Source organism: Struthio camelus, chromosome 6 (assembly GCF_040807025.1).
Source record: "Struthio camelus isolate bStrCam1 chromosome 6, bStrCam1.hap1, whole genome shotgun sequence".
NCBI classification, from domain to species: Eukaryota; Metazoa; Chordata; class Aves; order Struthioniformes; family Struthionidae; genus Struthio; species Struthio camelus.
The window spans coordinates 3,058,712-3,130,800 of record NC_090947.1 but is presented as its reverse complement, the minus strand read 5'-3'; the positions used below and the strand labels follow the sequence as shown (position 1 = coordinate 3,130,800).

At 47.7% G+C, this 72,089-nt stretch overlaps 1 protein-coding gene across 1 annotated transcript; it reads right to left on the bottom strand.

Annotated features, from left to right (window-relative positions):
* Nucleotides 1-28,692: 28,692 nt before the first annotated feature.
* On the bottom strand, nt 28,693-65,038 carry LOC104141654 (aryl hydrocarbon receptor-like). The gene is given in 12 exon segments (XM_068947766.1): nt 28,693-34,606; nt 34,608-35,690; nt 36,178-36,319; nt 36,752-36,861; nt 37,234-37,436; nt 38,158-38,300; nt 39,700-39,823; nt 44,602-44,691; nt 49,205-49,323; nt 59,057-59,244; nt 63,442-63,563; nt 64,906-65,038. Coding segments are annotated over 11 exon segments (2,436 nt in total). The 5' UTR covers nt 63,510-63,563; nt 64,906-65,038; the 3' UTR covers nt 28,693-34,440.
* Nucleotides 65,039-72,089: the final 7,051 nt, after the last annotated feature.

The window sequence follows — 72,089 nt, the reverse complement described above, 5'->3', positions numbered from 1 at the left end:
TCTTTACTCCGTGTGGCATGGGTCACGAGTCAGTCCTGCCTCTAGCAACAAGACCAGAAAAGTCACAACTTATTCATGGCATAGCACAGTGCTGAGCATCTTGAAAACCCAAGTCCAGTTGCTCTTCCAAGGAGGCTTGTTCTCAGGTCATCACTCCGAGCATCACTCTTATTTTAGGCTCCAGATGAATCCATATGTTAACGGTGTGTCAGTCTGTAAGCAGACTGAGTGATAGCAGAGGTGTCCCTGCAGGCAGCGAGCACTACTGTGATGATTATCTGCAATGGAAGTCATAATGGATTGGGCTGAAATTTGCAGGAGTTTGGGCTGAGGGCAGAGATGTCAATCAAAGTAGAGCAAGAAGCTATCTAAACATTCAAGCAGCCTATGCAAGTAAAAGTCTTTTGCGGGGGAAGAAACAGTTTGGAAAAGTCTGGAACAACTGAAAACAAAATATTCCATCTTTAAATTCTTCTGACCTCCAATGTGAGAGTGAATTTCTAAGTGCAGTAGTTCTTAAAAGTTTCTAAATGCAATTGTCAGCTGCAACTCTCCGCATGACCTGCTTACATTTCTTCAGAATATCTTTCAGGTTCAGTTTGGTTTTGACTAACAGAATTTCCCAAAACTTAACATGAATTCACAAGCTCTTCTGGTTTGGCCAAATTAACTTTATTTTTTCAGTGAAAAAATAAAAATTTCAGTAACACCTCTGTGTTCACTTCTCTTACCATATAGTCAAGATTCAAGGGAAGGCCTCCACCACAGCTTGTTCATTTTCAGTCTCTTGATTTGTTCTAGGAACGAGGGGAAATACTTGCTCTCACCTCCTAGAAGAAATCTCTGTCATTTCCTACTTGAACGGGCCACAAGAGTTTTGCACATCCTTTTACCAGTATCTTTTACCAGTCTTGCAGCAGAATGTAACACTTTGCTTAATTTGCCAAAAATGTGTGGCACATTCTTAAATGTCCTTCCAGCTGTGAGCATCTTTTAGCACACAAGGTTTTACAACCAGAATCACATACAAAGAGTAATTTGGAGACAGGCTAGGTGTACATGCAAATCTTGAAAGGGGCAAGAAGATGCACATGATGAAGGAGGAAACATGTCTTGAGTAACTCTCTAAATCACTTCCCTGCAGTCGAAGCCACCAATCATGTCAAGATAACAGTGCATTCTAATGGGGCAGCCTAGATCAACTTTGCCTTTCAGATAGTTGCCTCCAGTTCTCATAATAGATAACATTTCCCTCTGGCTCTGGGTAACTAGTGGGAAATGTAAGTTCAGTGTGTGAGGGAGAAGGGAATCAATCCTGGCTTTCCAGCACTGCTGGACGACTCTTACATTGCTTTAACCAGTACAGTTAAGGGGAGCTTCTACACCCAAAGCCTCAAGAGAAACATGCCTGCGTGCAGAAACAGTTCAAGGATAAGGAAGAAAGTATTAGCATTTTGTGTGTATGTGGTGAATTTAATACCTGCTGAAAAATTACCTGGCCAGGTTAGGCTGCTGGAGTGTCCTAAAGTCATCTTGCTGGAAGTCATGCCCTGTCTATGCATGGCCATCCATCATGCCTTGACCAAGCTTTCTGGACCCCTGGGAACACATCTGCCCAGGGTCCATCAGGCAAAAGAAGTTGAAGAAGATATTTACTTCGGGAGCTTCTGCTGGCTGTTCTTTTGGGGTAGTAGGGTCATAGCAAGAGACACAAGCTGTAGTCCCAAACCTATCCCCATCCTCCACACTTTCCCGAGTGTCTTCCTTGCTCTTCAGCTGGGACCCTCCCTCTTCAGTGTGTACATTTTTTTGCACAGCAGGCATCCAGTTTTCTTTGGATATCAACTGCTGGCAGCAGCTAAATACACAGCAACTGCTGTGATACAGTCCATAGACTGGGCTTCTTTTTTCTACTACTCAAGAAAAAAAGCCAAAAGAATGCAGTAGAACCTGAAAGCATTCCTATACAACTCAAATTAACTTGTGAAATTCATTAGTTCATGATATTGCTGCGTTACAAATAATCACTTCCATGAAAAGGTCATTTCAGGAAGGAATAAAAACATCTGCATTCAGATAGGCACCAACTACCATCATTGGCACCTCCTCACAAAAGCCATTTTTGAGGGCCCAGACCATCAATGGGTTTTAAATGAGGGACAGGAAGGATCCCTTGCCCACAACATACCCACACACAAAATAATGCTTTTAAACTCACGGTCACCCACTTACAGGGAAATAACTCAGAGGGACAGGTCTTTAGGGTAGAAGGTAGTCAGCATGATTCACAAGAATCACTGGCATAGCAGATCTCCTTTTGTGCGGACACATTCTCCAATGCATCTGCTGATTTCAGTACACCCAAGGCAACAGATGCCAGATGACCGCTCAGACACTTGTCCATTTGGACATACATTCCTCACCCACATTACAAAGAGCACATATAAGATTACTGCAAGCTAATCTTTCAAGGGTGCCATGACAGTTTCTGTTGAGGGTCCTGTAACTTCCCTGCTGAGGGCTGCTCAAGCAGCCATGGGTGCTCATCCCACTAAAAAGACACAGAAGAGGCACCTGTCAGAGAGGCAGATATTTACTTACTTATTAAGCTGCTACTAGGAATAATTTCTAGCTCCCTCAGCTGGTTTTGAGAACAGATCCTTCTCCCAGACACGATGCTGCCAGTGAACTGCAGCTGTGTCTTGGCTGTAGCTGGAGGGGACAGGTCGGGGGAGATGAAAGCAGACATTTTGCCTATAATTGGCTTCCTGAGACAGTCTTTAGAGCACTTTGCTGTTGCATCAAATCAGAGGAAGATGCAATGAACTGCTAGAATCATTCCCCTCTTTCTGAGAGGGAAATGTGCTGTCTTCTTGCATGTTCAATTCTTAAGGTGCTCCTCAGCTATGGCTGAGGACACTGGAGCTGTAGAAAAGATTCCCATGCTTTTAAGTCATCCTTAAACAAGACATAGAAGGTCTCTCTGCATCTTGGAGCCTTTCTTCTCCTCTTTGCCTTGATATAATCAGGCTCTTTCTTTTTTTTTTTCAATAATTAATAGCAACAGTAATAAGAGCAATGCAAGAAATAACAAAGCAGCATATTGGTCTATGTATTTAGAGCAGTACAAGGGGAAATCTTTTACTGCATTTACTATTCGATGTGACTCACAGCCCTATTCTAGCCATGACCTGCACATAGCCAGGCGAATACAGCTTTTCAAGGCACTACGGTGGCAGTTTTCCAAAGCAACTAACGGTTTTGGTTGGCTCTGTTTTTGGCTACCCAACTCAGGAAGCTTTAAAAGATCCAGTTTTGGAAAAACAGAAACAACCTCCCAGTAAAGTGCTTTGCATTGAACATCCAAAAACAGCTAAGCCCTTCCTGGCCCACCAACAACAAATTACCCTACATCTCCTCTCACACTCATAATCCTCTCTCCTCACCTGAAGTTATCAGAGTCAAGAGACAACTAACCCTGAAACTACTAGTGAGGAATAAAATGCCTGGAGTCACTGTCAGGGCTCTGAGGGCAGTAATAGGCCTTAATGGCCCTGATCTGCCTCACCTGGGGCCTCCACCCACATCCCATGGTCCCAGAAGCTCCATTTTGGCTCAGCCCTGGGCCTTCAGGCCCTGTCTGACCTATGTTAGTAGTAGGAGTACTGAACTCCAGCTATGCCACAGCCATGCCTGGCCATGGACCCCACTGATCGGGACCCTGACCTTTGGATTGAGTTTCCATCTGACCTTGGACCTGCCCCATCACTATGCACCTGTCAGCCATCTCTGAGCTGTGTATGACCCTGGTTACCCTCACTGGGACTGACCCTAACATGCAGGCTGATTTCCTCGTGCGACCTCAGATCTACCCTGTAACTGTGAATTTGTTCGATGATCTGGACTCTCAGCTGCCATCCCTAGGCCTGACCTGCTTGCTTTGCTTGGGTACTCTGGGATGGAGCCCTGGCTGGTGAGGCCTCTTCCCTGTTGGCCATGTTATCATGCTCGGCTCCCTGTCCCTTACAGAGCAGCCGGCTCTCACCACTTCCTCACAATAATCCCTGCTTTTGTACTTGTTCACAAATGACCTGTTTCACAGGTGACTTGTAGAAATGCTTGTGTACTCTCACTATTTCAGTGTGTACTCTGTTGCCCAGAAATTTTCTCAGCTATTGCCAGGTCCAGGAGAGACTGATGCACTGGAGGAAATCTGCTGTCTCCACAGGGATCTGAAGGAACATGGCTAGAGTTATATGGCTAGACTTTAATTTTTTTCCCTATTAGGGCTGTTTACCCTCTCCAAAGTGTTGCTCTGGGGCCCAGCATAGGAAGAGCCTTTGTCCTCTCCTTGTGCCTGCCTTCTTCTCCTCCACTGGCTCTAAGGTTCAGTTGTGCCTGTATTTTGGTGGTGGTCTGCCTTGCCTCTGCCTTTGTGGGGGACCATTGCTGCTGGGAGAAGCAATTGAAGAATTGCTCCTATGCTTCATGGAGCACCATGTTTTATTCATAAATTTTCTTAGTGAATCAAGACTCCTCTAACTCAAGACTCCTCAAGACTCCTGAGGAAGGTTTCAAATGCATGTACAGAGATGGGGGAGGTCCTACTGGAGAGCAATTAACGACCTCTCACAGTAAAGGTTATGCCTTCGGTGAGATTTTCAGGCCAACCCATATGTCAGGCATGTAACCCTGGAGATTTGACTACAATCCCAGACAGGCTGAAGAGCTGGGCAGAGAGGAACCTCCTGAAGTTCAACAAAGGTAAGTGCAGGCTCCTGCACCTAGGCAGGAAGAACCCCATTCACCAGTACAGGCTGGGGGTTGACCTGCTGGAAAGCAGCTCTGCAGAGAAGGATCTGAGGGTCCTAGTGGACAATCAGTTAACCATGAGGCAGCAATGTGTCCTTGTGGCCAAGAAGGCCAATGGGATCCTGGGGTGCATTAGGCAGAGTGTTGCCAGCAGGTGGAGGGAGGTGATCCTGCCCCTCTCCTCAGCCCTGGTGAGGCCTCACCTCGAGTACTGTGTCCACTTCTGGGCTCCCCAGTACAAGAGAGACATGGCACTCCTGGGGAGAGTCCAGCGGAGGGCTACCAAGATGATTAGAGGGCTGGAGCATCTCTCCTAGGAAGAAAGACTGCAAGAGCTGGGTCTGTTCAGCCTGGAGAAGAGAAGACTGAGAGGCGATCTCATCAACGTGTACAAGTATCTGAAGGGAGGATGTCAAGAGGATGGGGCCAGACTCTTCTCCGTGGTGCCCAGCGACAGGACAAGAGGCAATGGGCACAAACTGAACCACAGGAAGTTCCATCTGAACAGGAGGAAAAGCTTCTTGACTGAGAGGGTGACAGAACACTGGAACAGGTTGCCCAGAGAGGTTCTGGAGTCTCCTTCCCTGGAGATAGTCAAAACCCTCCTGGACGCGATCCTGGGTAATGTGCTCTAGATGACCCTGCTTGAGCAGGGGGGTTGGACTGGATGATCTCCAGAGGTCCCTTCCAACCTCAACCGTTCTGTGATCTAAATGGATCAGGATATGTGACCCATACTTTCCCTAACTGCTCCCAGGTGAGACTGCAGGAATTTGGCCAGCAGTTTTATGTGACTTAGAGTCTTTCAAAAGTCCTGCCCTTGACAAAACAGCTGCGCTCAGTGACATGTCACAGACATGTCAGTGGGAATGCAGTTAGAGACCTCCCATTCAGCCTCCCCATCTTGGCAGGTCTATCCCCAACACCAAAACAGGACATCCCTGGCTTTCTTTAGCTGAGGATGAAGATTTCCCCCTCTCTGGGAACCTGTCCCAGTGCTGCACCAACCTCCTGGGGAAAGAGATGTTCCTACTGTCCAACCTGAGCCCCTCAAGCTCCAACCTGGACCACTGCCCCTTGTTATATCACCTGCCATGACCAAGACAAGTTTGTCTCCAACATCTGTGCCCCTGCCCTGAGAGGAGCTGCCAGCTGTGGTTAGACCCCCTCAGCTCCTCTTTCCCAAACTAACCTATCTTGACTCCCCACCTCTTTTATAGGCCATATTCCCTAGGCTTTTGATCATATACTTTGTTTGCTAGAGTTGAACAGAACGCAGTGTAGTCCCCCATCTATCAGCACCTTTCTGCTAGGATAGACAAGAGTGTAGAGAAGGCACCACATCTCCCCAGTGATCTGCCACTTCTCCCTGTTAAAGCAGGTCTGCTCTTTTCCCATAACCTTGGTTCATCACTTCTCTTCCTTTCACTTGCAGTGAGCAGTGCTTTGTATCATCAGCAGATGTCTGCCAAATGCTGGCTCTCAGGTAGACTGTAGTAAGCAAGAGTGACATACCTCCCACACATACACTCTGGGGCCAGAACATGCTTCCATCAGATGTAGGACCATCCCAAAGATTGTTTGCTCCATACGCAAATGCAAAGTATGTTCCAATTCCAATACTACTTCTAATTAAAAGAAAAATCTGATATGGCAACAAAATTCCTTCTCTTGGGAGGTCTGGGAAATTCCCCTGAAGTTCAGTGCACGCAGATTATTTCAGGAGCTATTTGAACACAAAAGGACAGATAATTAGGATTACATTCACAGCATGTGTTGGCAACAGTGGGTCAGTCTGGAGCATGCTGCGGTAGACAAGCATATGTTGGCTTCTCCTGACTACTATCACATACTGAATACTTTCTGCAATGATAGCATTGGTTCTGAGGGGCTGTCTAGAGTCCCTCATTTGGATTAGAGCTCTAGAGATGCCAGTGCTACCTAAAAAACACAGCTCAAAGATGATCCCGCCAAGATCCACCTCTACCTAGAAGCCTGACAAATCTTGAAACTGGTTACATCCACTCCAAGTGAGCTGAGTTTTCTGCTCAGAAGTACCATTTTGGAAAGTTCACTCTTTACAAGTATGCAGAGGGAGGTGTGTCCACAGCCCAAAATTAAAACATAGCAGGCCTTGTGTGCCTTAGGACAAAAAGAGAATAATGCTGCTGCTGCTGTGCCACAATGCTGCTGCTGTGCCACCATGTTTAACTGTCACCGCTCGATCTGGGACCAAGCATTACGTGGGGCAAAAGTGCAGAGCAGGACCAGGCCAGCATGCTCAGAGTGGCACAGAGCAGGGTACCAGCAGGATATATGCCGTAGTAGTCCCAGAGTCTCTTTGTTTGGGTTGTACTGTGGGTCTTCAAAGCTGCAATCCTCCCCAGGACAGCATGCACATGATACTCACCTGGCATTCACTGCAGTTGCACATGCATGCACAAGAGACCTTAACTGTTTGTGTGTGAAAAATAAAGAGAGAGAGACAGAGAGAGAATGTATGCATATTGCTGAGTCAAATTTCAGGCCAAATCCAACCTTCAAATAAAAATCACAGACGCAAATTGTGCATTGCACTTGTAACATAAGAGAAAGGAGCCTTTCTGACATGCTGGAAAGTTAAGGCCCACAATTCTCACAAGCACAGTCAGATGTGGGGGGTGACATCAGGCAGAGCAGTATGTAAGCAGTGTGGCTAAATTATCCAGGCAAGCTAGCGGTATGGATGAAGCAGGTTTGCAGTAGCGCACTTCCCAGCTGCATTGATGGTACAAGACAAAAATAAACCTGGATGATAAAAGAACACAGAATCACAGAATCACAGAATCGTTTAGGTTGGAAGGGACCTCTGGAGATCATCTAGTCCAACCTCCCTGTTCAAGCAGGGTCACCTAGAGCATATTGCCCAGGATCACATCCAGACGGGTTTTGAATATCTCCAGCCAAGGAGACTCCACCACCTCTCTGGGCAACCTGTTCCAATGCTCTGTCAGGTTTAGGTGGAACTTCCTGTGGTTCAGTTTGTGCCCATTGCCTCTTGTCCTGTCGCTGGGCACCACGGAGAAGAGTCTGGCCCCATCCTCTTGACATCCTCCCTTCAGATACTTGTACACGTTGATGAGATCGCCTCTCAGTCTTCTCTTCTCCAGGCTGAACAGACCCAGCTCTTGCAGTCTTTCTTCCTAGGAGAGATGCTCCAGCCCTCTAATCATCTTGGTAGCCCTCCGCTGGACTCTCCCCAGGAGTGCCATGTCTCTCTTGTACTGGGGAGCCCAGAAGTGGACACAGTACTCGAGGTGAGGCCTCACCAGGGCTGAGGAGAGGGGCAGGATCACCTCCCTCCACCTGCTGGCAACACTCTGCCTAATGCACCCCAGGATCCCATTGGCCTTCTTGGCCACAAGGACACATTGCTGCCTCATGGTTAACTGATTGTCCACTAGGACCCTCAGATCCTTCTCTGCAGAGCTGCTTTCCAGCAGGTCAACCCCCAGCCTGTGCTGGTGCATGGGGTTCTTCCTGCCTAGGTGCAGGAGCCTGCACTTGCCTTTGTTGAACTTCAGGAGGTTCCTCTCCGCCCACCTCTCCAGCCTGTCCAGGTCCCTCGGAATGGCAGCACAGCCTTCTGGGGTGTTAGCCTCTCCCCCCCAGTTTAGTATCATCAGCAAACTTGCTGAGGGTGCACTCTGTCCCTTCCTCCAGGTCATTGATGAATATATTGAACAAGACTGGGCCCAGGACTGACCCCTGGGGGACACCACTAGCCACAGGCCTCCAACTTGACTCTGCGCCATTCACCACAACCCTCGGAGCTCGGCCATCCAGCCAGTTCTCAAGCCACCTCACTGTCCACAGCCTAAAAGCTTGCTTGCCACTCTCTACTGAGAGGTCTGGTTTAGCGGCTTGAATATTTTTCAGGGCCCTATCCTGCAAGAGAAGGATTTGTAAGTAATGGATTTGGATCACAAGTACTGTCTAAAAATAGACCTATACTGAGTACCCAGGCCATTCCTAAGCTATCAGGCCAGAGGAGACATCAGTTGAAATCTGCAGTGCTGCAGAGTCAGAGAGGGAAGATGACGTTCTGTCCTCTGTTTTGAGGCTTGCAATCAAAGCACATCCTGCTTCTGAAAATAAGATCTAACTTCCCCAGGGTGGAGGAAGGGAAGGCTCCTTGCTTCTCCTGGAAACAAGTTCATATCCCTTCCTCATTAAAAACCTCCATGTCACTCACCTGGAAACAACCAGCATGCCAGAAAATCAGGCTATCTGGCTCACGGGCTCCTGAGCCCAGCTGGAAAACACTCGCACCCTACCAAGACAGGAGATCCTGGGCAAGAGGCTGTTTTCATACAAACAGATTTCCCCTACGAGAGTTTTTCTGACCTTGTGTTTTCAGCAAAAGCATTCAAGGAACACCAAACAGGGCTAAAGGTGTCCAGCTCTTTGCTGCAGACATCTCAGACTGGCCTCCAGTCTGGTGTCTTCTGGCTTTGTCTCTCTATAAATAACCCTGCGCAGCCCTTTGGGTTACTAAAGCAGCAGAACTGTCACAGCAAATCTGGCCGACGGAGCGGAGACCAGCCAGAGAGCTGATAATGGCATCCTCCACACTGCGGCTCTACTCTGGCCCATCCTGCCCTAACATCATTCCGTGCTATCCAGGAAAAGAAATCTAGTAACAGGGAAAAATTATTACTTGGAGAAAGGTGGCCTTTCAAATCAGACACTTGCCTCCATGCAAGCTACATTCAGCAGGGAGATGGGATGCTGTCTTCACCCTTACTAGTAAGTGCTGCATCACCTGGGACAGACATTTACAGGAGGAAAGAACAGAAGTGGCTTGTCCTGCGGAAATGAGTTCCCTCCCTTAGTTAGTATGATGCTCTCACCAGCGGTACTTTTCCTGCTGGCAGATGGTGAAGGAGGGAAGTAAGGATGGGAAAGATAGTCATGTGAAAGCAGCAAGGTTTGCACATTTTCCCTTCTACTACTTCAAAGAAAAAAAACAGCTTCTGCCAGCACCTGGAGGCTATTTTGCCACAAAAAGCCTTTTAGGAGAGAGGGAAAAAAAATCTCTCTTTATATAGTCTCTGTCTCCAAGGAGAGAACTCCCTGCACACATCTCTCTTTCTCAACAGGAAGATAATGTTGCTCCCTGCACCGCATAAAGGACCATTTCCCAAGATTTTGGGACTCAGCAAAGCATTTTATTTTAAATATCTCACAGCACACAGGGACTCACTATGCTACACCCAACTGGGCAAATAACATACTGTTGTGCTCAAGGGTCTTCGGGGGGGCTGGGGGGGGGGGAACAAAAGAAAAGTGCAGGAGGAGTTTCAAACCCTATAATGTGTTATAGGATTAGGACACTGCTTTGTGTAATTTTTTGTGCCTTGCAGAAGGATCCCAAAAGCTGGAGCCACAGCAGCAAGAGCAAGGGCATACCCAGCCTCCTACTTTTGGTGAGAGGTTGCAAAGGGTGAGTTTTGCTTCCTACAGTGGAAAAGAAGAAAGGATGTGCTGCCAGAGTTCTGAGAAAAGTGGCAGTTTGGAAGAGTTCCGTCTCCTAACCCCCCACCCCAGTCAGAATATGTAACTATTTGCGGGGGAAAAAATTTCCTCTCACCATAAGAACAGTTTTAGCTGATAAATTTAGACCAGTTCTAGGTAGAAGGCAGTGTGAAGTCTGTAGCAACTCACTCATAGTGCAAGAATGGGTGTGATACCTTCCCTGCTGATGCAGTTTAAGGTTGCCCATATCAGATATCACCTACTTCCCTTGTCCCCTTGCTTGGCAAGGTCTCCATATTCTAGCAAGGGAATGCATTGCCTGCCACCTTCCCAGGTAGCACTGCTGCAGGGATCCTCCAGGACCTGGACTTGCTACCTTCTGCCACATAATTCAACGCGTGAAAGCATGTATGTTACCAGTCCTGCCTCAAGTTGAGGCTATTTCCCTTTGGCACAACATGCTTATCGCAGCTTTCAAACAGAGGCATTTAGGTTAGCATAGTCAATACATTCTCTCGACAGAACTTCACTTTCATCAGCTAAGAGCTGCCCTGTCTGGCCCTGAGACAACCCCAACGATGCCATTTCCTCAGCGCAGGCACTGGTTGGAAACTCACTGCTGGAAACACTGTAGAGTATATGGGAACAGTTTGCAATATGCTGCCATTATCTCACTGCACAGGCAAGCATATTGAAAACCACTCATTTTTTTTTCTCTCTGCTGTCCCTACTGTTCAGCCCTCAAAACCCAAAGTACATTTCCAGCTTCCTTGCAGCTCCTGGGTACTCCTGAATTACAGATATTAAGGGGGCAAAATTAGGCCCAAACTTCTCCATGGTTAATGTGCAAAAACCAATGAAAAGTTAAAATTGTTATTGTGAAGTCAGGCAAAGCACTGTTACCTGGCTCTCTAATTTCTTTGATGACACCTAAATTCAGTGCACCAAATACATCACAGAAGTGTTATGCTCATAATCCACATGTTTTACAGCAAGCCTCCAAGTATCAAGTATTTTGAGAAGTGAAGAACAGGAATATGCACTTAGTAAGTGGCATCCTATTCTAGGATTTGGTTTGGGTGTTTGTTTGTTTCGTTGGGCATGAACTGAGCTCTTCAAAGGCAATGCAATATTATTCCACTTTGTCATCCAAGGAAGCCAAGTGGCTTAGAGGATGTAAGTAGCAGCTCCTCAGATGTGAAGTGTTTAAAATGCATCAGAAGGAAAGCATATCAAGGAAACTGCAGAAGAATTAGGTAGAGATTTGCTGAAACTGGGCAGTAGAGCCATCCTTCCTCTGGCTGGCTGAAATATATCCATTTCTCACCACTAAACTGTACAGGATCCATCCTGTAGCACCTGGCAAATACTTCCTGAAGACAATAACAATTAATTTCCATTTGCTTATTCATAATAGATACTATGGTTTTACTCACTGTTTCATAATACCTGCCACAGCTCCCTCTTAACATAAATTTCGTTAAATAGATTAATTATTTATGCCTGGTCTGAATGGTACAGGGACATGAAGTTCTGTGAACATACCTGGTGAATAAAGAATGTCCTGTTAAAAGACCTAATTGCACTTTTAAAAGCAAGGATGCTTTGACTGCGCCTTACTTTGTGTGTCACTGAACAGACTTAGATCTCCAAGTGAAAAGCATGTGCCGAGGTTTAAACCCATCCTGAGTTTACAGGAGACCTGTACAGGCTTTCTCTTCCTTTTGCAGCATCTATGGGAGCTCCTGGTCCCATTACCTGTCTCCCAAGAGCTTTGGATTTGCACTGTCCCAACCTGAGACCTGAACCTGAAGTTTCTTACCAAGTCTGCTCCCTTGCTTGTGTTTGAAGGGACTAGGAGCCTTGAGTGACCCCCAATGTAGAGGCATTTCTAGCCAACACAGCAGACAGCTACCAAGTGTCTGGTTTAAACACCATGGGTCTCATCTTTCTACAAAGTTATTTTCATAAGGCCCAGGGAAAAGTATTTGGCAAGGAAAGCAAACAGCAGGAAAATTGCCTATCTAGAGAGTCATGAAACTTGTGTGCTGTGCTGAATCACAGCCACACTGGTCAAGAATGGCTAAGGCCAGTGAACCTCCTGTCCTCCTAAAATCAGCAGGAGATGCAGAGGGCTCTCATTCCTTCCCCAATAGCCCCACTTCCTCTGCTCTGCGATACAGCATTTCTTCAGCAACTGCCAAATGCTCTGGTGGCAGAAGTCCATCTCAAACCCTCCCCTTCAGGGGCCACTGTGGGGGTCAGTATGGCTGGATGAGACCTCTGTGCAAATGGAGTCAGAGATTAGGCATCAAAATAAGCAATACAAAAAGGAGCAGAGCACCTGGGGTAAACAGCACATTCACATATAAACACTGAGAGAGATGGACATATGAGCACCGATCTGCTCCCGGAGAGCTCATTTTCTTCTAGAGGAGCTAGTTCCTCCAAGGCCAGCTCAATCTGAAGCTGAACCTGCTGCCAGCTGAAACCCACACCTAGCATGGCACTTTGAATCCTGAGCTTCTCTCATCGGCACTACATACACAGTGAAGATCACATCTCATTACCGAGGTCTTAACACAATTAAGAAATCAGTGTAGTCATAGGACTGTGCTTTATTCTCTTAAACAATCCTCTAGGTTTTAACGTAACAGCTATCTGCAGTACGCAGCTGAACAGCTTATAAATTGAGAGAGCAGAGGAAGCGAACTAATAAGCACCTATGAGTAAGACAGCATTAGTATTCACAAAACAAAAGTGCATAGTGATTATTAATAAATGCACATCTTGACCACATATTCTTACCCTTAAGAAGGGATTTCAGAGGCACAGTTCAAGTCTGTTTATTATAACTGGCACAGAAAGCATTTTTCCAGTTTGACTATGGCTGGTTAACTTATCTCAGTACCACAGGGAAGAAGAGATTTTTTAGTTCTGGTTCCCAACACAAAACATTACAAAAGCTTCTTATATCTTGAATTGCTTCTGAGAGCACCAATGGTCTGTAAGTTGGATGTGCCTTAAGTCTGTTTAACAACTAATCCGCATCTGTTTCATTTTCATGGCAGGCATAGAGGAGCCTTACCTTATGCCCACCTGCAGAGGAGGTTTGGTTTTGTTTCAGCAGGGAAGCAGGAGGAGTTTTAGGCTCTTCACAGATCATTACAGCTCTCTAAGAATAATCGTATTTGGACCAGAGTTTTAAGGGATTAGGCCCAACCATGAGCCTGCATACCAGTCCTAGAGAAGCCATCTGAGATTTAAAGAATACTCTAAGAAAAACCTCAAACCTCAACACCCTCAGGAATGTTATTTAAAAAAAAAAAAGAGAGAAATACAAACTGCTTGGCTTTATGTCTTTTGGATAAAATACACTATCATCCCATACAAACATACCATGTGGCTCAAACCCATACACAGTCCAAACCCACTCATCTGTGATGACAGACTACGCAGCTGATATCCATCTTGAGCCAGATATTTCTAGCACCACAATACATGCCAGGAGATTTTTCTCAGCTGCCAGTATTGCATTTCAACAGCCCAGAAGACATACATTTGCGCTGCTGCCATGTCCAGCTCCCTGAGTAGAATACCCAGCCTGGACAAACATCTGAAAGGCAGCAGGCAAAGACTGCACATGAGCAGAGGTGTATTTCCGTTGCCAAGGAGCCTCATTTTAAAGCCGAGTTATCCCATTGTTAGCTTATGGCACGGCTCAACATTGGCATTCAGAAATGTAGCTCTTGGCACCATGTGCCAAGCTTTTCTTACTGATGTTCCTATGATATATAAACCCAGGACTCAGTTGGGATGCCTCAAGAGAAATTACTTGAGGGGAGGGTTACAGGATGATAGCTGATCATTGGCACAACAGCAATCAAGACCACTTCAGTGGCATTTGAGTTTAGCTGTCTGATGAGGCAGACTATTGCGTACCTGGCAGTTTGTCATCCAGTGGTGCTGCCTCCTCCAGTGCTTTAGGTTTGGGAACAGCTATAAAAGCTGTGTGCTGGTGTTTGAAGGACTATGAAGTTTGCTGTATGGTAGCATTTTGAAATGGCATGGACCCATCAGCTATTTGGAAAGCAAAGTGGGATCAATTCAGGTGATGTGAATCCTGGCAAAACACTAGTACAGCAGGCACCTGGGAACAAAGCCAGCAGGGCACAGATTTGTGACAGGCACAGGACTCCCTGGGGTTACAGAGCTGGCCAAAGGGCAAACAAGTACTCTGTGGTAGGGCTAGCTCTGGCATCCCAGAGTGGCAGGGCTCACCCTAGAAGGAGGCACTGCAAAAAAGCATGGCTCAGGCGAGCTTCCCAGCATACTACAGAAATATGCTTACAGGAGCAAACCACATGAGATTTCTCTGATCTAAGCCCTAGAGTACTTTGAGAGCTATCAGGTAACTTGCTCACCAGGCATTAAAGTGGGCCAAGCAACACATGTATCCTACAACCAAATCACAAGATGCCTTTGAGTCATTTCTTTCATTAGCAATACTTTAGTGATACCTACTCACAGAGGGCAAAACACAGCAACAAATGCAGCCCAGATGCCTTCCTTAAAAGCTGCAACTAGTGCACTTTCTTTTTGCTCTCTCCTCCTTTTCGGAGAAACAGTGACCCTTCTGTAAACAAGCAGAGTTTACCAAGCTTGCTGCGTCAGAGGCATTTAGTGTCAAGTGAAAGAGTGGGAAAGGATTAGAGGGGACCAGCCTGCCAGGCACAGTCAGACTAATCTGTCAGTGCTCATTTGGAATTATGCATCATGCAGACCCCAACAGATTGGCACTGGGCAGCCCAACAAGACATACATTATTAAAGAGGGAAGGGAGGACAGCAGAAATGAGACTCCCTAATTACTTGGCTTCACTGTACCATGCTGAGGACAATCTTCAAGGAAGAGGGAACGATAATGGAGGCTCCATGGGCTTGTCACCTGCCAGGAGCTCGTGGCACTCTAGCCAAAGAGGTCACAGGCAAGGCTGCTGTCTAGCTCTCCTCATTGAAATTCATACCTGCCAAATGTAACATCATCACTAAAGTCCTTTCAGCCAAAAGACCACACAGCAAAAGCCAGCTCCTTGCACCAAACCCCAAATCTATGGCCAAGTACTGCAGAATCTAACCATAGGGCAACCATTTCCCTCTCTGCTGAGGTGCAAATACAGGTTGAGTTTAGAGGAGAGTTGGCTGTTGGCCATGACTGGACATGGACCACTGCATCTTGCTCCTCAGGTTGGGAAGCAGCAGTCCTGTTATCTAGAGCACACTTTCACCTTCCAGGGAGAAGTGGGTATGAAACAACATACTCTGGAAGAGGTTCATGCAGAGCAGAGAGAAAGGTTAAAACAGTGAGTTAGAATCTTAAAATGTTTGCTTCACCAGGCATGGTGGGGTGCAGAGGAAAGAAGGAGGAATGACATTTGGAGGATTGCTTCCTCAACAAGTAAAGCCAGATGAAAAGGGTCCTGAATAGCAAAAGAGCAGAAAAGAGCCTTAAAATCAATTTGCACTGATGTTTGCATATAATCCTGGATTTGGGAACCAACCTCAGATCCTTCCGGTCCTCCTTTTCCAGGGCAGCATGTCAGTGCTGCTTTATCTACCAGAAGACTGCAGGAGGAAGCAGAGCTAGGCCAGACTGTTGGCCTAATGAATGTACCTCCCTAACAAAATCTCTCTTAACTTTTCAATCCCTCTCATGCCACTGCTCCCTCACCTAAGTTTACCTCTGTCTTAAGCAGTTTTCCTGCAGGCAGAAAGCATTGTATTTAAACAGTTCTGCTTGCAGAGCCCAACAACAGGTAAGAGTAAGGTGTATAGGCATCTTGCAGAGGACAATGCTGTTCCTTCACAAGAGAAGCCCATTACATCTCACTGCAGATCAGATCTGGACCACAACTGGTGCCTAGCACTCTTAAGGTAAGAAAGGCAATGGGTAGGCAGTCTCTTGCAAAGGGTGCAGAATGACAGAACAGCCAAACATAGCTATTTGCACTCTGGCCCCTACCAGAGAAGGCCAAAATCTAGCCAAAATTAGCACAACTATTGTTGCAAAGGAAGGGGAAGGAAAAAAGAGGCGAGGAGAGCTAGGTGGGAAGAGTGGGAAGGCCCAGCTCAGAGCAGAGACGAAGATAGTTCAGGCATTCCCTCACTCATCTGCAACATGCAAAAGACACTCAAGGACAACAGAAGGTTGCAGTGGGAGCATGTCTATTTCTCTTCAGCGATTCACAGAGCTGCCAGCCAGGGCACAGGTTAAACCAAGCTACTGGAGCACCCTGATCTCTGCAGAATCATTTGGGGTTTGCTCTGGTAGTTCTGGGTCTTCACCATTGCATGTAATCTCAGGGCAGAGGGTTACAACTCCCTGGTTAGTGACTCCTCTAGTCCTGCTCAGAAGAGATGCCCAATGTGGATATCAAGAAACATCACGTGTTCCTCCTCAGCACACTTAGGTGCACGTGCAATTTGCTGTAGAGGTTTCCAGCTCACTCAGCAAGGAACACAAAAGAGAAGACAGAGCCACACTCCTCCCAACGGTGCAAGATGGCAGGACAAATGGTCACAGGCACAAGTAGGAAATTGGGAAATTCCAGTTAGATATTAAGAAAACTTCTATTACCATTAGGTTAGTTGAACAGTGGGGCAGGGGCCCAGACAAGTTTTAGGATCTTGATCCTTGGAGATATTCAACACTTAACTAGGTGAAGCCCTGGGCAACGTGCTGTAGTTGGCCCTGCTTTGAGCAGGGGGTTGCATCAAAGACCTCCAGAAATCCTTTGCAAATCATGAGTCTATGATTTGCTCTTGCTCTGCTGCTCACCCTGTTCTGCCACATCTAGCTTCTCCTTGGGAGTCCGTGTTGCATTTTCAAGCAGGCAGTTGTGCTCCCATGAAATTTATCCAACTCCATCATTTATTTTTCCTCTGGCAAATGCAGTGCTCTTAACTGAACTACATCAAACAGGGAGCAGACCGCTGCTGTCTCACATATTCAAGAACCTTCCAGATACTCACACAGCAGCTTATTTCATGCCAATAGGAAATCTGCACTATTTCAATCAAACATTCTTCCACTGGTTTCTCAGCTGGAAATCCCTCCTTGATCTTATCTGCTAAGTAAGGAAGTTTCAGTCATTTTGCAAACAAACACAGTCCCTTTTGTAGTACAGTTCACACTGCCGGTGGATTTTGTTCCAGTGATGCAAGACACTCCTATTAGTTTGTAAGGTTTTTTTTTTCCAAAAACATAAATATTCTCCTAGCAACCCTAAGATCTTAACGTCCCTTCTCTTTCAAGCTTTATATTCCTTCAAAAGACTTTAGATAGACTGAGGAATTTAAAGCTAGGAAAAAAGTGCCAGCTTGTGAGAAAAATATGACAACATAGGCCTAAAATACAAAAATATTAGTAGTAACATTTAAAATATCGATGTGCCAAGTCAGGATCCCATACTGTTAGCATATTTTCTTCAATATCCATGTCTTTGTCCAACATCCATCCTGTATCTGAGTTCTCAGGGCTGAAAACACTGACTGACACACTGACACACAAGGGCTGCTAATGAAAAAATAAATCACTGTCTCTCTGCAGAATGGCCCATGTCTAAGCTAAAGTCTATTCTTGGTCTTACATGAACAAATCCAGAGCAACCATCCTGAAGACGGAGTAGCCCCAGTCCAGAGTAAAGGCAGAATACACTTGTGCCTTCTGAAATGGCTGAAGGCCATCTGTCACAGAGCAACACCGGTCTTAAGGGAAAGGAGTCACTAGGATAGCAGGGGACAGTGGGTATCTCAGTGCTTTGCTCAGACTAAATAGACTTTGCAGACAGCTACTCAACATGCCTGCTAGTTCTCACTGATGAATGCCTGGCAGCCATTGTGCATTCACTGAACACCAGTCACATCCCTCTCCACAGAGCAATTCATTCATCTCCTTACAAGTTTTTCCAGAGCGCCTGGCCATGTTCTTCACAACTTCCTTTTTGTGAGAAAGGGCTCTCCTCATGTCTCTTCTGCAGACAGGGAAGAGTTAGTCATGCAGATAAAAGCCCCAAGCATCAAGACTTGGGATAGCTGAGCTAAAGTGCTATCACCAGCACACCATTAGGCAGACTTCAAATTTGATTTTGGTGATGCATCCAACATCAGAGGAGCTCTGCAGTGCAGCAGCATTTGGCCCCTTTCACAATGAGGCCATAGTTTGTCCCTTCCCCCCCTCCCCAGCTTTGGGGCTGCCCCGCTGTCCTCCATTCACTGCTGGGGATTCCACTCCTAGACACTTCTTTCTGCTCGATGATTAATGTGTGAGCTCACAGAAAGTCCCTCACACAGTCAGGCAACACTAGGCAGCCAATGCTGGTGGAGGAGATAAGAGTAGGGGAAGGATTTTGTGGAGGGAGGGAGAAGTGGAAATATGATGGATTTCTGAAGGTGTAGGATTATTATTATTTTAAGCAACATCACTCACCATCCTTACGTTACTCTTAGCCTTCCTCATGGTACTTGACATCCAAGCAAACTCCCTCCCAACAACCCATGCTTCCAAGACTGGAGGGTGGGGCTTGGGGAATGGAGTTCCCCCACATCAAGAAAAACCTGTCTTCTCCTCTTTCCCCACAAACACTTTCACTATGTAGTTTCCTTCAGATAGTCAGAATCAGATAGGACCTCCTGTCTGACATCAGGACTTGAGTGCTGCTCTGGAAGCTTGCAGCTGTGTGTTTACTCTCCTATGGGCTTTATTTATTCATTCTTACAGCAAGGTACTGAGGCCAGAGAGGACACTGTCAGGACCAGCACCACACACTTTCCTGCCCACAAGCCTGAGAGGCACTAGGCAATGTCTCCACCCCAACTGCAGCAGAGGTTTTAACCCACTCAAGAGACTTACAACAAGCACCCCGTGGAGCGACTAGGCAACAGTAACACCATCAGTCCTGCCCATGTTCAGAAAAAGATAGCCACTGTCACTGGTGCATGATACCCATTCTGTGCTGCTCTGTATATGTTAAAATCTATCCATACCACTAGGTCATAACTGTGGCATTTTGGATCAGAAACACACATCTGTTGTTACAGGAAACAAAAGCCTGAACTCAAGGTGGTGCAGACAGCAGAGGAGGAAAACCTAGCTTAAACTAGCAAACGTGAAGATTTTTCCAGAGGTGTTCCTGCTAGGAGAAAACATAAGATCGTGTCCTCCGAAAGACAGAAGAGTCATCGGAAGTTGAAAATCTCTAACTCCCAAAAGAGGAGCCCATTTTTGCTGAATCTACAGGGTAGGCAGGAAGAAAAGAGAAGGGAGGGAAGGTCATCTCTGACCCCAAACTCAAGGTTAAAAAGGAGCCCAAGTTCAGCTCGTGACAAGGAAAAGAAGCAGAACCAAAAATCAATGTCTCACTAGACAGAAACTTAAACCTACAAATGCATGTGTGTGCTCACATACACATATGGAGCATTGCATACAGTTAGCACAAGTCATGGAGCATGCAGAAACCACCATCCTCTTGCAAAGGCTACACTCAAGCCCACTTTATTCAGTCCCAGTGTTTTGTACACCAAAGCTAGCTCCATGTCCACAGAATTCCCTCACAAATGGTCTTCTTCCCAAGACTACCTGAAATGCACTTCATTTCCAGTGTATAGGCCTCTCTGGAAATATCATATACATGTCAGAAAGCCCCTGGGCATAGTTCTTTGCAACAGGCCACAAAGCCAAACAAACATAGGATGATGCCAGCTATGATGGTCACTACATATATTACAATGACACTGAAAAGATGACCAGGTCTAGATACCCCGTTTCTCCAGGTAGAGAAGAGACTGTCCAACAACAGAAATCTTTGACTGCCACACAGAAACACAAGGCAGTAGATCTTCCCATTATATTACCACTTATTCAGAAGGAAAAAAGTTTTCTAACCTCTTCTCCAGATAGAAACAGTTTCATTTGAGATTATACAAAGAAAAACATATATTCTAAAAAAAAAAGTCAGAAGTCCTAGCAGTACTTCCCTGCCATGTTAATACTAGAAGCCACAGACTCACTGTAGGAACAGGCTAAAGCATATCTGATGCAACCCAAGAACACCTCTACCAAGTACAGCAACATAATCCTTGCCTACTAAAACCCTACAAAAAGAATAGCTTCCACAGCAATCCAAAGTAAATTCTGTCAACCCATCTAACCTAATCAGATCAGCTGCTGCAATGTTAACACAGCTACACTTTTTATGAAATCGTATTAGGGAATACTGAGGTCTGCTCAGCATTTTGAAGAATTTATCGGAGGACCAAGAGAAAATTTGGAGATAGAAACAAAATAAAAGAAGTTCCTAAAGATTCTACCAGTGAATAAGAATTGAAATCAATCTCTCTTTTTTTTAATCACAGAAATCCTATATTCCTCTTGATAACATTTTCTAAAAGCCTATACAAATTGCCCTATGCACCACCTACTCACAAGTTAAGATACTTACTTAAATAAATTTTCAAAGAGGTTGGGAGAATCAACAGTTAGGAGAAAGAGGCATTTCTGATATACAATGGGGAGGCTAGAGAAATGGCAGCTGGCATAAACCTGCTGGGTTTCAATGATCTTCACGCTGGGTTTCAATGATCTTCACAAACCCTGAGACCTGGTCAAGAACACATTTTGGAAAGATGTTACTCCTCATAGTGGCACAGAAGCATACTTCAGTCTCTGCCATCTCCCTTGCTTTTCCTAGGTCTTCTCTGAATAAGTGACCAAGCAGGTGAAACACTTCTAGCTAGCTAACAATGGAAGGGCCAAAAGACTCATTCTCCTTGAATAAATTAAGTAATTTACATAGTTTGTTTCTGAGCCCACATAATGTTCCCTGACTTGTGACAGCATTGATGATAATTTCTGGACCCAGGTGGTGGAGACGCCAACGAGGAGAGGTGCAATGCTAGACCTTGTACTAACGAACAAAGAAGGTCTAGTTGGAGATGTGAAGGTTGGAGGCAGCCTTGGCTGCAGTGACCATGAGATGGTGGAGTTCAGGATCCTGCGAGGAGGGAGCAGGGCAATGAGTAGGATTGCAACCCTGGACTTCAGGAGAGCTGACTTTGGCCTCTTCAGGGACCTACTTAGGGGAATCTCCTGGGGTAGGGCCCTAGAAGGAAGAGGGGTCCAAGAAAGCTGGTTAATATTCAAGCATCACTTCCTCCAGGCTCAGGATCAGTGCATCCCTCTGAGGAAGAAGTCCAGCAAAGCGGGCAGGAGACCTGCATGGATGAGCAAGGAACTCCTGGCAAAACTCCAGCAGAAGAAGGAAGTGTACAGAATGTGGAAAAGGGGACAGGCCACTTGGGAGGAATACAGGGACGTTGTCAGAGCGTGCAGGGATGCGACAAGGAAGGCTAAGGCCCACTTGGAATTAAATCTGGCAAGGGATCTCAAGGACAACAAGAAGGGCTTCTTCAAATACATCAATAGCAAAAGGAAGACTAGGGAAAACGTGGGCCCGCTGCTGAATGGGGCAGGTGCCCTGGTGACAAAGGATACAGAGAAGGCAGAGTTATTGAATGCCTTCTTTGCTTCCGTCTTCACTGCTAAGGCCAGTCCTGAGGAATTCCAGACCTTGGAGACAAGAGAGGAAGGCTGGAGAAAGGAAGACTCTCCCTTGGTTGAGGAGGATCAGGTTAGAGATCTTTTGTCCAAACTTGACATCCATAAATCCATGGGCCCCGATGGGATGCACCCACGAGTGCTGAGGGAGCTGGCGGATGTTATCGCTAGGCCACTCTCCATCATCTTTGGAAGGTCCTGGAGATCAGGAGAGGTGCCTGAGGACTGGAAGAAAGCCAATGTCACGCCAGTCTTCAAAAAGGGCAAGAAGGAGGAGCCAGGAAACTACAGGCCTGTCAGCCTCACCTCCATCCCTGGAAAGGTGATGGAACAGCTCCTCTTGAAGGTCATCACTAAGCATCTGGAGGACAAGAAGGTGATCAGAAGTAGTCAGCATGGATTCACCCAAGGGAAATCATGCTTGACCAATCTGATAGCCTTCTATGACGGAATGACTGGCTGGGTAGATGAGGGCAGAGCAGTGGATGTTGTCTACCTGGACTTCAGCAAGGCTTTTGACACTGTCTCCCATCACATCCTCCTAGGTAAGCTCAGGAAGTGTGGGCTAGATGAGTGGACGGTGAGGTGGCTTGAGAACTGGCTGGATGGCCGAGCTCAGAGGGTTGTGGTGAATGGCGCAGAGTCAAGTTGGAGGCCTGTGGCTAGTGGTGTCCCCCAGGGGTCAGTCCTGGGCCCAGTCTTGTTCAATATATTCATCAATGACCTGGAGGAAGGGACAGAGTGCACCCTCAGCAAGTTTGCTGATGATACTAAACTGGGGGGAGAGGCTAACACCCCAGAAGACTGTGCTGCCATTCCGAGGGACCTGGACAGGCTGGAGAGGTGGGCAGAGAGGAACCTCCTGAAGTTCAACAAAGGCAAGTGCAGGCTCCTGCACCTAGGCAGGAAGAACCCCATGCACCAGCACAGGCTGGGGGTTGACCTGTTGGAAAGTAGCTCTGCCGAGAAGGACCTGGGAGTGCTGGTGGACAACAAGTTAAACATGAGCCAGCAGTGTGCCCTTGTGGCCAAGAAGGCCAATGGGATCCTGGGGTGCATTAGGCAGAGTGTTGCCAGCAGGTGGAGGGAGGTGATCCTGCCCCTCTCCTCAGCCCTGGGGAGGCCTCACCTCGAGTACTGTGTCCACTTCTGGGCTCCCCAGTCCAAGAGAGACATGGCACTCCTGGGGAGAGTCCAGCGGAGGGCTACCAAGATGATTAGAGGGCTGGAGCACCTCTCCTAGGAAGAAAGACTGCAAGAGCTGGGCCTGTTCAGCCTGGAGAAGAGAAGATTGAGAGGGGATCTGATCAACGTGTACAAGTATCTGAAGGGGGAGTGTCAAGAGGATGAGGCCAGCCTCTTCTCCATGGTGCCCAGCAACAGGACAAGAGGCAATGGGCAGAAACTGAACCATAGGAAGTTCCAACTGAACCTGAGAAAAAACTTCTTGACTGAGAGGGTGACAGAGCATTGGAACAGGTTGCCCAGAGAGGTGGTGGAGTCTCCTTGGCTGGAGATATTCAAAACCCGTCTGGATGTGATCCTGGGCAATATGCTCTAGGTGACCCTGCTTGAACAGGGAGGTTGGACTAGATGATCTCCAGAGGTCCCTTCCAACCTAAACGATTCTGTGATTCTGTGATTCTGTATTGTAACTTGTGTGATGCTTTGTGGAAAAACTAGCCATTTTAAAACTGTCATTTAAGGAATTGCTACCAGCCCTCCATTTGATAAGCCGAGAGTTTTAAATTATTAATGTTTCAGGAGAAGCCAAAGCCTGCATTGCACCACAGACATCCATCCCGCACCAGCCTCAGCTCCCAGTCAGAACAAATATGCTTTTGCCAGGCGAAAGCCTTCAGAAACACCAACACAATCATGCCTCGCTTTTGTACTTCAAAGCATCTTAACAGATGTGACAAACTACCAGGACTCAACTCCTTCCTGCAGGGCGCTGCTCAAAGGATTTCAGGCAGTATATTCAGCATTGCAAAGGCTGAAACATCAGAGCTATTTACCAGGGCAAAAAAAGTTTGGAAAATAAGGCAGATAGATATAGTCAAAAAAAATTTGACCTGACAAGACAAACAATAGGTCTCTAAGGACATTAGTTTTTCATTTCACCTGCCTGTTAATTCTATAAACACTCCCACAGGGTGCAGGGAAGGACATTCAATGATTTGGAGTTAAAAAATCAGTGTTTCTTAGCTCACATGTAACATTTTCAAGCCACTGCTATTTCCCACTAGGGAAATCCAAGGCTGTCTAACTACCCCTGCTATGGGCTCACACGAATTACAACAACTACATTTCAGTAGAATGTAGAAATTTCTTTAACTTAATGTATTTTAAAAGGTTCCCAAATAAACTGTAACCACATCATGTTTATTCATTATCATAAAATTTAATAAGAGTATTTCTCCATCCTATTGCAACAAAAAAGGTCACTTTCATTGTGAAACTTTGCTACATAATATGTTGCTATCCTCACACCTGTGTCTGCTAAAGCCTCAGCCTAAGATCACATGAAAGCCCTCTAGCCTAAATTTCAATTTTATACTTCAGTGGAACCACAAACAAAAGCAACTTTATCTTTAAAGATCCCTCTAATTCCAAACAACCATGAATTTTGCTTTTGTGAAAACAAAATACATTCACAGGTCTTCGTGTGAAGCACTGCAACTTCATTTTGCGGCTTGCAGTCACAGAACAAGAAAATCAGCCATTAAAAAAAACCCAGGAGGATAAAATAAATAAAGAGGCAAAAATGCATATATTGTACACATTGCTATTCATTTGAGTTAACATCACTGCCTAGTTACTCCTAGTTCTCGATAAATTAGTGAGTGCTATACATCTACTTTCTCAAGTAAAAAGAAAGATGAGCAGACAAGAATGAAGTGATTATCACAGATGAGACAAGTCACCAAGCAGCATCCAATAAACATGCCAACAAGCAAGCATAGGAAAATCAGAACAAATTTTGATAACATACCAACACAGTAAGGAAAGATCAGCAGCGCCTGCCAGGCTAGAATCATTCAAAGCAAAATGCCCAGCTGTTGATGAGCTTTGCTGGCTGCTCTGGATCTAACCCTATACTTCTAAATGGAAGCTTGCTCAAGTCCCAAGAGCTGTTCTGCTAAACAACGGTGAAGCAATGTGGCAGGGTAGAAAGGGGAGGAGCCCAGCCAAGCAATGGTGGGGCTGCAGGGGAGCCTGCAGCTCGCTTCAACTTCAGCATTGCTGCCGGATGCCATTGCGCTTCAGAAGAACTATCAGCACTGTGCTCAGGAACAGGGAGAGCTTAAGCAGATATGAACTAGACATTGAAACTACAAATATCTGCTCCTGGACAGCACTGCTGTTAGCACTCAGTTCAGAGATGGAAGGAAACGCAAAGGTCTCCCAGCCTTTTCCTGCAGGGAGAGGCATCAGTGCCTCAGCACAGAAAGGACGCCCCCCCCCCCCCCAACCCAATGTTTCCATCTCAGGGACTTTCACGTGCATGCAAGGGAACTCATGCAAGTCTAAGTAGCTCCAACAAACCAAGCGGTCTCTGTAGGAACACAACAAGCAAGAGGCTTTGCAAAAGAGCTGGAACCCCCTTCTCACTGCAACCGTTCTCTAAGGCAGCACTGCCATCCCGCTCCATGGCTCCCGGGACGTGGTCAGGGATGGAGACAGCCACTCCACTTGCACCGACACCTCCTCTTACCACTGAAGAAGCTCTTGGCCCTGAGGTAGCTGACACCGAGGCGCAGTATGGACAGCTTATCCAGGCTGGTGAGGACCTCCTCGAGGGAAGGGCAGCAAGCTGGCCAGCCGTGCCAGCTCCGAGTTCAGCCGCTCCCGGTGCTGCTTGGAGGGGTTGGACTTCACGCCTTCGGCCGGCCCAGGTTTAGCCCTGCCGGGGGAGAGCCAACACATGCCCACATCACCCATCGGCACCACCACCAGGCTAGCCCAACTGGGCATATAACATTTGCCTCCCAGGGGTACAGGGGCCCGGCACCTCGCGAAGGGCCAGCACCCAGCACCGCCCCCCCCACACAGCCCGAGCCAGCCCCTGCTGGGGAGCTGCCTGCGCCATGAGCCTGCGAACCCCCACACACTCACGCTCGGGGCACCGGCTTCCTCCGCTTGTGCCCTGCATACATGGCAGGCTGGGACTGGGGCCAGGTCGGTCAGCACAGGGCCCCGCAGGGCCGCATCCTGCTCGGCCATGGCCGCCAAGAGCGGAGCGGAGCAGAAAAAGGCGCTGCCGACTGGGGCTGCCTTAGCTGCAGCACAACCTGAAGCGACCTGCGGCTGGCCAATGGGAGCGGCCAAGGAGGCCGGGCCCTGCCCACTGCCCCGGAGGTGGGCGTGATGGGGAGGGGGTGGGAGAGGTGATGGGTGCATTTGGGGGAAGGGGCATATGTAGGGGGGTGAGGGCGTGGGAGGGGCGTGGGAGGAGTGTGAGGATGGAATTGGCTAGGGGATGTTTGAGGGGTGAGGGAGATGGTGGGGAATGAGGGCTGTATATGACAGGTGTGGAGAGGGCGCAAGGAAGGGGAGAGAGGGGGAGTGAGGCAGTGCGGGGGGCCGTGTATGTGGGGTGTGAGGAGGTTGTGTGAGAAGGGTGAGGGTGGTGTGTGTGTGTGTGTGTGTGTGTGTGTGTGTGTGTGTGTGTGTGTGTGTGTGTGTGTGTGTGTGTGCGCTGCTCTTCAAAGATGGCAGGAAGGAGGATCCTGGGAACTCCAGGCTGGTCAGCCTCACCTCGGTCCCTGGGAAGGTGATGGAGCAGCTAATCCTGCATAACATTTCCAGGCCCAGGAAGGACAAGAAGGTGCTCAGGAGTAGTCAGCATGGATTCACAAAGGGGAAATCATGCTTGGCCAACCTGCAAGCCTTCACGCATGGAATGATCGGCTGGGGAGATGAGGGGAGGGCCGTGGATGTTGTCTACCATGTTGTTGTTAGCAAGGCTTTTGATACTACAACATCCTCACAGGCAAAAGCTGATGAAGACGGGGCCAGGTGAGCAGGCAGGGAGGTGCATTGAAAACTGGCTGAACGGCAGAGCTCAGAAGGTTGCAATGAGTGGTGCAAAGCCTAATTGGAGGCCAGGAAGTAGCAGTGTGCTCCAGGGGTCACTACGCGGTCCAAGCCTGTTCAACGGCTCCATCAGTGACCTGGATGATGGGACAGAGTATACCCTGAGCAAGTTTGGGCTAACACAAACTGGGCAGAGTGGCTGATACAGCAGGTGGCTGTGCTGCTGTTCAGAGGCACCTTGACAGGCTGGAGAAATGGGCAGAGAGGAACCTCATGAAGTTCCAGAAAGGCAAGGGTGGGGTCCTGCCCCTCGGGAGCAATGCCTCCATGCATGACTACATGCTGGGGGGTGACGTGCTGCAAATCAGCTCTACAGAGAAGGACTTGGGGTGGGGGTGGGGGGTCCTAGTGGACAGCAAATTAACTAGGAGCCAGCAATGTGCCCTGGTGGCAATAGTATTGTGGGCTGCTTTAGGAAGAGTGCTGCCAGCAGCTCAAGGAAGCCACGCTTCCCCTCTTCTCAGCACTGATGAGGCCACACCTGGAGTACTGTGTCCAGTTGTAGGCTCTGCAGGAGCCTACAACATGAGAGACATGGAGGTGCTGGAGCAAGTCCAGCGAAGGGCTCCTATGAGGGCTAAGGGACAAGAGCATCTCTCAGAGGAGGAGAGGCAGAGCAAGCTGGGCTTATTTAGCCTGAAGAAGAGAAGGCTGAGGGGGAATCTTATCCATGCCTCAAAATATCTAACAGGAGATGGTCAAGAAGATGGAGCCAGACTCTTTTCAGCGCTACCTACAGACAGGGCAAGAGGCACTGGGCACAAGCTGAAACACAGGACATTCCGTCCCACTCTGTGGAAAGGCTCTTTTACTGTGAGGGTGACTGAGCACTGGAACAGGTTACCCAGAGAAGTTGTGGAGTCCCCCTCCTTGGAGAGATTCAGAAGCCATCTGGACATGGTCCTGGGCAGTCTACTCTAGGTGACCAGGCAGGAGAGTTGGACTAGATGATCTCTGAAGGGCCCTTCCAACCTTAGCAATTCTGTGATTCTGTGGCTGTGCACACACATGGTGTCCGAGGGGAGAATGAGTGTGTCACACACCCACAGTGCGCTATGAACACACTACTGCACACTCACATGGAGGCAGGTGGGGACAGTGCGTTACACACACTCCCGCCTGTGCATAAGGTGGTGAACGGAATGGGGTAGCTATGTCAGCACACATGCACTTACACATGTACACACTGATGCACACTCACACAGTGGCAGGTGGGACCAGTGTGTCATGCACACTGCTGCACATGTGATAGCTTGCCGAGTGTGCAAGAGTGTGTCAGACATGCATATTGCTGCACATATGATGGGGTGTGGGCAATCACATCAGTCACCTTGTGTATCTGCACTTGTGCACAGGCCATGACAGGGTTAGCTGTGAGTGTCAGACATGCACCCTCACTTCTGCAGACACACACACCTTGGGGAGACTCACATACCCATGCATAATGGGCATCCTCCCACCATCCCTAACCCAGCTGCATGGCAAGAGGAGCTCAGCTGAACGCCCTAAACAGAAATCAGCAGGGCTGCAGAAGTGACTCAGATTTGTTTTTCACCTTGCAGATTTAAGCCGTTCAAGATTTCCAGGAGCTTCGCCCAGCCTGGGAAACTGGAGGAGGAAATGCTCATCTGTGCACACCATCAGCACCAAGGGAATGGTAGTGGTTCCCCTCCTGACAGAAAGTGCCCTTGGAAGGATCCTGCACGAGGGTCCCCTAATGTCACTGGGGAAGGTCCCTGCAGGTGGCTCCCTGCCCCAGCCATGCTCCGCCTAGATCTCTGCATGGCAAGAGAGGTTGATCTTTACGAGATGCTCCACAAAAGTGCAGCAACACCACCAGACACTGAGCAAGGTAAAAGCATAGATCTACAGAGAAGAGCAGGCACCTGTATTTCCCACTCTCTGTAACCTCTGAGGCTGCATTCCTCCTCAAAAAATCACCTTAGATGATGCAAAATGTAGCCTTTTCCCACAGCACAGAGCTTCTCCTTGTGCACTCCCAGCCCCGTGTATTGTGATCACCAGATAGACTCCAGAAAGTGGCTATAGGAGGAAGCGTCTGAGCCAGAATTGTGCTTTTCCTACGAAGCCCAGAGAAATTTGAGGTGAAGCTGAAAGGAGGCTTTTAAAAATACTTGTTCAGTCAAGAAAGAAACGGAAAAGACACTGTCTGAGGTCTAACAAAACACTACTTTGATATAAAGCAACTTGCCTTTTAATACATACAAAGCAGGTGAGTTTCAGTGCATCTTTTTTCTTCCTCAACATCATTTGTCTGCAAACAGCACGTAAAGAAACCATGAAATGTAAAAGTAAGCACTGGTCATAAAAATATACCTTATATGCACATACATAACATTTAGGGAGTTAAGATATGAGTAACAAAGAATACATTGGAGACACAGAGGATCTGTCTTGGCCCTGGTCAAGGAAGCCAGATAGGGAGCTGCCTTCTCAGGGTGCCATGGGAGGAAGAACAGATCCTGCAGTAAAAACACCTGCATTAATAATTCCCACAGGACATGGAGCCCCCAGGTCCTCCCAGGCTTGGGTTGCACACCCTTTCATACCACGTTACATGTGTCAGAACAATAAAGGCTGGCGAGAGGTGTCCACCCTACTACTTTTTTTTTTTTTTTAATCCAAGTGGCTTTTCTCTTAAAATTCGTAGCGTTTGACTCCATGAAGTGCAAGGCTCTGTCTCACAGCTGATCAAGTCCTTGTCCTGTCCTAGATAGTCCTCCAGACCTCCTCTTCAGACAGGTCAGGCACTTTTCTAGCATCGCTCTCCTCCTGGCCAGTTTATCTGGTGCTTGTACTAAGCAGCTCATCTTTTCCCTAGCATTTGCTCTCTGGGCAATGCCATGAGCCAGTGGCTCTGGGAACCCCAGGATGGCAAGGTATGCAAGGTGAAAGCTGGGAATGAAGGAAAAGAACCAGGGAGACAAGGCTATTCCACTGCAGTTTTCCTTTTATGTCCACTGCAGCATCTCTAGATAAGGAGAGCACCAATTCAGACAGAACCAGGACACATGCAGGTTTGTTGTTGGGATAGTGCTGGGATCACCACCTGATTTTGCTTGCTTGAGGATTGTTTCAGTATATTTTTCCACCAAGTTCCACGGCAAACAGACATTTAGTGCTGAAAAACTGTGTTTTGCCAAAACACATTTTTCCACTGAAGACCACCTTTTACTGAAACATTTATAACATGCCTGGATGTACAGAATATTTAGCAGCTTTTCCTGCATTCCCATTAGAGTAATGGGAAGTGGAACTGTTGCAGATTGCAATGGGTCTGACAGAGAAAAGCTCTGGTATGTTCTGCTAAACCAGGATGGAGGTCAGTGTCTGCATGAGGCCAGCTTCTGTGGTATGTCCACAGCACGCTGTGACTTTCTGAGCACCTGCAAAAGTTCCCTCTAGCCCCCCGAGAAGCACGCTAGAGAACTATCCACACCTAATACTTTGTTTTCTGGAGTACCACCGGAAATCAGACAGAGGGATGAGAACCACCACAAGAGAAGAGGCTGACTTATCTCTATTCTGTGTGATATCCTTGCACTACAGTCCCTGACTTCATGGCTAAAAGAGTACACAAGGAAGTGCAATGTTACCTTGGAACATTGGTGAAAATGCTGGCAAGGGGAAGGAGCACATCTGGAACAGCCGAGAGCTCAAAGACCAAATCTGAATCCCGGAATTCATGGCTGAGCCCCGGAGTCTGCTGGTTAAGTGCAAATGGAAGCCCAGAGGGTCAAACTACCGTTTGAGTACAGCATCTGATGTAGCTTTTCCTCTGAGTGTCTGGGTCCAAGCTAAAGCCACAAAGCTAACCGCTTAGAAGCGTATGGGGAAAATACCAAAGAAGCACACTGGTACACGAAAGGACTATTGTCAGGCTATGGCACGTTGCTCCATTGGTAACTATGTCACACAATAAGAAAAAGCTGTACCCACTTGATACTGGTGCAAGAAGCACAGGGGACAGGCCTGGGGAGTGAAGCTCAGCATAATGGCCATAAGCTGGGAGACCTGGAGGTCCCCAGCCACTCTGACATCTCTGACTGACCTGGCTTGCTACATCTGGCCTCAAACCAAATTCCTCATCATTCTTTTTTTCTGTGGACTTTCCCTGCCAGAGCTGGGAGAATTTGGCCCATGGTGGTGGCGGTGGGGGAATTACTCCTTTGGTAGAAATACAATACAAGGAAATTTAAAGAAGTGGTTGTGGTCTCCCAGGACAACAGTTTTAAGGCCACAAAGTCAGTCCAAAGTGAAAATGCAGAAGATGATAGTCACTGGCTCCCTTACTTCCTTTCTTTATCAGGACTTTGGGAAGAGCATGCCATCCTTAGCAACTACAGGGGTACACTCCATCGCAGGGGGTTCCTCCATCTGGTTGCACTGCTGAGCACAGGAAAGGAAGGCAAGGCAAAGACAAGTCAGTCTTCACCCTGCAAATCCAGGGTGAGCAGAATGGAGATCAGCTGGACATTCTCCACTCGGCTGAAAGGAGAAGGTCATGGACTGGTTGGTCCTCCTCCAAGATTCCCCAGAAAAGGCAGCTGAGGAGATCAAAACCATAATATGCCTCTGCTCTAGCCAACTCCACCTCCCAGTGAGACCCTTCAGAGGCTGCTGAGCTTCTCAAAATGCTTTATAATATCCCCTTTTTTAAGGAAGTAGGGTCACCTTGGGGTTGGGCTATGTCCTGATCACAAGGGAAGGAGAAGAAGGGATGGAGACAGGGAGCAAGGAGCAGAGAGGAGGTGTTCAGTCAGTCTGGGATGACGTGAGGGACTGGACGGCAACCTAACAAGCCAACAGCAAGGGGATCCACACACATGGATGATGGTGAGACTGTGCTGCTTTTAGAAAGAGCAGTTTAATGGTGTGTACCTGCAAAGCCAGGCTGGCTGGCCAGTCTGCAAGAGCCTCCTAGGAGCACATTGGCCAGCAAGTAGGGAAGGAGGTCTTATACCATGATGAAAAGGGAAGGAAGATTTCACCGCAAACTCCAGCTGGATCTCTGCATTTGATACTCATGCCAATACATAAATATTGCCCCTGGGCTGGGAGGACAGGCTCTCCCAGAGCCCCTCTTTCAGATTCTTTTGCCTGCTGGTGGCTCACGTCCATCACCGCATGTGAGAGATGTACCCTTGATTCCTCCTTCCTTGGACCCCAAGAGAGAGACAAGCTTCCCTTCCTAGATGGCAGCCCTTCCCTGAATAACTTCTCATGGAAAAGCTGCAAAACACTTCATACTATGCCATCTAAAAGCTCTGCTGTGGAACCTTGTTTCAGGCACTGGAAGAGAAAATCCTGACTGATCAGGAAGTGTGGGACATCACCTAAGGGGGTGCCTGGCCAAGGACAGAAAAGCCCATTATTGCTAGATAGTTTTCAAAATATGACTCCCAAACCGCAGACACTAGTTCATAGTGAGGCTTGAAAATAGACTTTTCCTATCAAGTTTTAAAGAGCTGGCTGGGAGAAGGGTCAGGAAAATACTCTAAAATTATTACATCAAAGAAATGGGCTTGTTGCTTAGAGCCATCCTTGTGATCTGAAGCATTTCTGTGCATTTTTCTTGCCCAGGAGCCTGTAAGCCACATGAGTCCATCACACAAAGGGTGCACAGACAGCTACAACTGCCAGCAAACAACACCCCATCTGTCACCATGTACCCCTGCTCACCACCTCTCGCTCCATGTGTGCAAATAGGCACCTCAGATCCCACAGCCTTCACACCTTACCTTTAACTGAACACTGCAAGCACAGAGTGGCTGCCCACCTGTCTGTCTGTCGGTGAAGGACACCGAAGGGAAGCAAGGGCCTAGCTCAGAGGAGGCTGCTTTTGCACCTACCTCCACATAGAGAGTTGTTGAGCAACCCAACATGGGTCCTGATGAGTAATGTGATGCTCCAGGATGGCTCTCACTGGGGCAAGACAAAGTGCTTGGGTGCTGGGGAAGGCATATTTTAGGGACATCCTTAAGAAAGGTGTTTTGAGGTTTAAAAATGCTATTGCTATACTCCCACTGAGGCAACACAATGTGGTCTGTCTGCAGGAGTCTGTTGTGTTGCAACGGAGTTAGCTCACTGCATCCCTGTGGATGTGTTCCAGCCTGCAGGAGCTGTGGCTGGTGCTGCATTAACCTCTTGCCTTCTTGGAGCCTCACCCACTCCCCTTCCCAGGAAAAGCTGGACACTGTGGAGGGAGCATGAGGCTGTTTGGGGAAGTTCCCATTTTCTGGCTGCTGGCCAGCTTTTAATGGTTTCAATTCTCATACAGGGAGAGCTGCTGCTGCATTACGGAGGTCCCCAAGTGCAGAGAACCGGACTGTGCAAGAGTTGCACAAGCCCTGTTCAGCACAAGGCGCGGGCTGCAAGGGCAACAACCACATCCCAGTCCCCAGGGAGCCTGGGCTAGATGAGTGGACAGTGAGGTGGATTGAGAACTGGCTGGATGGCCGAGCTCCGAGGGTTGTGGTCAGTGGCGCAGGGTCTAGTTGGAGGCCTGTGGCTAGTGGTGTCCCCCAAGGGTCAGTCCTGGGTCCAGTCTTGTTCAATATATTCATCAAGGACCTGGAGGAAGGGACAGAGTGCACCCTCTAAACTGGGGATGATACTAAACTGGGGGGAGAGGCTAACACCCCAGAAGGCTGTGCTGCCATTCCGAGGGACCTGGACAGGCTGGAGAAATGGGCGGAGAGGAACCTCCTGAAGTTCAACAAAGGCAAGTGCAGGCTCCTGCACCTAGGCAGGAATAATCCCATGCACCAGCACAGGCTGGGGGTTGACCTGCTGGAAAGCAGCTCTGCAGAGAAGGACCTAGGAGTGCTGGTAGACAACAAGTTAAACATGAGCCAGCAGTGTGCCCTTGTGGCCAAGGTGGCCCATGGGAGCCTGGGGTGCATTAGGCAGAGTGTTGCCAGCAGGTCGAGGGAGGTGATCCTGCCCCTCTCCTCAGCCCTGGGGAGGCCTCACCTCGAGTACTGTGTCCACTTCTGGGCTCCCCAGTCCAAGAGAGACATGGCACTCCTGGGGAGAGTCCAGCGGAGGGCTACCAAGATGATTAGAGGGCTGGAGCAACCTCTCCTATGAAGAAAGACTGCAAGAGCTGGGCCTGTTCAGCCTGGAGAAGAGAAGATTGAGAGGGGATCTCATCAATGTGTACAAGTATCTGAAGGGGGAGTGTCAAGAGGATGGGGCCAGCCTCTTCTCCGTGGTGCCCAGCAACAGGACAAGAGGCAATGGGCAGAAACTGAACCACAGGAAGTTTCACCTAAACCTGACAGAGCATTGGAACAGGTTGCCCAGAGAGGTGGTGGAGTCTCCTTGGCTGGAGATATTCAAAACCCGTCTGGATGTGATCCTGGGCAATATGCTCTAGGTGACCCTGCTTGAACAGGGAGGTTGGACTAGATGATCTCCAGAGGTCCCTTCCAACCTAAACGATTCTGTGATTCTGTGATTCTGTGAGCCAAGCATGCTCTGTTGGCTACTGGCCTGAGCAGTTTGCTGTGACTCCATCTGCATTTCTGATGCTCCCAGCTTTTGGAGCCGCAGTCACCCAAGCTTCTGATGGGCAATCTCCTGGAGCAATGCTCTGCCTCAAAGCATTGGCTGGGTTTGCCAGGACTGGAGTATTGTGCCATTGAGTCACTAGTGCATTTGAATCCAATGGAAGTGGACAGCCTGAGCCCATCAGCTCGTACCCTGTCTGGCTTTGATTTTTAGGAACAATGCTGTTTGCAGGAAGGGAGCTGGTACCTTCTCGCTGAAACAACTGTCCTGAGTTTGCCAGCTGACCTGTTAAAGAGGGCTTGCTGCAGGAGCCTGAGGTATCTGGGGTGGTTCCTCCCCTGAGCCCAGCTGGGTTAAACGGGACCTGCTGTTTGGGTTGAGCAGAGCTGCCCTCGGACATAATGGAGACAAGAGAGACCACAGTATCTTGGTCTTGTGCATCAGGTGCCTGACGCTGCAGTGGTGTTTGAAACCCCAGGGGTGCAGGAGCTGCTGAATTAATTGCCCAGAGAGCTGCAGGACTGCTTTCCTCACTGCAGTGCAGGAAGTCCGTGCTCTTCCCAGTGTCCTTCCTGAACAGCATCTGTTCCATGCAGGAGTTCACCCCACTGTCCAGCCTCTCACTAATGTTCTGAGATGTCGGCTCCTCTGCACCCAAGCCAAACAGAGTCTCCTCCCACTGCTGCAGCTCCATGTTGTCCACATCGAGGTTCTGGAGGGTCTGGCAGATGTTCCCATCCACCTCACTTTTCTCAAAGAGGGTTTCAATGATGACCAGGAGGGAGTCGCTGCCATCCTTGGCATCACTGGCTTTCTCGTCCTGGCCTGGCCCATCAAGTTCATTGATGAGACCTGCCAAGGGGAACTACGGCACGTTATCAGCTTGAGAGACGTACATAGATGCATCCTGCTTCTTCATGGCCTCAAGAAGAGAGCTGGGGTCTACTGAACACTCCTGCATGTGGGAGTCTTTATTTGTCTGCAACTCCTTAGTCTGGAAGGAATCCAGTAAATCAGGAAGGTCATTCCCATATAAAACTGCTTCCCCTGTAGCAAAACTAAAAGGCAGCTGCAGGTTCCGCTTCTGCAGATGTTCCTCCCCTTCTTCATTTCTTCAAGGCAGAGGAAAAAGAGAGAGAAACAGCCTGATTATTTTCTCTGGGCAAGGCAAAACCAGTCTCCAAACAGCAACATGGGAGCTCACAGATGTGGCTTTTCTAAAAAGATGGTGCTGGATCGGGCCGCTTATGTTACTACTGGTGGAGGATCGGGGCTGTGGAGAGCACACAGGGAGGTCTTTGTATTGTTTGGGGAGGGGCTGCATGCACAAAGCTTACCCTAGGAAGAAACAAGTATGTCTGTAATAACCTTCCTATAGCTGTTTTACTGACAGAATTTTTAATCCTGGGCTCCAGCAGACCCATGTTCCTCCTCCTACAGGAGGGTGTGCACAGGAAGATGCTAGCCACGCAGCCCAGCCTCACTTTCCTCCAACTGCAATGCCTCCTTGTGCCATGAACAATTCTATCATCATCCATACCTCTGGCATCCAAGGTGCAAGGAGGAGGTGAAAACAGTCCCAAATCCAGCGATACTCACGAGAGGGCTCGCTGTCTGGCTATGATGCAGTCAGGATGGCCTCCTTTGTACACCAGCCTGGCCTTGGCCTGGATCCAGACCCAGCCAGCCTTCTTGGTCAGTAGCCTGAAAACTATCACGCTGCTCTCCCCTGTCTTCATCACTGGGGCAGAGAGAAAACACAGTTGGCACAGACACGATTAGTCTGTAACTCCATGGGTGTAGACAAATTGCATGTGCAAGAGGTCATGATCTGGAGGATCACCTCACACCCATGCTATGGAGGCAGGACAAAACATGTGATGCTGTATTTCATGGCCATGCTGTGTCTTTCTGCACAGAAAGGCACTCTGCAGTAATAACTTCATGTGCAGGCACCACCCAGAACAGGAAATCCTTTATCATGGTCACTTCCGATCCTAGACAAGATTGCCCATCCAAGAAGCAACAGTAACAGCATAGTGAGAGCTTCACTGGTACTGTGGTGCCATGATGGCGCCAAGTCCCCCATGACTTATGCCCCCATGAATGTGCACACTGCAGCTATGATGCCCCTACGCTGGGTCAGGGGCCCACTGCTCCCCTCCACACTCACGTCTCACGTGGTTCTCTGCACAGTACATCACGTCAGCTGCATGCACGAGCTGGTATCCAGATCCCTTCATACACAGCTCTGTTTCTGTCTATCCCAGCACAACCTTTGCCCTGAAAACAGAGTACAAAGTACATCCTCTTCCCAATATCTGACAGTTAGCAGCTGTCAGAGATTCTAATTTTGGGTGGCACGGCTGCTCTAGCCAGGGTAAACTGTATCCCATTTTACAGGAAACCCAGGCTGGGTTTGCTGGGCTAAAACATGGGAGTGAAGAAGTCCTGGGACCCAGTTAATCTGCTTTTTTTGGTACTGAGGAGGGCCAAGAAATCTGGGCTGTAGAAATGCCTGGCAGTGGACCAGGCAGATTTCCAAAGGGATCAAACACCTCCTGGGTTTTCCATGGGAGCTTGGTCAGAAGTGCCCTGCTCCTAAAGGTTTTCCAGCATCTGTGGATTTTGCTACAGCAGAAGGAGACACCATACCTGGAATCACAGGCAGTCAGAGTGAAGTCTAGCTTGTGCTTTGTCTGGAAGATGAAGGTCTTGGTCTGAAGCTCCAGGATCGAAAGTGGCTGGAGGGAAGTTGCAATGGCAAAGAGAGTCAGGTGGGGAAGCACCAGGGACCTACTGGATGTCCTGTTCTGCTGCCCATGAAGCAATTTCAAGTGTCCGCAGAAATTCAAGGCCTTAGAAGGGGTTAGAAAATGAGGATATGAGGCAAAGAGGGTGAGGAAATGGGAATTAGCCATGCCAGACTGCCCTAACTCACATCAGCATGAGACATGAGTGGCCTGTAGTGAACGTACATGCACAGTGTATGTGAAGGGGTCTGTCCTGACAGTGCTGTGTGCAGGGGTGCTATCAACCCTGTTACAAGTGGGAGATGTCTCTAGAATGCATTCAGAGGGGCCTGATCCAAAGGGTTTGCACTGGACTGGGCTGTACAGCTCAGAAACACAGCTGGCTGTGTCAGGGTTGGCAATCTGAATCTATAATGGCATCATCAGCCCTTTGGAGATGCTAGTCTCCACTGCAATTTTTCATCCCCGGGGTGCTTCCCAATTCAGTGGCCCCTCAGTCTGGATGTGCCTAAATCCTGCAGGGACCTTTCTTCGTGATCTGATCACCCCTTATGCACACAGATGTGTGCACATAGCCTGTGGGTACTGGCTCTGAAACCTCTGGAAAGTGACACTCCGGGCTTTGAAAAAGCCAGGCCTGAGAGGGATGCTCAGTGCCCTGGAACCTTGCTGGGTCCTGCCACAGAAGTGTGAGCAGAGGAATATGGCTTTCGGCTGAGATGTGCCAGGTTTGCTCCATCGTCAAGCAAGAACCCATCCCTCCCTGGAAAGCCATCTGGTGGTGATGCTGAGGGAAGAGGGGTATGCTGGCAAAGGACCGGGTTACCAGAAATCCCGAGGACTTATCCAGCAAGCAGCGGAAACAACAGATGAAACTCCTCTCCAAGAAGGAGGTGTTCTCAGGGGGGAGGTGCTGGGGGCTATACATGGCACTGTATCCGTCTGGCCGAGTCTGGCCCATAGGCATGGCTGTGAAACCAAAGGGAAGTGAAAGAGTCCAGATCGAGAGAGAGTACGTTCACATAGATCACAGACACTGCTCTCCACGTAGCCTAAGGCAGGCTAGGCTCTCAGAGCAAGAGTTGAGATTAAGTAGGGTGGAGGATGCTTGGGGTCTGCCACAGAGCTTGTCAGCGTTTCAGCCCAGGACAGAGTTTGATGGGGTTTCCCTTAAAGTAGCCACTCAAAATAAAGCTGTGCCCTTTCCAAGCTGCACACCTGTAACTCATGAGTGTATATTTGCATGGAAACTTCCCCTTGAAGACCCCCATCCGCTGAGACCATCCTACACTGCCAAACTCTCCAGTGCTGTTACTTCATACCAGATGGGGACTATAATCATGAGAAACAGGAGAAGAGGAAAAAGTATGGCCTCCTTCTCATGGCTCTCACTTGGCCTTGCAGATTTGCTCCTGATTAAGAGTTTGCTGCTCAAGTGAACGCATGATCTTCAAAAAATGAATATAATGTTGCCATGGGAAATCAGCAGCTCATAATGGTTTCTGATCACTTTTCTTTCCTTCATTATTAATAAACATACAGGATAAAAGTTAGTCCTAGAGTGAATACAGAAGAGTTATGAAGAAAGCTCAGCTTGCATCCCAGGCAGAAGCAAGGCAATAAACTGCCTGCACTGAAATAAATAGTATTTCAAATGCTGAAATGCAGAAAGGCTTGTGAGAACTGTCCCCATTCATCCAGCACAATGAAAGAAAACATATCATTGCTATTGTTTGCTCCTTTTGGCGATGGGAGGGAGGGGATGGCTATGCCAACACTCAGGACTGATGCCCCAGTGCTTGGCTGCCACGGGGAATGAAAGTACCAAGGGGAAGCCATGTGATGCTGCAGGGCAGTGGGAAACCACCAAGCTTTTAGACATCAGCCCACAAACATTCCCAAGCTGGGGACTCCCACAGATTGCAGGCACTAATGTGGCTTTCAGACTTCTGCCTGAGGGCCTGTCCACAAAGTGGGGCTTAGCTGCACGAAATGGCTTTGAAGGCCATGAGCGCACACACACACACACAGGCCCCAGTGATGCACAGCATTCCTGTGAAAGCTCTTTGCTGCTTCTACTGCAATCTGCAAAGCAAAAGGAGCAGGATATGTATGTCCACCCATGAATAATGTCTGCTTTTTGCAATACTGCACTGAAAGCAGCTACACACAGACTTTGTGGTCTGGCATCTCACACAAGCACAGGGGTATGCTTGGCTGTTACAAATGCTGCTAGGAGGGTTTTCCAGGATGGGACACCTACACTGAGCTGACAGGTGGCTGGTCTCTGGCAAGCACCTTTGTGGACTCATTCTGGGGCACAGGCAAGGCCAAGACAGGCCTGGATGTTCCTGTCCCCAGTACTCACCATCGGCAGTGTACTTGGCCCAGCTGGTTGCAGGAGGGTTCAAGACCCAGTGGAGCTGGTGGCAGAAGGTGGCTCTGTCGTCTGTGTGGATCAGGTCATACACACTCTGGTAGATGAGGTCTGACTGGAATGAAAAAATGGGAGAGCAGAGCTTGGGACAGCAGGTAGTGCCCGGCTGGAAAATGGCAGAGGCCACAAGAAAGTCAGAAGAAGTTTAGAAAATGCAGGCTTTGGAGAAACAACTGAAGGAACTGAGCCCAGAGGGAGGATCTCTGTCTCTGGGGGTTTGCAAGTCATGGTTAGGCAAAGCCAGAGATAAGCTGATTAGCTGTTGGAGACAGTCGTGCTTTGAGGTGCAGGTTGGACGGAGCTCTCCAAAGACCCCTTCCAGGTAGCACTTAAATATCCATGCAGTATAGCAAAGACATGATGGAGGAGGAAGTGGTAAGAGTCTTTCCTTCATTTATACTAAAAGTGCAGTGATTAAGAGTAAAGAAACAAAAAATTCGACTTTGTATGCAGTGTGGAGAGCAAGGGCAGGTACTGGGAATTGGCTGCTTTTGGGGAGGGTGGCTCAGAGGTGAGGAAAAGGGAACATAGAATGGAACTGTCTGGGACACCATGGAAACATCTTCAGAGGAAGTTTCTAGAAGCAGTAGAAACAGCCATGTCTGCGTAACCCTGGCCCCCAAACCTTAGCAAATTGCTGCTCTGAACTATCATACTGCCCAGTCCCCTGATGCCCTCCAGCCACTGTCAAGGAGCACTTCTAGGGTAGCTGATTTCTCAAAGAAGTGAGGATAAAATTCTCCTAATGTCACCAAGCCCTTCTTCCAAGGATGTTTCATAGTGGATCTGACTTGTGATTATTAATCAGTCCATCAGAAATGCTGAAACTTCAGTTCCTTTTCCTGCCATTGGAGCCCTTGTTCTTCAGGAAGATCTCCTTTCACTCTGAGGGCGGAATACCGTAGCTGGACCATTCACTTGGATATCTTGAGGTCTAGACACTGTCATATCTTCTCAGGACCAAATTTGGACAAAGTGTCAAAAAGGCTATGGATTATGCCAGAGGGAAGTAAGTTTGTGCGGTAAGAATTTCTGGCAGTGTGCAATGGCAATGGCATACCAGCTCTCTCTTGAACTATTATTCCTACTCATCTGCAACTAAGGGTTTATTTTGTTCCTTCTACAGATCAATGTTAAAAATCATTTCAGATTTATCAAAATATTTTGGCCAAACCAAATCAATTTTTTTTTTTTATTTCAGACTCAAGTGCTTTTTTCTGTTGTTTGGAAAAAGGCTTTAATAGTTTTTTTCACGCTGGTCTTCTAAGGCAACAAGACTTCTGTCTTCTGTGCTTTTCAACACAGTAATTAAAGAAAGATGTGGAAAAGAGTGTGAATCACTCGGTGAGGCCGACTGTGGGCCATGCTGAGTTATTCAAGGCTGAGAACTGCAGAAGGACTTTACAAGACATCAGGTGCCTAGAAGAAGAGGTAGCAGAGGAAATTCTGGGTAAAGTGAAGCACACAAACAGCCCTAGCAACATGTAAACTGGTAGAATCGGACCTGATGTTTTCCATTAGAGGAAGTGAGATCAGAGGAAGCTCCATGAAAATGCCAGCAGAGTGCCAAGAGAGGTTAAAGAAAAAAAAATATTGAGAACTATTAGAAAAGGAATAAAAAGCAACAGTTCCCTTTATGTCACCCTTTAGATCGTGCTGCACCTGGCCCTTGAACGCTTTGTGCAGTTGTAACCCTTCTTATGAAGGAATGATGGGAACAGGAAAGGTTCACCAAAAGGCAGGAAGGCTGACCAATGGACTGGAACAGGTCTGTGCGAGGACAGACAGAGTATGCTGGGACTCATCAGCCTGGAGAAGAAATAACCAGTCAGGAGATGGTGAGAGAAGAGACGGAGAAATGGAGAGGATGGACATACGTTAGCCAGTTCACCATGTCTTCACGTGTATTGGCAGCAAATAAAACCAGCAGGAGGCAAGTCTGGACGAATAGAAGTCTAACTAACTCCTTCATGTAGGAGGTTGTTACCTATCCTTCCCCATCTCAAGGCCTGGATTTGGGCTTCAAAAAAGATGCAGGCCCAGTGGAGAGAGTCCAGCACAGGATGACCGAAGTTCTAGAAGCCACAGCACGCAGGGAGACAGTCTGGGTCTCCAGGGCAAGAGAGGGCTGATAGCAGGTGGCACATGAACTGTCTTTGCATGAGTAAAGTCCTGTCAGAAAGAGCAAGGCCATATACAACCTCCAGGTTGGCTGTAGCAAAGACACACTAGACATAAGCTTAAAACGCAGAAAGGAAAATTTGGACTGGGCAGCAGGAAAAGCTCTCTGGCAATAAGGGTGGCAAAGAGAAGAGATCCTTCAGTTATGAGCAGACTCTCCATTCCTAGAAAAAATCCACAGATGAACCTCCATTAGGAATGACAGGGATCAAGTGGGCCTTGCCTTGGGATGGGGAAAAAACCCATGTACTTTTCATCCTACTCTGTATGCAAAAGAAAATCTTGTAATGATGCTGTGGTTTTCCACTGGATATGGCACCAGAAGGAGGTTTAGTTTAGGGAACAACAGAAAAAAGGTTATGTCTGGAAGATACTTTCATAAATAGAGCGCTGCAAGAAGAAAAACACATCTAGAAGCATCCATGCAGATAAAATATGGAGTGATCCCACCAAAAAACATCCTTGAGACGTTACAGGAGCACTAAAACGTTATGTAAAGAAGCACTGAGAGGCTACATTGCCTTGCACAAACTGTAACCTCACGTTGTTGACAACTCCCCTTATTGCTCTGCAGTAATCACGACCCAGCAGGCCTGAAAAACTGCCTGAGGTGATACTCATGTCAGAACGTGCCACAGGCACAGATGGTGTCACAGAAAAACTTAAGTCAGCGCACATGGCTGTGTGATTTGATGTCCTAGGTGCTAGTACAACTAATGGATATTTGATGGAAGTTTGTTGGGAGAAAGTTTGAAAAGTGAGAATGTACTACCAGCTGCAGCCCTAACCACAAGAGAAAGTGTCACCATGAGAACAGCATGGAAATTTCTGTGATGCTTTATAGCACTCTCTATGAACACAGATTTCACAAAGGGATTTAATAAGACTGACGAACCAGAGCACACTGTGATGTAATGGGTTTAGGAGCTGCTGCTGGAATTGTTCCTGATCAGGCCATGTAGGAGGTAGGATGCAAGTCACTGTAAAAGAGATATCCTAAAACACCAAGAAAACCAAGAAAAATCCCCCTAGACGGTATCTACCAGTCTCACATGCACCTCAGTTGCAACATGGAGGCTGTTGGGTTTTGCTGCTTCTCTTTTCCATATCATGTTACAATTGTGGGTTGACTTGTTAACCAAAATTTACAATAACCTATTACCTAGGGCTGGTAAAACAGCCAGTTGCAGCTCATGATAATCTGTCTCCTGTAGGATGTTGTCTAGAGGTCAGGCACCTTCAGATGACTGCATGTTAAATCTCAACAGATCAATGAGTCTGAGCCAAGGCCAGGCTGGGGTGTGTCCTGGAAGTGCCTTCCCTTCCCATACTCGCGACATCTCTCTCAAATACTGTACCACGCAGTCCTGGCCCCACGGAGCATAACAAGGTGCACAAACCTCCACCCCCTGCCTTGAATGGGGATTGCTATTAGACTCAACGCCTGTGGGAAATGGCATCCCAGTGCAAAATGTCTTCCTTCTGCGTGCTACCAGTACAGCCAGACATGCTGATGCTGGTCTGTAAGGTCGGCCACACTGCAGAAACACCAGAAAAAACTTCACACCTCCTGTCTCCCAAAGCAGACCCCTTCTTCTTGGGATGGTGCCTTGGACCAACCTTTGCCACCCTGGTCCCACACACTCTATGCTGTGCCACCGAGTCTCCTTCGCTGGAGATATTCAAAACCCACCCGGACGCGATCCTGTGCAATGCGCTCTGGATGACGCTGCTTGAGCAGGTGGCTGGACTAGAGGATCTCCAGAGGTCCCTTCCAACCTTGGCCATTCTGTGACTCTGTGATTCTGCGATTCTGTCATGGTAAGTGTGGCACTGCTGAACCCATGATCTGCTTGAGTCATAAACTACCATGTCCGTGCACTGGGAGAAGGGCCATAGCAAAGCAACCTGCTTTATTACACATACAACTACTTTGAGAAAACCATTCCCTGCTTCTAACAGCTGTTTCATCTCAGGGCATCTGGTGCCTGTGAGGATTCGCCTACGGTAAGGTGAGAAAGCAGGCAAAGAGAAGGCAAAGAGATAGGAAAACACGGTGGTGTCTGCAAGCTGCATCAGAACCAATGCTGCTCTCTCCATGGCTTTGGCCACAACAAAATTAATTTGGCAGTTTCATGGCACTCCTGTTGACTTGGTCCTTTGACCCCATGGGCTGAACTCTGGAGGAAAATGAGGTAATGGGACAGATGGAGTCACTGGCAAGACAGTGGGGAGAGCCCCACTTCTCCTCGGCATCCCATGTAATCTGCAGTACTTCAGGGCACCGACATGATTCACTAGTGTGTGCTCTTCCTCCCTCGCCCCGCCCCGCCCCGCTGTAAGTGAAAGTATATGCGCCTAGCAGCACAGTTTAAACTATATCACGAAAAAGCTCACACCCCTCTTACACACAAAGACAAGAGGATACAGAGCCTGCCATTGCTTAGTGTGCATCTGTTACTAATAAAATCATGAGTGTGTTTCTTGACTTTAATTACCCCCAAAGAACAAGAATCATTTGAAAATGTACATCAAGAATGACCAAAGGGAGTTGGAAGGGAAGTGAAGAGCCCTGATGCTGACTATTAGCACCTCCTGCCCAGGCTTGGATTGCCCCCATTTATTTACACCCAGAAAAAAAATGGTACCCACCTGATGAAACCCCAGGAAGTCCTGCACTGTAGGGGAGACATAGAAGATGTAGCCATCTCCAGTCACAGTGATGACAAAGCCATTAAATGCCTGAAAAGGAAAATTCAGCCCAGAGTTACTCTTGCTAGCTTTAATCCAGCTGCACAAGAAGACCTTTTCTAGGAGTTTCTCAGGTGTCCATGGGACAGGAAGGGATCTTCTTCATCAGTAGGAAACCCACAACAAAGGAAAGCAGCTTGAGACTACATCAGGCTTTGAACCCCAGATAGCTGGAGAGTGAGGGGGGATGGATTTCTCACTGTTAACACAAGTAGTGATCACAATCAATTTTTCTAGAGCCATCGTCCAAGCCTTCTCACCAGAGGGCAGCTCCAGCATCAGAAGGGATCAGCTAAGGACAGGTTTCTGGAGTGCCTGGAATAAGTTACCTTCTCTGTATCTATACTAGCAAAACCCAGATCTGTTCTGCTGGTAGATCTGATTTTCTTTAAGGAACCAGCAATGAAACCTTCCAGAGAAGCACAGGAAGACTTGACAAACGCAGACTGGAGGGAGAAAGGACTGCAAGGAAAGAGCCCTGAGCCATGCAAGAGCCCAGTGGCTCCAGGAGTCTAGCACTGGTTCAGGCATAGTGAAGCTTTTAGAGATGGTAACTAAACTGCAGTCAACCACTGCTTTGACATATTTACCCACTTTTCATTTTAAGGATGACCTCCAAAGGCACCCTGGGGCCTGCTCTTCACCTCAATTTTCCAAAACAGAGAGTTATACAACCTTACTTCTGCATTGCTTATGTAGGTCTTCTCCCCACAATTTCTCTGAGCACCCCTGAAAACCTGCCTTTTAATTCTTAGCACCTCAGGACTATAAGCACATCACTACCCCATGGACTCCTGCTCTCAGCTCCAAAGGTGCATGAACACCCGCACAGCTCATGCAGGCTGGGGAGCAGCCAGAACAGAAGTGGTTGAGTGTGCATCTGTGCGCTTGCATGTGTCAAAACCATGTGAAAACACGCTTCCTCTTTGTATAGGTCCCTGCATTTTGCAAGTAGTGGGATTATAACTCATTGTAGACACAGCTCCAAGGGGATACATTGCATGCATAAGAGCCCCTTCCCATGACTTCCACCTCCACTTGCCTGGCTGTCCTCTTCTTTTTGTCCCAGAACTGGACGAACTTGTCAACTGCAATTGGCTTGCCAGGATGCAAAGTAAGACCGCATTCAGCCACTGCTACCTTTGAAAGATGGGAATGTAGCTAAGAACAACGCCCATTTTGGAAGTAAAGAGTTGGAAAAATCTGGAAACTCAGATGTGGAATTTGTGAGGCCCTGAACTCATCTGTGACACCTGAAGTGGCTTCCTTTCTCTCCTCATAAACGCACAGACTGTTTGATACATCTTCAAGGAGGTAAGAGCATCCAGATCTCATCCGTCTCCGATTACATGGGACCATAGTCGTTTCCCATCTGATTTTATTCTTGCTCCTCGCAGATGTCCAAGTGGCTCCATGTTTGTAAAGGCCCTCAAACATTTTTTTGTAGTTGCTGCTATCAGACACCAAGCTGGGAAAACTACTCCATGTCATGGATGATAGAGAATAAAGCTTTAAACACAAAAACATTACCTCTACAAAAAATCATCCTAGTGGTCACGCTATCTGCCAACTTCACTTCTCATAGTGCACTTTCCAATCAATATACACAGCCTGCAGTTAAATATATACCCAACTGGTGGCTTCTTGCTGGAAAAAAAGTCTCTCCACTAACACACTGAGTTATTAGAAAGTGATAAATGCACTTTTGTGACTATTCATATTGTGTTCCTGGCCACTGGCAGAATGAATTGTAAAACCACTTACATTTGCTAAATAGCTATGGAAAATGCCAAGTCTCACAGGCATTTTTTCCGAACCCTGCAGTCCTAATGTGCATGCAATCCTTGAGAAGTTAGCAGGCTCCTTGTGTCTCTGGGCAACCCTCTCTGGTCCCATTTTTGCAAAAGGAAGGTACAATCTGGTCAAAAAATAAAGTAATATAAAATATAGTATAGTCTTCCCTATAAACAATGTGTTTTTAGCTCCTCTAGTTCAGTACATAAACCTTCACACTTTGCAAGGGTGCCAAGACAAATCAACCCTCTTGAGTCAAACTGATTCCGTGTTGGCTTCCAATTTTGCAGCTCATATTACTGGGTGCTCAGAAACTGCCTTCACTTGTCCTATGAGTCGTTCTCAGTGCAGCAATACTCCTGTAGCCATGAACAAACATTTCAGGGGCTTGTGGAAACATTTTAGGGGACTAAGTTTTTATTTTAAACTTTTTCATCCAGGCCACAAGCCACTTTGTGTCCTTCTGAGCCACTCTAGCAAATGCTGGTGCTGTCAGGTCTTGTCCTGTTTTGCAACAGGCCATCTCAGGTGCCATCCCCTGTGGATAATTTTCAACGGGTCCGTTTTCTTGTAGCAACAGAACAAATATCTTAATTTCTTTCTTCCAAGCACTTCTTCCAAGAAGTGTTATTTTATCCTGTGATCCAATTCCTTAGTCAAACCATAACGGCTCTCCTTGCTGCAGGTCACAGGTTTGTACAGGGAAGATGGAAAGCCTTTGGTCTGAGAGACCTGAAATGTATTTAAACTGTACAAATCAATCACCAGCAATAAGCAGGATGGCAAATTCAAACTGCAGTGCATTCAGAGCAACTTTAAACTACTGCCATAGCAGTAGCAGAGCTGGCCAAAGGTTGGCAAACCAGAAGCTAGCATGGAAGGGTGACTCCTGATCCTTCCTCCATCCTGCAGACACACTTTTCTAGGCATGCTGAGATGCATGCGGTGCCCAAGAGCAAGAGAACCAATGGGTCACTGAAATAAAAGCAGAAAATCAAAAGGAAATTTTTAAAAAGAGCGGAAGAGGCTAGAGTATGAAAGCAATCCAGCAGTAGTAAACTGTCAACTTCAGTGTAATAAATGGGAAAATAGACTGCATTACAGGGGCCATTCAGAAGAGTAGTGGCTCATACATCACTCATATGGGATGCCCATGAGAGCCTGTGCATCTGCATTGTGCTGCAGCTGGACTCTGCCCTCATTGGCTGCCTTGGCCATGCTTAGCTTCTCCTGCTGCTGAAGAGGGATCATGGGGACTTGCTGTTTGCTTGAGACAAGGTAGGGGAGAAGGGTCTGCAATAGGTTCAGCTACCCAGCTGCACACGCTACTCATGATGCGGGCTGGCAGAAAGCCTTCATCTTTGTTCACCCTCTTCCCCTGCACAAACAGGAGGCAAAAGCAACTGGCTGAAATACCCCTTATATTTGCCTATTAACAGGTACACTTTGGGGTTTTTTTTTGGGGGGGTGGGTTTTTTTAAAGTAATTTAGATTATTTGAAAGGTTTCTGATTTGAACATATGGATTAATTCTGTACAGAACCAGCTCACAGCAGAACCAGTCCCTTCCCGTTGTGCTCTGCAGCCCCTCAAGGGGTACTGCATTAGTTTTCTGCAAATTACAGTGCCTAATTAAAATGCTCTTTGGGGCAGAACAGGCAGCTCAGCTTCAGGATTTCTGTCACATTAGCACTCCGCATGTTTCCAGATGCCTTCAATCACCTAAGACTGCTGATGCTCTGGTGGCTCTACAAATTGACATCATATAGCCTGGTTCAAAGCCCCAGAGAGAGCTTGGGCTTAGCTCTGCAATTAGACTGAGGCAATCACTAGCTCTCTTTGGTCCTTTGCTATAACCAGCTGGCTCCCTGCAAACCTCCAAGCCTGCTCTCACCCCAGACTGACTGTTGCAGCAGGAACCCAGGACACACCAGACTTGCTGTAAGATACTCCTGCATGCCCCGCCCCCCCCCAGTTGGGATACATGAGTTTGTGTACGTTGGGTCAATGAGTCCCAAGGAAATATGTCTGGTCTGGGCACAGCAACAGCCAACACTTGCAAACTGCAGGCACAGATAGCACCTGGCCTTCGCAAAAAGGCCATAATCCATCGCCCCACGTCCTAGGATTGGGAGCAAGAGATCCCTAAACACCTTTAGGGTGAATCCATTGCTATAGGCCTCAGAGATGGCACCTAAGCTTGCATTTAACTTGCTTTATGTGCTTTCCTCACCCTGAAGCTGGTACTGCTGAGCATGTAGCTGCCTCCAGGACGGGGAACTTGGGGTGCAGCCTCCTGTGGGTCATGAGGTGAACAGACTCACTGAAATGAGCTGTGTTAAAACAACCCCCTCTCACAATTCTGTTCATGGATGCAGTTTATGGCATGGCCCGTATAACCCATAGCCACAACATAATCAAAGTAGTAGCCAACTGTGGTGCAGGGTGAGAAGGAGCCCTTCCAGACAGGGACCTGCCCCAACCAAGCACTGTCACTGGTCCCTGTCCTGAGGTGCTCAGCACCTGGTCAGGGGGTGCAGAAAAGGGCAGCAGTTCCCAGTGAGGCAGTCTTCTCTCATTCTGCAAATGGGACCACACGTTCCATAGCACCTGGTGCTGGTCCAGCAGCAACACCGGGGGACCTGGAGTTGTGCCCAGCAGATGGCAGGAACTCAGGAAAGGCACCAGACAATTGAGCTATGGCACAATACCTGGAGCAGAAGGTCCCCTTCTGGAAACGATGCCCTGTTGGCTTGCAGATATGTCCATCCATTCCCTTCTAGTGCCTTGGGCTGATCCAGCATGTGGCTGCCAATGTCCGTCCCAGTGGCTGTGAGCAAGAGGGCAAGAAATCAGTGTGGAAGGGGCAAACTGGGAGGCTCTCTCTCCTCCTCTTCTCAGCGTTGCTCTTGGACGGCTGCACCATGCTACTCAGTGCTTATGCTTCTGGCTCAGAAAGAAGATGAAACCTGGGGGAGCTGGAACACAGACCCGCAGCACATAACCCCTTTATAAAGCCATCCCCACTTGATCAACACTGCCTCTAAGATATAATCTCTCCCACTTGGTCTCATTTCTGAGAAGCCTCTCCTCTGTCAGCATCCAAGGCAGAAACATACAGGGGTCGGGGGGGAGGCTAGTATTTCTGGGTCTTCCAGACTAGGAAACATCATCCAACACAGCAAGAGACCTTCAGGCTGAGGCTTGCTGAGAGTTGGCATTCACTGCCACAGGCCAAGTGCTGCTCCATGGCTGGCTTCAAACTGCCACAGTACTGCAAGGTTTGCAGTCAGGAAAAGCCTTCCTGTCCTTTTGGGCTAACAAAAGAGAGGGTCAAACTTTCCTCCATCTGAGGTGCCATCAAAGCATCCAAGTGACATGTTTTTCTGCCACTGTTTCTCCCTCTCCCATTTGATGACTTAAAAGCCATTCAGAGTGTCAGTGGCCTCAGCTTTCTCCATTCAGCCTTCTGAGCAGCTCTCTAGCTACCAGGACTCATAGCCTTGTGGCTCCCTGGGCTGACTCATTTACCACCTGTCACCCTACCTCACTGTGTGCCTTCTGGGCAACATCCCTGGGTGCAGTTGATATGAAACCTCCTGCTTTCATCCCAGGGACCTCGTGCACAGGAGGATATGTAGAAAATGGGTTGTTCAGGGAATAGGAACGAAGCCTGTAGCGGCCCCTGAGGCTGCTTGGGGGCATCCTCAAGTGAGATACTTCCTCTCCTGGGGAACTACTTTTGAAAAACTATTTGGCAGCATAAGCCCAAACTCAGCTTCCAACCTAAGGACAATTTTGAGGGAAGGTTTTGTGTTAGCTTGATCAAAAACCCACTGCCACGGAGAACAATATGTGTTCATCTGCACTGCAAGAAAGCCTTGAAGAAGCCCCAATGTTTCTTTTGCTTTGCGTGTCAGCAGACCTAGGCCCAAAGGATAGCCCAGGGATCAGCCCTGCACCCTGGCACCTGCCATGCAGGCCAGCTGTCCCAAGGGGATTACATGCTCACTCGTGTATGGGGTTTCACTCCAAGTAGGGATGCTGGCACAGTGGAGCTTAACTCTTGCAGAGAAGGGCCAGGCTGAGTCACACTGCCTGTGTTCAGTGATGGAAAAGTGAAAGGAAAAGCAGAGTTTGAACACTGAGTATAAATCCAAGCCTGCAGAAAGATAGATTTAGGGATCATAACATTGTCAGGCCAGAGCATAGTCTCTCAAAGCACCACCATTCCAGTTGCATGACACTACAAAACCCACCTCCAGTTCAGTGATCTTGCACCTATCATTCCCTGTTTGCTTTGTCCAGCATAACAAGCAATCTTACAGAAGTTACCGTGTAAACTTTTGCACAAAATCTACAAATCAGAACCAAATCCTACATGTAAAACTGAGCTGGGCATGTTCCTTCAAATGAAAGCCATCATCAGTCCTGGATACAAACTGGTGGAAACATCGGGAAATGGTGATTTTTTTTCCCCATGAACTGTGGTCAACCTCGGAAACAGCACAAGACCAGTCTTCTCCTACAGAAAAGCTGCTGGGCTTGGCAGAAAATATTAACTATCCCCTGTGAGCATTGAGTTCATCCTGTAGCAGTTAATACCATTTTTATCCAGGTTAGAAGAGGTTTTATAAAACATTTCTAAAACAGATCCTTCTCCATCAATTGCTGTTTATTTATGGCGTTTTGCATGACAGATGATTTATATCAAATTGGAATATTTAAGACTTGTATCAGTGTTGCAGGAATCATGCCTTTTTATGAATTTTCTGGTAACTGTACTTCTGCCTGCATGACTCAGAGAGATGATTCTAGGAAAGCTTGAAGTTCCTAGAAAGTTAACAACAAAACTTCCATCTACGGATGGATCTACAAAGACCTCTGAATCTGTTCAAGGAAGCATAAATGTTAGGGTTTTTTTGTACTTCAGGTGGTGAGGCAGCATGTTTTACTGGTTCAAGAGACCAAAATGGGATAAAATGGACCAAGGGTTGCCATTAGACATGCTCAGTTCATGAACTACAGTGGGACAGAGACTAGAGTCACTTTTACACCACATACTACAGCTGCCAGAGACTGCAAACTCAAAGCCACTGGTGTCCTTGGGTTGGACACACAAACCTGGCACCGCCAAAGGGAGTTTCTGGACACAAATACACAAACTGGATCCCAGAGACAGGGACTCTGCTTTAAAAAGGCTGGTCAGTTCAACAAAAGCCAAATGGTAATAAAAATTCCCTGGTAAATTAAGCAGGTAATGCAAGTTCTGCAAGCCAGTTCAGCCTTGTACCACTGGAGAGTGAGGTATGTGGATACCTCCATCACCACCCCCAAAAAGAAATCAGCTAAAGGCCTATCACCTCTGCAGGGTCTCCTTGAGAAAGTTTCCAAAACAGTACAAGCTATTTTAGGGGTGGCTGGATGAAATACAGTCAATATGTACATGCTGCAGAGGACCAAGGAATTGCTCAAAAGCAGCAGCATCAATCTCTCTCCAAACATTTGAACCGAAGCTAAAAAAGGTAAAAACAACAACAAAAACCCAAACCCAGTTTGCTTTCACTCCATTCCCAGGAGCTCTGCCATGCTTAAGGGCTGGGATCCTGGACACTGCAAGACTGCATTTTCAATAGACATCTGTTTACTGCGGTCTTGAATGACGAAAGAGCAGGCTGTATACAAGACTAGACAAAAATGGGGAGGGAAAGATAGCAGAGAAAGACATCTAATTTCTCTCTTCTAGTCATACCTGCTTTCAGAAGCAATAGGTGTATCTGCTGCCACAAAGATTTGACTATTTACTCCAAAGACAGGAAGCCAAGAGGAGTCTCAGCCTTGGGTGACCTTTTTGTACAAACTATTTTTCTTGCAAGAACCACCTCAAACAGTACATGGGATTTTACTTTTAACCTATGACACAGCCTGTGCAGGCAATGTCCAGGGTCATCCATAGACATCTGACTCCCTGTTGAATTGGTTATAACCCTGTACTTTGGCTCTGTGTAGGGTATTAACCCTTTTGCCTGGGAGAAAGGGAAATTGCCTTCACTCTCTAGAAATGCTTAGAAAGAAGAGCTCTTTTTCAATATGGTACCAATTAAAGTTGCCTGGAGACAAAGCAATGAGCTTGGGTTGCTGAAGGAAAGGGAGGCTGAGGCACAAGCGACGGGGGAGCTTGCCAGAGGAAGCTACACTCTCCATCTGCTGCTAGTGGAAAGGAGATAGTAGCAAAACTGAACTCAAAATAATGACACAAAGGCTTTTGCAATCTCTGTGAAGTGCCTGATGTGATATACTATAAGCAGGGTGCTGCAGTTTGCCGATGACACAACATTTCACCAGGCAGCGCCAGAATCCAGTTCGACCTTGATAAATTGGTAGAATGATCTGAAGTCAAACAAAATAAATTTCAGGGCAGACATGGACAAAGTGACGAAGGGAAGAAAATCAAAAGCACAGTGCCCAAATGGGTGTAACTGGCCTATTAGAACGGGTCTTCAAGACAAGGATGGGTCTCCAACTGAATGCAAATCCATGCAGCAGTGATTTCTTTTCCAAAGCAAGTATCATGCTTGGAAGGTGCGTGCTGAACATGTCAGTGGAATGCTCTTGCTCAGAGGTGAAGAGGCCCCAGCTGGAGTGCAGTGCTCAGCACTGGGGTCTCCTTTTGGGGAAGAGACATCCACTGGCTGGACAGGGCACCTGGAGAGCCTGGAGGGACAGGTCTACAAACCTGCCATGGGGTAAAATCCAAAGGAAATGAGTTTATTTAATCTGGAGGAGAGAAAACATGATAAGAGCCTTCAAGTACACAGGGATGCTGTCAGCTTTCTGCCCACCCCATGCTCTGCCTGCATCTCCCCACAAGCAGCTTAACCAGGGTCCAATGGCCCGCTCTGTTGAGCACAAGACTCTGGAGACCACAAAACATTTCTGTCCTTGCCCCATATTTCCTGACCTGCATCCCATGCCATGCACACACAACAGGCTACCCCTCTCCTAGCTGCAGAAGTCTCCCTTATCCACAGTTACTGCTCTGCAGTGTTTAAGTAACTGCTTTTGTAGCCAGATTATGAAAATAATACCTGGCAGCCTTTCGGGCTTTATTTACACTGCAGCCTGAAGTTCACATGCTGCAGGCTGGTAGTAGAGCATGATGAATCATCGGTGCATGGTGACTACCCCCAACCAGGCAGAACTGCTATCTGCTCTGCATGGCTTTTTTCCCCATCTTATCTCGTGCATAATCCCAGATATGTGCTGGGTGCTATAAAGTCCTGTCATATTAATAAGGGTTAATTGGTGCATTTTCTTTGAACCTCAACAGAGAAAGCAGTGAAGGTTAATGTGGTGCCAGCACTATTTTGGAGAAGGACAGAAGGAGCTGTTGCATCCCAAACCTACCAAAAACATTGCATCCTTTCTTCATGACATTAGGCTGCCTGTCAGCAAGGACCCTTCCATGCTTCCCTGCATTTCACTGAGGAGCAGGGAATGAATCCTAATTCCCAGGTCTGTTCCTCAGAAAGCAGACAACAGAGGAAAAGGCATTTGGAAATGGTTGTTCTTAGTTTCACTTTGCCTCTGAAGAGCCCAGCAATGTCCAAGCACGTACAATGCTATGCACAGAGCAATTACTTATGTCATGCGAAGACAGTCAGCTCAGCACGTTTTCCCTCCACTGCAAAGCAACTGTTTGCCAACACAGCAGCTTCTGGCTGTGTAATTACTGCAGGCACTATGAAGATTTAGCTCAGGTCCAATATCAGAGATGCTCAGCCCCGCGAAAGCTCACCTTCAGGGGGCCAGACCTCTTTCTTTAACTTCAGAGGTCTCTGATAATGCTGATTCCTCTGCCTCCTAAAAACGGTTTACAGAAATAGTGAATCCACAGGAAAGTAGAGGGGGGAACGCTGGGTAGCCAGTGAGGCTGGTACCAAAGGGATTCCCTGCGGTCTCTTAAAACCTAGACAGTGACACAGCTCAGCTCATGTTCACAGCAGCAAAAGCCTTCAACACCTGAGGCAGGGGCTGCAAGAAATATGGGGAAACTGTATTCACGGCACAAATTTCATCTTGGTTTCCTGCAGAGAAGAGAGCAAGGAGTCATTGTGTCCCCTTTGCTTTCTTCAGGGTTCTGCTCCAAGGAAGGACCTCCCGGGTCACAGCCTTTCGAACTCAGCCACGGTCACCAGGTACTGGTACAGACTCAAGGTAATGTTGTAGCCTGCAAGAAATTCTGAGAGCCAGCAGAAGTTGTTAACACTTAGGAAGATCTGCCAGAAGTGCTCAGGGAACAGCTAAAACCATGGCCAGCACCCATGACTGAGCAGCAATCATCTTCAGGACAAGGACGAGGATGAGGATCTACCCTCCACACAGCTGTACTGCATGGTATACTACTAGCACCCCAAAGCCCTCTCAGGTCTTTTGCAGAGGCAACGCACTGCTCTGATGCTGCAAGACTGTACCATTGCATAAGAAAAGCAGTCTGAGAACCAGGAGTGAGATAGTGAGTGTTTGCACTAACGCACTCTAGTGATGAAGGCTGCAGGGTTTTAAAATGGTAAGAGAAGAGAGATCACTGCACTAGTCCTTCCAGTCTGCTCTCCTTCAGGACCCAACCCATTGTAAAAGTGGTTTCCCTGAACTTCTGTAATCCAGCAGTTTGGGTCAGTGACACTGAGGGTGGGCCAGCACTGGACTACGCACCCCAGGGGCTAGCAGCCATATCCGTTGGCCTTGCACTTCCCAAACTATAGAGCTGTCCCTCTGCTGCAGAGCTGTGCAGAGAAGGGGGGAGTCGGGCCCCAGCCAAGTACTTTACAGCCACGCTTCCCTTCTCTCGCCCTATCCCCGCAACAGCTCTCCAGGGCCAGCCCTTCAGGACCGCTCCGCTCCCTCTGAGCGCATGATACATGCGACATGAAAGGAGACACCCAAATCTAGGTCCACATGTCCTTTACTCTCCAGTCTCTCCAGGAAGGGATTATTTCGGAGCTGTTATCTCACCTCCTGCTTTTCACGGGGCCAGTCCTTCCCCTTTGCTTTGTCTTGCAGAGCGCAGATCAATCTGCAGTCTCTGCACACTTTAGGGTGGATGCTTCTCTGGTTCCTTGTCAGAACCCCATCTGGCAAAGACATGCAGGGCTGTGAGGCTGTCCCACAGCTTTATGGCTGCTTTCCATGACAGCATACAAGAGAGTAAACTTAAAGAGCTAGGGTTAAAGTCTAAACTCATTATTTTTTTCCACCCTCATACAAATGACCGACTTGGTTACCTAACTTAGCCTGGAAAAAATACCCACCCTCCACTGGCCTACAGGCTCTGGGCACATGCTCTGGTTCTCACCTGAAAAACCAGCTCTGCTGGACAGATTCCACAATTAAAGACCCAAAACTGAGCTACAGCTTCAGGACTATGAGCTGATCCATCAGCCTGGAAAAGGCTCCTTAATGGTGTATAGTGTGAACCCATTAGCACAAACATTTCTTGTGCTATGGCTGGGATGGGAGGATGACCAGGAGGTCTGTGCACCCAGGACAGCTTTGCACATAGTGCAGATCTCTTCTTTGCACGTATTTGTCTTGCTCATAAAAGCACTGCTGCATCAGCTGATGAGCAGTGTGTGCAAGGGGTCCCTTCTCCCTAAGGTTGGGTTAATTCAGACCAACGTCAAGGACTGCAGAAAGACAAGAAGCCTTCAGCATAAATGTTTTTGTCAGATAAATTATAAATAAATCTGATGTATATCAGATACATCAATTGCTGCTGAATGTCCAGTCTGCCTTCATTCCTGTGAGGTAGTCACACAGAACCTGTGGGTAGAAGGAAGGGGGCTGCATTCACATGTGTGAAAAATGCACCAAAAAACCCCCCCGTTTCGAGGGCAGAACTGAAAAAGCAGTGACGTCTGGCCACAGTCTTTGGCCAAAATCACATCATGAAGAGTTTGGTTTCCCAGACACATCAGCTTAACCTTTCATCCTGTAAAAATGAACTGGGGTCTCTGCATACTCCAAGCATTGCATTCACTCTCATAAAAATACTCATTAGAGAAATTCAACAAATCCATCACAGCTCAACCCAGCAGATAAAAGCCCAGGGAGATAAAAGCAGCAGCAAACTACCAAGTAAGAGACTCTGAGGAAGAAAGGGGAGAGAAGTGAGCTAAATAAATGACATACTGAACAAATGCCTTTAGAGTAGTCTTATTTAACCTGCCATCTGCAAGGCATCGGAGGGTGACATACAGAACAGCCCTATGTCACTATCCCTGCCCCTAATTACCCAAGATAGAGACACCAGTCCATGGATCCCAGGGATTTTGATTTTATTTCATTATTAAAAAACACAATTCCAGTTAGACGAGGGAAATGTTACTGTTCAGTAAAAAATACACCTCATATGATCTCCTGCTTCCCTCTTTACCAAGTACTAGTGAGAGCAGGATACAGGAAAGTTTTGGGGAAAAAAAGGAGGACTGGCATATCTGTTACAAAAATAGACTAAGAAAGTATGTAGGATGTCTCAACTGCTAAACAGGCACCTAAGCTGTTCACCTCCATTCATGGTGCCATTTCTCTGCTGGACTACATGGCAACAGGGCTCTCAACTCCCTGCTCTGCTCCTGACTCCCTGTGCAACCCCTGGCAAATCACTTCATCTTCCCGCTTTCCACCCTCTGCAGCTCACAGTTGCCCCTCATGAAAGCTGCATACACCCCAACTTCTCAGCCACACCATTTTCTACAATGCAAGGCTTGCACAGCTGGGGACACCCTGTGCTAAACCCACACTTCCAACGAGGTGAAATGCAGCAATCAACTCTTTAACTGAGTTTTGCTGGACAATCCCATGTGTTCTGTTCCTCTTTCAACCCAAATCACAAATCTCAGTGAGAACGCAGGAAACATTGCTGGATTAACACAGACTGTCAGCATGGGCCAGGAGAAATGCATTAATTTCCCAAGGCCCTGTATACCAGGAACCACTGCTTAAAACCCAAAACCAGGTAGGCAGCACTCAGCAAAAATAACTGATGGCATTTCCTGCAACTTGGTTGCCAATAATTTAAAACAGGCAAGAGCAAGGTGCATTTCCTTTTCTTCTTGTGGTATTTTGGAAAAGAACGGGGAAGGGAGCAGTTTAAAGAATTTTTAGAAAAAATTTTCCACACAGAGAACTCCCCTTTTGCCTTCCGTTTCCCAAGTAGTCTCCTGCAACATCCATCCTGAGACCCAAGCGACCCAAGAGCCAACCATATAGGTTGTGCCCACCTCACCCAGGCTCCAGAAAGGCCCTGCCCAGGCCTCCTTTCCCAATGGTAAGGGTGAGATATCAACCAACCTCCATTTGCAAACGCAATACCCAGATGAAATCACTGGGACCACATCAGGGCCATGGTTCAGTCCCAGGCACTGCCATGCCAACCAGCTCATTGAAATTTCTGCCTTTTGGAAGATAGCAAGGGAATGAAACCTGCCCCTGGACACACTAGCTCCTGGGGCCTTAGAAAGGAGATAAATGCTAAGAAAGACATTTCAAGTGAAGAAAGAAAACAGAGGCAGGAATCCTAACCCCTTCTCTGAGTTGGACTTGAGGTGTCAAACAGCTACAGCTGGCCAGACCACCTTCCCCAGTAGCAAAGAAAGAAAAGTCATTCAGGTCACCATCAATAGGGCCTTCCCCTCCCAGCAAACAAAGTTAGATATATCATTTCAGGTTGAGCTGAAATGTCTTATCTGACCTAAAATGAAATGTTTCATTTTCCTCTTTCTTTCAGAAATGTTTGTTTCATATATAAATGTGAAACAATGATTCTTCAACAAGAAAAGAAATGTTCGATTTTTAAAAAGAAGGTCAAAACTAAGCACTGACATCTCCAATCTCATTCTGAAACTGTGTGAACCATTTCAGAGAAAATGATGGCCCTCCCTACCATCATTCCCAGGGCTAAACCTATTCCCAAATCCCATCAGAATGCAGAACTAAGCTTAGCTCAGCTGCATTTTTCAGCAAATTGTTTTTAAAACCCTGCTTGACTTTCCAAAGGATGTTGCTTTTCAGAGACATCAGGCACCCATAACTGACTGAAGAGAATTAAAGCTGGATGTGCAGAACCTAAAAATGAAGGTGATCCCTTCCAGATGGGACACGGGTACAAAATGGATCATAGCAGCAGTCTAGGAGGTAGATGTCCTATGATCACAGCACCTCCCAATAAGCTTTGCCAATCCCTCCACACAACCACATCCCGGACACATGGCACTTTCCTTCCCAAAGCCCTGAGAGGCTTTCAGGTCACTTCCGCAGCTAAAATACATTTCTGGCCTAAAGATGCAACACTGATGCATTAACACACAAGGGTCTGGCATCACAACTCATCACCTTGTCTTTGGAGGCTACAACCCTCCATCCCATGGCAAATGTTGCTCAGGGTTGGATGTGAGTAGCACAAGGGGGACTGAGTCCCTGAAGCTTTTCCAAGCACTGTGGAGCCAGCAATATCTCCCTGTCTCAGCAGGGCCAACCCTTGCAACGCCAGCCCAGACACTTACCCATGAAGTAGCTCTTCACCTTCAGGTATCCCACAGCCAGTCGGAGGATGGAGAGTTTATCGAGCCTGGTGCGTACATCTTCAGGCAAGGGCAGCAAGTCAGTCAGCCTGTTCAGCTCCTGGTTGAGCCGGTCTCGATGCCGTTTGGAGGGATTAGACTTCATACCCTCAAGGGGGGGTGCTTTAGGGCTGGAAAAGGCCAAGGAGAGTGTAATCAAACGGGCTTGTCCAATGGGCCATTTCCAAACCCAGCACGGCCCTTACCACAGTAGCAATGACACTAAAACATCAGGCAGCCAAAGTAACACTACGCAGCAGCAAGGGCAAGCTCCAGAAAGTCTGCCAAACGATGGCTGAGGGAGATGTAGCCACCCAAATAGCCACCTTGTGCAGCCCCAGGCACAATGTCCTCCAACCGGAGCAAGGGGTGACCCTCAGATGGGTAACTTAACGTGCAGCCTGCTTGAGACAGCTCAGCTGGACACGACAGCCTCACTCCCATTTCTGCTCCCACTGCTGAGTCTTGACAGGGAAAGGGATACTGAGGGCAGAGACCTACAAGCCATTAGAGTACCTCCTGGAGGTCTGGTTAGACTTCCTCCACCCATGCCCTGCTCTGCCTGCCTTTACTCCTCTTTCTCTCAGCCTATACTCTGCCTAGTCAGCTGGTCCCTCCCTGGCCAAACTCCACATGCTCACATCAGGTCCTCACAATGGTAAGCGTTAACCTGAACTTTTCACAGGATTCACATTAGCCACTGCATTTGCCCAGGGTCTGACCGACCTTTTCCAGGCCTTGGCAATAAGCATGCTGGCAAATAGCAGCAATGGAGAGAGGGAAGGTTCAGAAAGATTTTTATCTGAATTTCTTTCAATTAGTTTCCTCTAAGTCTCCTCCCTGCAACCACATTTATTATCATAGGTAGAAGGAAGCTCCATACCTGGAGCTTAGCAACCAGGCAATAAAAATTAACCCTCTTTTCCTTATTCAGAAATCAATGTCTGACTGCTCAGAGCCTGACTCCGTTGCTTTATTCATTAACTAATGCTACAACGAGGAATATATGTGAAAGTCAATGGCAGCACTTGGAAAAAGAGATACTACAGGCACAGCACTTAGAAAATAACCTATTTTTTATTGTAGAATTTTATCATTTTCTTCCAACTTTCTGATTTCTGACCCTTTCATATGGGCATTTCCAACCTAAAACAACATTTGATGCCAAACTTGGGCTCTGGGACCAACCCTCAATCTGCAGAATTAGTTCATGAGAACAGCTCTTTTCTGTTTTAAGCTGAGATAGGGACCTGTGTCCATCAGCTGCTGTTATTTCACACAGTAGAACTGAAGTCCCAGTCATAAATGACTTTAATGAATCTGGGATTTGACCTTGTTGTCTTGGTTTTTTATGCTGACATGAATTTCCCTGCTTAAAGAAAAATCCTTTAGACTTCATGAGAGACTACTCCTCTGTATTTGGTTAGATTGTGTTCCATAACATGCAATACTGCTTTGATGTAATTTATCTAACCACAAATTTTCTCTCTGCAGGCACCCCTGCTTCATAAGGCAGCTTCAGATAACAGGATCTGACAGTCTTTAGAAAGCTCTCCCCTCTAAAAGTTCTCTCAAATCTCATCTGGTAGGATTGTTTGCATGTGTAGCAAGAGAAAAAATGAGTATTAAATGAAATACAGTGACGTGTCTGTTGAATTTTCATTCCAGAGATGTACCAAGGGGACTTTTAATCATGGATGGATAATTATACCATTTCTTCTGAAAAATTCAGTCGTGCTGTTTTGCAACATGATTGTTGGGAGGGATATACCCTGCTTCTCAGAGAGGCTAAGTACAAGTCATCACTGAATGCACAAGTCAGGGAAAAAATCAGTGTTTTTATGCGCTCCATTAGCCAGCAGCTTAACGAACCCTTTTGAAATCACAATCACTCATCAGGAAGGAAAAAAGTGAAATAGCTATGGAACCTCACCATCAGAAACGGAGATGAGGTCAAGAAAAAGAGAAGAAAAAAGAAAATTTTTGACTTCCCAGATGCACTTTCAAGAACAGTCCTCTGCTCACTCACTATCCAAATACAGTGTACAAACATCCAGAAAGATAAGGGAAAGGAAACCAGAGACAGGCAAGAAGCACTGCTCTTTATGATGAGGGTACAAATTGCCATCTTGCCTCTGGACAAGACACCCTAGCAGCCCAGCATGGGGGCTCCTCTACCTGTTGGCTAGAGGCTGGTACCAAGACCACCGGGTTCCTCATCTCTGTGGGAGGAAGGCACCTGTTGAGTTCAAATCCACACCACTTTCCCCTTTCCTTCAGACACTGCTTTTTAGCTATTGCATAGCTCCTTAGAAAGGGAAAAACAGACGGATGATGCCTCTTGGAAGGGATGGTCAGGAAATAAAAGAAATAAGAAATGAAAAGTATGGGAACTTCTTCTGTGTATTAAAAAGCTATCAGAGATCTGCACGCCACAGGGAGGAGTAAACACAGAGTAAGGTGGCACACAGGGTGAGCAGAGCAGAGGCATAACAAGGTCTCTTGGATCATCTGGCCAAACTCTGAAAATGCTCTGGCTGAGACATATGGTGTAACACAGCCAGCAGTGAAGCTCAGGAGAGGAAAAGCAGAAGGGGCTAGAGGACACCACAACAGCTCTGTCCCCCATGTGCACCCAACCACAGCACATAACATCCTTCATGAAGGGAGGGATGATGCAGAGGAGAAATCTCAAGGCACTGCTGAGGCTGCACTGCTCCTTCAGCAGCCCACTTATGCAGGGAAGCACTGCACCCAAGGCAACCCCCTGAAGGCAGTGGCTTTGCAGAGCATTCTGCCCTCACGCACAAAGAATGCCCCTAATCTCTGCAGGGAGGGTAGCTCTGTCCCATTTGACGGCCTGCCCAGAACTTCCATGCAAAGGGAAACACTGGAAACACATTCCTCACAGAAGCAACGTGGAGCAGCCATCACAAGGCACTGTTCAGCGCACTGCTTCCCAGTGCTGCATTTGGCCCAACCCACTGTCATGCATATCTCATTGCCTAAATTCCTCCCGCTGGCCCAAACTTGGCCATGCAGATGCACAGTGGCATTTAGCGCTGAGTGAATGGCCTTGGATGGAGACGTACAAACCTGCTCAAGCTCATTCCTCTCTGATGCATCGCCCAGGCGCCCCTTTGGCAGTCATCACTCCTTTCAGTGATGACAGCCCACCTCTCATCCCAGCTGAAGCATGTTTCCAGGAGACCATACTCCTTCAGTCTGCTTCAATCTATAACTAAGCTGGACGGGGGCATCAAATGCGGCTGCTTCTTATGTAACAGCATGTGAAACCCCTCAGAGTCAGGGCTAATGGCCTGCAGCAAGAATAGGACATGAGGACTGCAATCAGGCCCTTTGTGTGACAGTCACATGTAGAGCTCTCCATCTGAAAGACATCTGTACTTTTCCCTAATAACTGCCTAAGATGGGCTGACACAACTTCAAACATCCTTTTCTAAACCACAGCCCTTTTCAGCCTGAAGGACTGAAATTCAGTCCTAGCTACTGTCACAAAATCTTGGCCAGAAGTGGGGTTATAAGCTATGCAGCAACGCTCTGTGGCTTATGGAGGAGCACCCACACTGTAGCAAGACTGTCAGTGAGACAGGTATAGCTGATCTCTCCTATCCAGCAGAATGCTAAGTGAAAATCAAAAAGCAAGTATTGCCTTTCAAACTATACTGTATCCTGTAGCACCTTTGCCAGCCCGTCACTCTTGCTATTTTCCTGCAGATTCAGAAGGAAACCATGCAATTATCAACATAAATACCTTTGTTCCCAGCAGGAAATCCAGTAAGTCCTACCCATCCCAGCAAAACTATATAGCCCTCCTCTCCTCCTTAAAGGTGGCTAAACAGAGTTCCAACCAGAGACTCAAGTCCTATAGATTTCACTTCTCCAGGGCAAACACAACTCATCTATTCCCCTAACCTTGCTTTCAAAGGAAACAGGCCAATGTAATAGCATCACCTGATGCCACTGCTAAACAGCTTATGCTGGCCCATCTCTAATAGATTTCTTTGCATTCTGCTGGGAGCGTATGAAATTCCTACGAGCTCTGCACAAGCCAGCAGTCAGGTCCAGGAAAAACCCAGGAAAAACCGTGGCCCCCCATTACATGGATCTACTGAGGGAAAGGCATTGGCATGAGCATAATCATGTTATTAGCTACCAGAGAATCCATACAGGTGAGAGCTGCAGGAGACCACGTTTCCCCTGTTCTTGGGAAAAGCGATGTTTGATCTAGATGGGGCTTTGTGTCCTGCCAAATCTATTTAAATTCTCTGCCTTTAGGACCATCTCCATCCATACTGCCCAGCCACCTTTTCTTCGTGGACCAAGGCATCAGCAATCCCTGCCTTGCCCCAGGTGAGAATGTCCCAGGGAGCATCGTTCTCCGAGCATGACGTGCTGAATTCTGACAGCCAACGGGACACCCTGATGCCTGTGCAAGAAGCAAGGAAAAGGCATTTTAAAGAGGCTCAAGCAACTATCCTATTTGTAGCAGCTGTAACACGGCACAGCATTATTCAGTGGGTACAGTACAAAGCACAGCGCAACCATGCTGCAGAGTTCATGATGAAGCTACTGAGAGAGAGTCAATGACCCCTGTGTAAATCAGCAGGAGCAGAGTTGCAAGGAAAGCTCTGCTCTAAATGGGGCACAGGCTGTGACGCTTGCTGCAGCAGTTTGTCACCAGCTGCACTTTGAACAGACAACACAGAAGGAAGTTTACCACTTTTGCAAACTGGCAAATGTCCAGGGACATTAACTAAAAAAATCCCATCAGCTGGGGGTTGCCCGTGCTGAAATATTGCCTATTTTTTCCCCTTTTCTTAAAAAAATAAAAAAGTATCAAGCAAACTGCAAAGGGACCAAACAGCTCACTAACCTCATCTTCCCTTCCCGCCTAGCTGTCCACACATCTTGCCTCTCACATCCTTGTCTGTCTGGCCCTCTCAGCAGGGATGCTGCGCTTTAAGATCTGCCCAATTACAGAAGCAAGAAAATAATCTCCTCTGATTCCCAAGTATGGCTCCCTAGTACCAGTGATCCAGCTCCCTGTCCCCCCCTGCTCCAAAGCATGCCTTCCATGGTAAAATACACCTTATCCTGCACCCTAAGCCAAAGCAAGTCCAATCTAAATCCTTAGCTTGACCACATCAGCCTCATTACAGGGCAGGAATTGCCACTCCAAGGTGAGCAGGAGAAAGATTTGAGACAGAGCAACCCTTCCTATCTTTACATGTCTTTAAAACTCCCTAATAATCACACCAAAAAGGTTGTGGCTCACATTCTTGCCATGTACTTAGAAGGTGTGACACTCCTGTTTTTGTCCCAGGCTTAGGCTCAGCACTTCCCTCTCCCCCCCAGCTCCCAGAAATACATACCTAATAATCTGAGGTCAAGACACTGATATGATTTTGGAGCAGTTGGGGGAAGGGTTAGGGGTCCCATAGCCACGAACTCCAGCCAGGCATGGGGGGTCAGTATGTACTGACTACTGAGCAATATATTGATTAGTTACTGAACATTAGGGTTCTTTACTTAAATATTGATTGCTGTACATTTGATTTACACAAGTGCCCCCCAGCACTGTAATCTAAGCAAGCCTGCAACTCAAACCAGAGCATATCTGAGAATCTCAAACTCACAAACGAGCAATGCCTTCGGTTTGCAGAGGGGAGGAGGACACCGGCCCCAGGCGATTTTCCCACCCCAAAGCACCCCCCGGGGACAGGGCGGGGGCTCCTCAGACATCCCCCTCCCGCCTCTACCCCCCTCACCTCTTCGGCACCGGCTTCTTTCTTTTCCTCCCGGCGTACATCCTGGCGGCGGCCGCCGCAGCACCCGCCGCTCGCACCGACAGCGCCGAGCACCGGGTGCGCGGGCTGGCGGGCGGGCGGGCGGCGCAGGGCACAGCCGGACCGGGCGGGCCGCTCCCGGGGGAGGGCTTTAAGGAGTATCGCGACGGGGCGGGCTCGCCGCTGGCCAGCCCCCAGCACTGCCCCAGCGCGGGGACCAGCGGCCCTAGGCGCCGAGCCACAGGGCTTGGGAGCCACCATGGGACCCTCTTCTCCAAGGAGCCGTTGTGTCTCAGAGCCACCGTGCTCTAGGAGCCACCATGGGTCAATATGCCCACTGGGCCACCATCCCATCTGTGATCCCTAGAGCCACTGTGCCCAGGGAGTCACTGTGAAGCCACCGTGCCTTGGAGGCCACCCTGCCACCATGCCAGGAAGCCACCATGGAGCCAACATGCCCAGAGCACCATCATATCCTGGGAGCCATTGTGTGCAAAGGCCACCACGCTCACAGGCCATCATGCCTATGTGCCACCGGTTAGAGCAGCTGCTTGAAAGAGCTTTCTGCTGGGCATCCTACTAACTGGCCATGTCACTGAAATGACAAGCTTTGCGGGCTGGGGTGGCAGAGGCAGAAGAACACTTGAGGGCTGGGCAAGCTGAGAGAGCATGGGCACTCTTGCACATCTGGCAGCCACTTGAATGATGTGCAAGACAGCAGGGGGATGACTTTTACAGAAGAGCTGAAAGGAACCAGGCAAGGCTCACCAGTGGCCCACTGCCTCATCTTCTGGCCACCATGTTGGCAACCTCACTGGCCTTCTTTCCACCCCTGGCCTGTCCAGTCGAGGTGGAAAGGCAAAGCCGAGATATTGCAACAGTGATACAAAAACAGGAACTTCCTCTGTTCCACACCAGCCAATTCCTCATGCTCCACCCTTATTGATCTCTTCCCTATCACTTGGCTTGAGCAAAGAAACAGGTCTCCCTCCAACCAGCAACCATGCCATGTAATTTGGAAAGACTTCTATCAGCAAAGTCTCCCCCTCCAGAAATTTTTTCATTCGATATATATAAATTTGCAGCATGATTCCTCTTTTTTTCCTCAAAAACTGACCACTTAAGAGCAGTTTCTGTGCACCTGTCCTACTGCAATGACTGCAAGATGTTGTTCGCCAGCAACCTTGTGTTGCTATTCTCCACATGCTGTGCTTGCCGGCTGCATTGTTCCTCCCATAATGAACCCACAACCTCCAGTCCCTTCCGGAGGAGACAGGCTGGTGCAGCCTGGGAGATGTAGTCCTGCTTCACAGCCTCAGCTGGAGAAACAACACGGAATTGGAAGCCTCTGAATTACAGTCCTTGTGCTGGGAACACTTCAACCTCAAGATGTTTTGACATGCAAACACTGATGAAAGATGAAAAACTTGAATCGGAAGTTGAGGTGAAATTCTTCATTGTCCCACTGCATGGAATAAAATTCCTCTTTTTTTCTAGCCCTGCAGGTACACTTAGTTGCCATGACTCCGGGGCTTTGCAAGGAACCCCTCCCCATCTCCCTGAGCCTGATCTCCCTGCTAGCCACACTCCAAGGACAGCCAGCCTGTTGCCTTTTGCTTTGCATTTTTTTTGTTAATGCTGCCCAAAGTTCGTGCTCTTCCACCTAAGAGCCACCTTCAGCTGCTGTTGTGAAAACAGGAAAGAAAGAGGCAACCAACCCACTGTAAATATAGTGAAACAAAAGAACAGTGCACACAAAGGAGAGACTGTTAAAAAAGACACAGAGACACTATATCTAACCATGGGTATTTTTTTTAAACAAACCAGTGTTTTACTACTACCATTTGTTTAAAAAATCAAGTCTGATAATGTTTTAGTGGCCTTGGCTTGCCTGGGAAGAGAGCATGGTGGACAATCCACATGCTTTCATGACTTTGTCCATGGTACAGACAGCTATCTGTCATGGTAATGATTAGCTGTGTGGTGGGAGGTGAGTTTGTGTCGCCAGACAACCTTTTAAAAAAAGTTTCAGCAGTTAAGGATTACATGCTGAGGCAGCGGCTATGGCTAGGTTTCCTAGTCAGTTATAATAGAAATTTAGCACAATTTAAGGGTTAGACCAAGGAGCCATCTTCCTCAGTATCCTGTACTCAGTAGTGGCCACAGCAGATGCCCCAGGAAGAGTAAGAACAGGACAAGCAGATGTGTTACTTCCCCAGAGTACTTTCCCAATCTCCAACTACATTCAGCCTAGGGGATTTCCTCAGTCAGACATGGTTTCTATCTAGTAACACTCTTCCAGGCTCCCCTTGAACCCACATAAACCCACATAAAAGCACCCCAATATCCTTTGGTATTGAATTCCCCAACTGTTTCTGCACAAAAAAAAAAAAAAATCTCCTTTGATCTGTTTTTGGATCCTAGCTTCCACTAGCTTCCACTAGCTAGTCCCTGTCCTGGAAAAGAGTGAAGAACCAATCCCTGCCTAGTCTTTCCAAGACGCTCAAACCTCAAACCCAGGCCTCTATAGCATCTCCCCTAAGTTTCCCTTTTCCTAGTTGGAAAGTCCCAGCTCACTTAGCCATTTCGTACTCAGATCTTTGATCATCCTTGCTTGCCCTTCTCTGAACCTTTTCTTGTTCTATCATATCATTCTTGAGATGGGGAGGACTGTGAGAAAACTGGATTTATACAGGTGCCAAATGATATTGTTTTCCTCTCTTTTCTTTTCCTCACAGTTTTTCCTTTCTAGATCCTTGCTGAGTTAACAAATTCATGGAGATCTCTGTCATAAGCCTAAGACCTCACTCCTGAGATGGTAAAGCTCAGCTCAGAACCCTTTATTTTATATACACAGTTAGGATTGTACTTTCCCACTTGCATTGCTTTACAGTTACCTACACTGAATGGCACCTGCTATTTTATTGCCAAGGCACTTGGTCCTATAAGATCCCTTTGAATTCTTCATAGCTTCCTGTCATCCTCACCACGACAAGTAACTTCTATCACCAGCAAAGCCAGCAGCCTCACAACTTGCTCTCTTTTTGGGGCATCTACACTGAACAGCACAGGTCTCAGCCTCAATCCCTGCAGAGCCTGACCTCCTTGCACTGTGAGAACAGTTCTTTTATTCCTACAGCCAAAAGCCTGGCTGTTCTGGCATCTCCTTCTGCTTGATATGCACGTTCCTAGGCGAGACAATAGGGCCTGGTTAGGTTTCTGAACAGGCAACTCGTCTCTTTGAGTTACCTGCAGAGATTTACGGAGGGGGGTCTCCCCAAAGGGTTTTTCCAGGCAAGCACCTCTCTCTGAGCAAACCTCTCCTTCCTGGGTGATGGAGGGCATAGTGATACCAGGCACGGAAGGGTCCATCTTATGTGGATCTAAAGCTGCACATGTACAGAAGAGCACAGAATCACAGTCCTCGAGAAACTCTGTGTCCCCTGTACTGAAGACCCTTTCAGCATTCTGACAGTCTGAAAACTTCTATTGCCAGGGCTTTCACAGCCTCTGTAGGGTTGTTCCCAGCATTTCACTACCCTCTCACTGGAGAGATTTGCCTGACATGCCAATGTATTAGAGACAGAGCTGTTAAGGATAAAAAGCCAGACCCACATAGATTGTGTGTGAGTTCTTCTAGGCAGTTTGCAAATTCCAGGGATAAATTCTTCAGATGAAATGTGATCACTTCTTGCCAAGGGACAAGGCAGAAGTAGCAAACGGTATCAGAAGGATCACAGCAAAAGCATCCGATGTCAGCAGAGCTGATGTCAGAGTCTGATAGGTAGTGTGTTAGTACACTTGTTCATGACCTTCTAAACTGTACACAGGGATCTGGTAATTTAGCCAGAGCATAAGCTTTTTAATAAGGTAGGCAAAGATTCAGCTCAACCGTGGAAATTGCACTTCAGTATCACTATCGAGCGGGGAAGGGAAACCATGAGAGGAAGTTGGCACTGCCACCAGCATCTCTGGCTGCCCAGCTACTCAGGTGTCTCAGAGTGCCAAGCAAGGCTACGGGAAGATAGTTTTCAGAGGCCAAGAGATAGCCCCAGAATTCAGAACCCCTGATGCAGTCTCTTGCTCAGCCAAGTCCCTCCACCCCCTTCTTGCCCCTGATGCTCTCCTCTCAGACTTCTCCCCAGCTCCTACAAACCCCAGAGCCTTTCCAAAGTTGCTCTGCATTGATGTCCTCCACCTATTTCCAGTTTTTCTCAAAGAAAAAAAAATTTTTCCTCTTTAAAGCTCCAGGGGATAGAATTTGTGTCAAAGATGGAACAGTACTTAGAGCACCTTTAAGCAAACAAACTTGGTAACGCATTTCCTAACAAAGTCAAGCAGAGGGCACTACACATTTTTCAGTCCTGCAAAGCAGGAACAAAAAGCCCAAAGAGAATTGCAAATGTTACCTGTGGCTCTTAGTGAACTCTAGAGCTGCTGATTCTTTCTTTTTACCTTGGATGGGGTGGGGGATTCCAATCCAGAAACGAGAGAGTGTGATTTCCCTAATGGTGTTTGCCCAGCTGTATAGGGTGGGACCAGAAAATGGCAAAGTAGTCTCTATTAAAGCATGTCTGCCTGGCTGTCCTATAATAGCCTCTTTCATAGCCCAGCCCAAATTACCCTTTGTGAGGTATTGGGAGTTAATTTCTTCCCCGTCTTTCATTCCTTTGCCAATACTGAGAGCTTATTTTGTTTAGGGGTTTTGCTATTGTTGTATGACCTTTTCAAAACCAGGCAACAGACATCAAACTAAACCACAGCAGCAAAGGGAGAACACTGACTGGACTTCCTTATTCAGAATAATAAGGAAGTCTGTGTATTGCCACTTCTGACAACCCCATCAGCAATGCCCAGCCATACAGTGGTGTCTCTCGCACCTACTGAATGCAGAAGGGAGGGGGGCTTTACAGCAGGGCCTGAGCGTCCTGGATGTTGCACACACCTATCATGGACCTTGGGCATCTAGGATTTGGCAACTTTAGTAAAAGCATGGCATGACTGTGCACCCACATAGTCCTGGACAGTACTTCAAGGCAATCTTGGGATCTTCCAAAACCATATGGTCTATAACTCTGCCAGGAATATTTGAACAGAGCAGGTCCTCTAAACCCTGCCTAAATAGCTCTTCCAGGCAGAAGGAAAAACTATTGACAGGGTAGCCTTATCATGCCTCATAAGTCAGCTGCCACCAAGTCAGACTAACCAGAGAGAATTTGCCCATATATCAAAAAAGGCAGCCTGCAATGATACCCACCTTGTGGCACTCAGATGTGATCTGCCTTTCAGTCTGTCATTTAGGCATGGATTTGCTCATGGGAGCAATCCCGCATTACCTTACTAGGCAAGATTAATGCAGAACACATCTCTTAATGGGGTGGCTCCTTCTTGCTCCTGCTGTATCAGAGCTGCATCCAGCCTTGGTAACCAAGAACATACTACCATAGCAGTTTTCTCCTAGGTCAGTTTATGTCTCATTTTCCTCCCTAAAATACTGTTCTTTGGACTGCTCATCACCCGCTGAACCCACAATCACAGATATGCTGGTAGGAAGAAACCTCTTAAGGTCTCTAGGCCTAACCCCAACTTGGAGCAGGACTATTGCCAGCACTAGGTCCAGGCTAACTAAGACCCAATATTTGCTGAGACATGTGGCTATCCCTGAGAAAATTTACTCGCATCAGATGTTTGTCAGGAGCACAGAGTTTGTAAGTCTGCCTCCATTAAGCATTTTCAGCTTCTGAGAAGCTCCCAAAGCAAATATTTTTACCAGTCTGGAAAATATGCTCATGGATCAAAACAGAGGGGCTCCTGGAAGCCTGCACATGTCACCCTTGCTGATGGGAAACAAGAATTCTTTATGATAATATGATATTAAACCCTCACACCAGAAAGGTGTGAGGCATCAAAGCAGGTCAGGGGGGTTATTCGAAGGACAAGATTCTGTAGGTGAACAACACAGGACGTCACCAGAGCTGTCCCTGCTCTGTTCACATGGGGCTGAGCTCACACCCAGGCAGGGAAGCTTTGAGATGCTGGCCAAGCACTCAGCAAGCAAGGGCACAAAGGGAACTCAGACAACTGAGTGAACAGATGTAGAAAGAGATATCAGTCCAGGCAAAAGAAATTAATCTTCCTGCTGCAACCTGGCCCACTTGGACAAGTTGGTCTACGTAGAGGTCTGCTGTCTGCTCTGCAGGCATGGGCAAATTTGCTGTGGAGTAGGGCCAGAATTTAACTAACGATCAACTGTGAAACTCAGCCATCTGGCTACATTGAAGCAAAAAGCAGAAATGAGTATGTGAGGGGGATTTATCCTAGCTTACCTGTATCCATTTGTCATGCAAACATGGGGCTGGGAGTAACATTTGTCATGTAAATATGGGGCTGGGACTAGGCAATGTGTGAAAGGACAGGTGTTGACTATTGTGCTCCAAGAAAAAAGTGTCTAAACCTAAACAGAGCAGCATAGGATCAAATCTTCACCTGGCATAAACTGATAAAGCTGCATTGTCTCTGGTGCCAACATGCTCACAATCTTGGGCAGAAAGACTCCCCACAGCCCCTTCTACGCTACCTCACAGGCTGGCAGGGTCAAAATCTGTTACCAGATTTCAGCAACGCAATGGTTTTCAGTCATTCAGTGACAGAGTATCCCTAGAGGTAGGTCTGATCATAATGACCCTGTGTCGTCTGAACTCAGGAACAGCAAAAGGGAGGGGATGACCCCCCCTCCCTCTCCAGGAGGGCACAGTCTCATAGCACTTGAGCAAGCCAGCATTGATTACAGTGACAAGGCTCCATTGACAGCCTCAGACAAGGCAAACTAAGGGGTAAGGTCCAGGAATCCATGCAGCCTGGGGAGAGCTCTGGAGCAGCAGGAGCTGGAGCTAGGACAAGAGACAAGGTCTAAGGTCCCTCTGGGAGATAGTACTGGAGACAAGACTACCTAAAACGTAAGTCCAGGGTCCATCCAGGGAGCTCAGTAAGGACAGAAGGGACAGAGATAGGCACAAGTACAGCTACAGCCTAGCTAAGACCAAGTCTGGGTGCCCAGAGCTCATCTCAAATGGAGCACCTGGCCCCATAGGCATAGAGCTGGGGGATCCAGGTGAGGCTGGTCAGGGCCCATGGATGCCCTCAGGGACCTGACAGGCACCCCCTCC